Genomic DNA, 69,690 nt, shown 5'->3' with positions numbered 1-69,690 from the left:
CACATATAGCCTTAACAGACTATAGGGGCAAGTGCTGTTAGCGAGCACCTAGGAAGGCCGCAACGGTACACGAGGGGGTGGGTGGCCAGCACCACGCCCGACCGCCTTTGTCTCCCTAGTGGTGATGTTTACACACCACACCAGGTACTCATTTGAGGCTGAGTCGATCTAGGGGAGGCCCGGGACCGGTTCAGATAATCGTCACTGGTGTTGGCCGTGAGCGGGAATCGAACTCGGGTCGCCGAGTTCATAGCGCAGCGCGCTAACCGCTACACCACCGCTCCCCGTTGAACACACACGTGAACACACACGTGAACACACACGCCAACACGTGCAGTTACTCCGCATAAGCGTGCACACCCACAAGCATGAGGAGACACACAGAGATCCTCGGAGCAGCCTGGCACAAGCTGCCGTGGGAAAGTGCCGTTAGCGAGCACCCACGAAGGCCGGCACGGCTCACGAGGGGGCGGTGTGGGTCAGCGCAACGCCCGACCGCCTTTGTCTCCCCATTACTGATGTTTACACACAGCACTGGATACTCAATTAAGGCTGAGTCGACCTATTGGAGGCCGAAATTCGGTTCAATATTCATCACCGGATGTTGAATTTCTTTCGCACCGTACGTAGCCAACTGTGCTCATCGGAGGTGTGGGAAATCACCGATGCTAGCCGTGAGCGGGAATCTAAGTCAGGATACCGGATTCGTAGCGACGTAAAAAATGTTTTTACTGATTAATGAAATACTTTTAATGTTCATTGCAGCCTCAACATTATTGAGGGATTGTTGTTGTTATTGTCTTGCCGTGGCCTGGGGCTGTTTGTTGTAGTTTTGCTGCTTAGCTCAGGCTTGCACTTATTGTTGAAAAATCAGCAGGAATTGATGTACTTTTGCTATTCGTACTCATGTATTTTTTTTATTTTTAATGACTTGCTTACTTTGCATTCATATCGGTTTTTTTTCTTCTTCTATTGTCGTTGCAACTTTCTGGCCCCGTGCCCCGACTGGACATCTGCGTGATGGAGACCTGCGTAGCTCGTCGGATCCCTCCAGCCCAATCAAAAGATTGTGATTGCGATCACGGCGACAACAACGACACGTCGCGAACGAGGAGAGGAGGGACGTAGGGCTTGGTCAAAACCTTGTGTGTTCTGGAAGTAGTGTCTCCACAGCGGACGGATCTTGTCCTGGCCGCCCACGTCCCACACTGTGAAGCTGATGTTCTTGTACTCCACAGTCTCCACGTTGAACCCTACGCGCGCACACAAAAAGACAAAGATCCCCCGTATAGCCTTAGCAGACTGTTGGGGCAAGTGCTGTTAGCGAGCAGCACCTATGAATGCCGGCACGGCCCACACCACGCCCGGCCCGCCTTTGTCTCCTCAGTGGCGAGGTTTACACATCACACCGGGTACTCATTTGAGGCTGGGTCGACCTAGGGGAGGGCCCAGAACTGGTTCAGATAATCGTCACTGGTGTTGGCCGTGAGTGGGAATCCAAGTCAGGTTGCCGGGTTCATAGCGCTAACCGCTACACTACCGCTACACCACAGCTCCCCACACACATGACCCACTCGCACACACGCACGCACCACAGTTTATGGTGTATACTGGTAGGAACCACCTGGTTCCACCAGCCCACAGGGGATTATTGTGTCCGGCCGTCCGTCGTGCATCCAAAAATGGAAGGGGTCGGGCTGGGTGGAGAGGGGAGGGGTGGAGAGGGGCTGGGTGGGCTGGGTGGGGCTGGGTGGGGAGGGGCTGGTCACCCCGTGGTGCCCTTATAAAACTCAACGTTTAACCTACTCACGCCGGCTTGTGCCCGCCCTCACAGTCGGGCATATTTGCGGAATACACCACGCCGCCGTTGACCCTGCAGGCCATTGACCGAGCAACCCAACGTTCCTACCAGCTCCCTCCGCAGGAATGTTTACACGAACATTAGTCTTGGTGCGTAAGTGCCGTGCCCTAACCTTGTGGATTAGTTTTTCAACATAATTTAGCAATTTCGTGCACGATCCATCGGACGCAAGGCCTTTTGGGGGTGCATAAATTCAGCAGGATTGATGCAATACGAGCAAAACTCTGCACCGGTTTCGACACGCAGTGTCTCATGAGCGGGGTCAGGCTTGCTCGAATCAATGCTGGCAAGCTGCCGATATGATGATATAGGCAAGCAGCCTCTCTTTACGAGCTGGGTCCTCATTGGTCGCGCATTTTTAAAATCGCACAAATCAAAATAGTGACTCGCGTCGTTGTGGAGAATATAAATTGAATAAGCAGATAATTTGGCTCCTTCCTGCATCGGTCTCTCTACATTAAAAAACCAAGAGGATTTCTTACTTTTGTGGATTAGAAGTCACTTAAAAGCAATCTCAAAGGTGGCTCTGCTACATCCAATTCCTTGGGCCGTTCTCTCGCATGGAAGGGTTTTTGCGGCTGCACCGTGAGACATCCCGATGGATTCCCCGCCACATGACACCATTGCCGACATCGCCATTGGGGCACAGTCGGGGAAATTATTTTAAAAGGTACGGCGACTGAATGGGTTTCAGGACCAGAGTCTTGGTTGAGACTCGTGTCCAGGAGACCGGGTTTCAGAATTGTGTGCACACGTGCAGTGTTTCGGTCATATCAGACATCAAACGGTCTAATTTCGATTTAAAGCTTTCCTGACTGCAGGGATTCATCTTCTTGGTTCTTTCAGTAAAGTCACGTAGAAGGGAAGTAATAAAATAATAAAAATAAAATATAATAAAATAATTCTCACGACGTTTCGGCCACAACGCAAGCAGCCGTCCTCAGGTGAAAACCAGGTCTGTCGAAGCGACAGCGTCTGAATGAAACAGCACACGTGCTTGGAGCATATATATAAGCTGGGTTGGAAGGGGGGGAAAAGAGCGCCTTGACAAAAGAATATGCATATCAAGAGGCATTTAGCATATTTATGGGAAATGCAGGTATGTGATTAGTACTACTCATGCCCGTGCATTATGCAGGATTAGCAGCATCAAAGGGAGGGGATATGGAAAATGCAGGTATGTGAATAGTACTACTTATGCCCGTGCATTATGCCCAAGAAGATCAAACGGTCTCTTAAGTCACAGCCGTTTCTTAGTTATTTATCGGAATTCAACCCAATGAGAAGTCAGTTAGGAGGGGAAATTATTACATTTAAAATCCAGGTCGAAGGGAGCATAGACACTCCCACAGTTATACCCACATGGTCTTTAATAATAATAACAATAATCACTTAGTACAGTCGGTATTTGCACCGCTGTTCAGTTATTTCACAGCAATGGGTCAATGTTGCTTTGTGCAATCCAATGGAGGATTTTTCCGGTGTGATATTCCGAACTTAGAAAACTTGGACCGTGCTGCCGACACACACATGCCTGCAGCTCGTTTTCGAACGACGTCAGGGGGTACCCTCTAAGATCCGCTGCGACACAGACATGGTCAACGCGCGCACGCAGCGAGCGATAGTAACCAGGGCGGCCTGCCCCGGGGCGGGTGTTCGAGTCGCAAACTTCGGCACCCGCGGTCACCGCACGCGCCGCCCGCCCGGCCGGCCACCCCTCGGCGCTCCGTTACCAATGGTGGGGATTGTGGTGACGATCTCGCCGAGCTTGAGCTTGTAGAGGATGGTCGTCTTGCCGGCGGCGTCGAGCCCCACCATGAGAATGCGCATCTCCTTCTTCCCCACGAGGGTATCGAAGAGTCGCGTGAAGAATCCCCCCATGGCGGCACTGGTGGGAGGGAAACGCAGTGGGAGATGGAACGGGAGACACGGGTGGACGGTGGGGGCGCAGAGGTCAGAGCACAGAGCTGGCACCGCGAAGATCCAGGGCTTAAATCCCAGTGTTAGTCGCCCGTTTATGAAAGAAGTTTCTCTCTCGTGCAGCGAGTGGATGGTCTCAGCAAGCTCGCGGTCGACTGGCGCAGAGACCTGTAAACGCACAGAGAGGGGTGCCGCGGTGACGAGATGTTAACTACCTCGCCTGGTATGCAGGAGGTCGTGGGTTAGATCCCAACCCTGACGCCTGTATTATTTGGAGTTAGCGTGTCTCTCTCTCTCATCATCATCACGGTGGCTAGGAGATGTTAACTACTTCGCCTGGTATGCAGGAGGTCGTGGGTTAGATCCCGACCCTGACGCCTGTATTATTTGGAGTTAGCGTGTCTCTCTCTCTCATCATCATCACGGTGGCTAGGAGTTGTTAACTACTTCGCCTGGTATGCAGGAGGTCGTGGGTTAGATCCCGACCCTGACGCCTGTATTATTTGGAGTTAGCGTGTCTTTTCTCCCCGCGATCGAGTGGATTCGTCTCTGGGTCCTCCGGTTTTTCGCTCCACATTTAGAATTATGCGTTTACAGTATTTCACTGCTATAAATTTCCATATATGGGCTGGGTCGCTTCTGATATAGAGCTCTATAGCTCAGTCGGCCTTACCTTGTCAAATGTAAAAATAGTTGTACGTTTTAAGAATAGTTTAAGTGTGGGTATTCTTAGGATGATTTAAAAAGTTTTACTGTGAGGTTATCTCATGTGTGGAACTCGCTAAAATTTAGCTCTAACCCAGCATTTCTCAACATTCTGGATTTAAATATTTTTGATTAGAGCATTTAGGGTAAACAATTTGGGTCACGGTTTGGGTTTATGGTCTAGGTTCAGGAACAGCATTTAGGAGTTAGTGTCATGGATTTGCGACACGGATTGTGGTTATTGTTTATTGTTGAAGCCTTGGGTTCAGCTTGTGGGTCAGGGGCTGGGGTATTGGTTTACGATTAGAAGCTTTTGGTTTATAATCAGGGATTACGATTAAAGGTTTATGGGGTAAATGTTTCGGGGTTAGAGGGGTGAGGTTAGGGACAGTGGCTCTGATGAGCGATTTTTGCCACGTACTGGTCGTGGCAGTGGGTGAGTCGTCTCGGCCTCAGGTTAAACCTTTCCCCCCCTCTGGCTATCTCTGACCTCCAACCCATCCCCGCAACCCAGTCTCCATCCTCATCCTCATTTGAGTTACCTCCTACCCTCTCCTCTTCTCCCCCTCTCGCAAATCCTTTTTCTTTCCTTTCCAGGGACACCGACACCTCATTTCCCCCACTCTCCCACCTCCACACTCAACCACCGCCTCCCCCCTCTCTCGCCTCTCTCTTCCACTTTCCTACCAACCACGTCCACCCGTCCACTTTCTCAAGTTACGCAGAAGCCCCCTGTTGTCAATCCACTGCTGGATGAGGACCACGCAGCGCCCACGCCTGTTAGACACAAACCCCATAAATCGTGTGTCGTTAAACCTGCCACCACCCGACACAGCCAATTAGTAAGGTTTGTCACGTCAAGAAATTACTTCACCCAACCATAAACTTCCCCCACGCTGGTCAAAGTGTGAATCGATGTTCGGAGGCAGTCCAGAGCCATGGACGTGGGAGCGCTATGAAGTGCAGGGGTAAGAATGGATCCATGAGAGTTTTTGGGGGGTTAGAATCACGTAAATATGAATGTGTCGTTAAACCCGCCACCACCCGACACAGCCAATTATCAATGGTCGTGTCGCGTAAACAGAACGTGGCCAATTCGTTACTAGTACAGCGCCACCGGTGTGTGTTGGGAGAGTAAATCCACTACAACATTTACAATCTGAGTACTGTGACGTTTCGGAAGAATGGATGTTTATACCTACGTGACTTTACCGAAAGAACCAAAGCGTATGGATTCCTGCAGTTACGAAAGCTTGAACTCAAGAATGGATTCATATTCTTAGGTTTTTTCGGTAAAGTCACGTAGGTAAAACATTTAAATTAATAAAAGTAAAATAAAATAAAAAATCTTTTACTTGATACAGCTGTCGTGGCTGTGACGGTTCCACCTGAAGACGGAAGCTTGTGTTGCCTCCGAAACGTCGCGATTTTTTTTTTACTTTTATTAACTTTAATGTTTTTTACCGAAAAAACCTAAGAATATGAATCCTTGCAGTCACGAAAGCTTCAAATCTAGAATCAAGAATGGATGTTTTGCTACACCGCCCTCTGCTGCCCACAACAGAAGCCCGCCCACGTCGTTCAACTCAAAGCGCCATCCACGGGGGCCTCGATTCGGCTCCGTCTCCCGGGGGCACCACGAGATGGGGCGCATTCCGCGCGATTTAAACCATAGGCATGGGAAATACGATTGTGTTTGACCCTTTCTGAGGTGTTAAGATGTGCAAACACCAAGTAGTTACGAGGACAAGAATAGGTTTAACACGTAGCAGCAGGCTTTCGCGACCAATATCATCCATCAGAGGTTTTTTGTTTTTGGGGGGGGGGGGGGGGGGGGGTTAGATCGAGTAAATATATGAATGTGTCGTTAAACCCGCCACCACCCGACACAGCCAATTAGTAAGGGTTGTGTCACGTAACCAGAACGTGGCCAATTCGTCACTAGTACAGCACTAGTGGATAGTGTAAGTGTATAGTGAAGTGTAGTGTATAGTAGTGTAGTGTATAGTAGTGTAGTGTATAGTGAAGTGTATAGTGTAGTGTATAGTAGTGTAGTGTATATTGTAGTGTATAGTGTATAATAGTGGTGTATAGTGTAGTGTATAGTGTAGTGTATAGTAGTGTATAGTGAAGTGTATAGTAGTGTAGTGTATCGTGTAGTGTATAGTGTGTATAGTGTAGTGTATAGTAGTGTAGTGTATCGTGTAGTGTATAGTGTAGTGTATCGTGTAGTGTATAGTGTAGTATACTAGTACAGCACACGGGTGTGTGGCTTGGCTCTCTAACACACCGGTGTACTAGTAACGAATTGGCTACGTTCTGTTTACGTGAGACAACCCTTACTAATTGGCTGTCGGGTGGTGGCGGGTTTAACGACACATTTAATATATTTACGCGATCTAACCCCCCAAAAAAAGCCTCGTGTAATAAGAACAGGGTTTAACCATTTCTGGCGTGTTAAAATGTCCAAACACCAAATAAACACCTTTTGCAAGGAACCAAGTTCTCGCATTAAGCACACACGGTCGTTGTGGTGAACGTGCAAACAAACACGCTCCGATAACAATCAGAGCGCGTGTTTTAATGTGTGGGCATTGTCTTTGCAACTGATTGGCCTCCGACAGAGACAGTAGCAGCCTTCTTCGTGGCCTCGTCTCACCACCAGCGTCAGACCAGAGAACAACCACAAAAGGCGAACCAGTCAAGGCGGTTACGTCTTCCCCGCCCCCTCTCCTCAACCACCCGCCCCCCGCTTTTCCATCACTTTTCCCAGCAGGGCGCTCAGGCAAGTGGGTAGGATGCGGCCTCCTCCCCCCCTCCTCCTCAACCCCCTCCCCCCCCCGCTTTTCCATCACTTTTCCCAGCAGGGCACTCAGGCAAGTGGGTAGGATGCGGCCTTCCCCCCCCCCTTCCCCGCTTTTCCATCACTTTCCCAGCAGGGCGCTCAGGCAAGTGGGTAGGATGCGGCCTCCCCCCCCCCCCTCCTCAACCACCCCCCCCCGCTTTTCCATCACTTTTCTCAGCAGGGCGCTCAGGCAAGTGGGTAGGATGCGGCCTCCCCCCCCCCTCCTCAACCACCCCCCGCTTTTCCATCACTAATCCCAGCAGGGCATTCAGGCAAGTGGGTAGGATGCGGCCTTCTCACCCCCCCGCCCCCCCCCCCCTTCTCAACCCTCCCCCCCCTTCTCAACCCTCCCCCCACCCGCTTTTCCATCACTTTTCCCAGCAGGGCGCTCAGGCAAGTGGGTAGGATGCGGCCTTGCCCCCCCCCCCCCCCCCCGATATAAGTCTCAATCTCGGACACCGCGAGACGAAGGAACCCCGGGTCCCGGGCTCGAACCGAGACCACCACCATCCCTCACCACCCCCACCACCACCACTAATCATCTTAATTAGCGCTAATTAGCAGCGGAGTTCCCATGGCAACCGGCGCCTTTAGGGCCGTCGAAATCGGCAACGAACGCGGAAGCGAAGAGGCCGCGCCCCGTAGGATGAGGCCCCCCCTCGCAATGCGAGAAAAGTTCGCGTCCGGGTACCGGGCTGATGCTGATGTCGCTACTGTTGTTGAAGGTGGTGATGTTGCTGTTGTTGATGTTGTTGTTGTTGATGATGTTGTTGTTGTTGTTGCTGATGCCGATGATGATGATTGAGTTAAGAGTCCGACGCGCCGAGGCCCGGGGGTTGAGCGACGAAAGAGGGAGAGGCGGAATCGATCCGCGAGAAATCGACTGCCGCTTGCGAGCGGCGATTCGGCGTGAGTCACGAATTCGATTCGACGCGACTGACGTCGTTTCCCGTTCAAAGAAATCGATTTGCGGTGGAATCGATTCCCAAACAGGAATCGGCTCTGGTTACCGGATTATAAGACGCACCACCCCCCCACTACCCCTCCCCCCGGATTGAACCCACGACTTCCTGCATACCAGGCGAGGTAGTTAACATCTCATAGCCACCGTGGCTCGCTACCGATACGATAATTGATTATTGGAGCGAATTTACGTCTCGATTATATATTTTTTAATGAGAATAGATTTCCCCCTTTTTTTCTGGCAACAAAACAGGTATTAATTCTAGATTTGAAGCTTTCGTGACTGCAAGGATTCATATTCTTAGGGTTTTTCGGTAAAGTCACGTAGGTAAAACATTATAATTAATAAAAGTTAAATAAAAAATAAAATAAAAATCACGACGTTTCGGAAACGTCGTGATTTTTTTTTTAATATAATTAAAATTTTATATAAATATTTTATATAAATAAATTTTATTTTTATTTATTTTATTTTTTTACCTACGTGACTTTACCGAAAAAAACCTAAGAATATGAAAACAAAACGGGTGTTAAGATGTTAAAACGCCAAACTGAAACCTTTTACAAGGAATCAGGTCTGCATTAACCACGATACTTGTGGTCATTTTTCGATTTAAAGCTTTCGTGACTGCAGGGATTCATATTCTTGGTTCTTTCGGTAAAGTCACGTAGAAGGGAAGTAATAAAAGAATAAAAATAAAACATAATAAAACAATTCTCACGACGTTTCGGCCACAACGCAAGCAGCCGTCCTCAGGCGAAGAATGAAACACCACCAAGCTTGGAGCGTATATTTAAGCTGGGTTAGAGGGGGGGAGGTGGGAAGAAGAGCGCCTAGACAAATTAATTTGCATATCAAGAGAAATTCAGCATATGGAAAATGCGTAGGAGGTGGACTGGGGGGGTTCCAAATCAATACTATGCCCGTGCATTATGCAGGATTAGCAGCATCAAAGGGGGGGGGGGGGGAGGGGGGTAGCATTAACAAAGGAAAGGAATGTTAATAGTATGTAGCTGCAGTTACTAAACAACCACGTAAAAAACTACAGTATAAACTGCATAACAAACTAAAGTATAAACTACATAGCATCATCAGTATACGTACTATATTCTACAATAAGCTGAGTTACTAACAGTAAGTAATACATACAAAATTCTACGTTGTAAAAAATTATATAATATGCTTCCATCTAAACTTTATTCTCTTACATCACACGCGTCTATACCGTACTATATACTGCCATAGACAAACCCAACATTAAATTACATACTGTATTGCTATAAACCACCCTATACCTTATACATTTTAATATAACACTATGTATTATTCTACCCACCCTAATGTGTATCGAAATGGTTTATTACGTCCTTCCAGTGATTGCTAAGCCAGAATCCATCTTCTCGGTTAAAATTGTCTGGCCACATGGCCGGCCTGCTCTAGACCAATTTCTCGACCACATCAATTCCATCCACCCAGCCATCAGATTCACCATGGAAGTCGAAAATGATGGCAAGCTACCCTTTTTGGATGTCCTAATCAAAAGGAGACCTGATGGTTCAATGAGCCACTCTGTCTACAGGAAAACCACCCATACGGATGCTTATCTAAAACCGGATTCCCACCACCATCCATCCCAGAAGAATTCCCTCATCAAGACTCTATATCATAGAGCCCAATGCATCTCCGACCATGAACACATTTCCAGTGAACTCAAACACGTACGCCAAGCTCTTAAGGCTAATGGTTACTCCGACTACACAATCCGCAAAGCCATCACTCCAACCACCAAGAAGGATCCTGTTGAGGAGCCTTTCAAGACCATCACCTTACCCTACATTGCTGGGGTCACAAAAAAGATCTCCAAAATCCTGATTAAACACAAGATCCAGGTCCGATTCAACACAGTACATAAAATCCGTGATCTGGTACCGTCTGTAAAAGATGTGGTTCCAGACATACAGTACCCTGGTGTCTACAAACTAAGTTGCCTCTGTGGTAGCAGTTACATTGGGGAAACCAAACGACATGTCTCGGACCGCATCCGTGAACATAAAGCTGAGCTGAAACACGGTAGGACAAACACCTCAGCCGTGGCAGATCACTGTTACAACTCAGTGGGCTCACATGACATTGACTTCTCCAAGACAGAGGTTCTCTGCAAGCCATCTGGCTATCATGAGAGATTCGTTCATGAAGCGATCCACATATACAAACACAGAGACAATTTTAACCGAGAAGATGGATTCTGGCTTAGCAATCACTGGAAGGACGTAATAAACCATTTCGATACACATTAGGGTGGGTAGAATAATACATAGTGTTATATTAAAATGTATAAGGTATAGGGTGGTTTATAGCAATACAGTATATAATTTAATGTTGGGTTTGTCTATGGCAGTATATAGTACGGTATAGACGCGTGTGATGTAAGAGAATAAAGTTTAGATGGAAGCATATTATATAATTTTTTACAACGTAGAATTTTGTATGTATTACTTACTGTTAGTAACTCAGCTTATTGTAGAATATAGTACGTATACTGATGATGCTATGCAGTTTATACTTTAGTTTGTTATGCAGTTTATACTTTAGTTTTTTTACGTGGTTGTTTAGTAACTGCAGCTACATACTATTAACATTCCTTTCCTTTGTTAATGCTACCCCCCTCCCCCCCCCCTTTGATGCTGCTAATCCTGCATAATGCACGGGCATAGTATTGATTTGGAACCCCCCCAGCCCACCTCCTACGCATTTTCCATATGCTGAATTCCTCTTGATATGCAAATTAATTTGTCTAGGCGCTCTTCTTCCCACCTCCCCCCCTCTAACCCAGCTTAAATATACGCTCCAAGCTTGGTGGTGTTTCATTCTTCGCCTGAGGACGGCTGCTTGCGTTGTGGCCGAAACGTCGTGAGAATTGTTTTATTATGTTTTATTTTTATTATTTTATTACTTCCCTTCTACGTGACTTCACCGAAAAAACCAAGAATACTTGTGGTCATAATGCAAAAAAATAGTACTCTGATAGAAAAATGCATTGTCTTTGAAACTGATTGGTCCACACCAGATATAAAATTGTAGTCGAATCATACTCTTAGGTGTTTTCGGTAAAGTCACGTAGGTAAAATAACAATAAGAAAATGAATAATAATAAATGAATATAACTCAATTAACTCACGACGTTTCGGAGGCAACAGCTAAATTTAGCTGTGACGGTTCCACCTGATGAAGGAAGCTTGTGTCGCCTCCGAAACGTCGTGATTTCATTGAGTTATTTTCTTCTTCTTGGTTCTTTCGGTAAAGTCACGTAGAAGGGAAATAATAAAATAATAAAAATAAAATATAATAAAATAATTCTCACGACGTTTCGGCCACAACGCAAGCAGCCGTCCTCAGGTGGATACTCATTTAATTTTATTATGTTTTATGTTTATTATTTTATTATTTCTCTTCTACGTGACCTTACCGAAAGAACCAAGAAGATGAATCCCTGCAGTCACGAAAGCTTTAAATCGAAATTTTGAGTTATTTCTATTTATTAATATTATTTTATTATTATTATTTTTTTACCTACGTGACTTTACCGAATAAACCTAAGAGTATGAATCCTTGCAGTCACGAAAGCTTCAAATCTAGAATGTTGTCGAATCATCTGGGCGAGTGGGGGGGGGAGTGGCGTGGATTGTGACTCACCCAATAATAATAAACATTTAATTTTGCGTAACAATTTTTTTTAATACATATAGAAAGGTATATTCTTATACGCGCTAATCCATGGTTGAAAAATATATATTTGAAAAAAAAATCTGTGTTCGTCTAATAATTAATCGATTCGGTATTCCCATCAGGCGATATCCGAGGGCAGGCGATATCCGAGGACAGGCGATATCCGAGGACAGCCCCGGACGGGGTCCTGGTGCTGGCGGGGGGGGGTCCTTGGTGTGTATACCTCCGTGCAGCAATGGCGACGTCCATTGGCGACCACGCGGGTACGTTCTGCCAACGTCTTGCTACGTCTTGACAACGTCTTGACTCTGTCGTGACCACGCGTGTACGTTCTGCCAACGTCTTGACTCTTTCTCTCATCATCACGGTGGCTAGGAGATGTTAGCTACCTCGCCTGGTATACAGGAGGTCGTGGGTTCGATCCCTACCCTGACGCCTGCTGCTGTATATTTGGAGTTTGCGTGTCTCTCTCTATCCCATCATCACGGTGGCTAGGAGATGTTGACTACCTCGCCTGGTGTGCAGGAGGTCGTGGGTTCGATCCCGACACTGACGCCTGCTGCTGTGTATTTGGAGTTTGCGTCTCTCTCTCATCATCATCACGGTGGCTAGGAGATGTTAACTACCTCGCCTGGTGTGCAGGAGGTCGTGGGTTCGATCCCGACACTGACGCCTGCTGCTGTGTATCTGGAGTTTGCGTCTCTCTCGATCTCTCCTCGTGGCCGCGTGGATATCCCTCCGGGTTTTTCCTCCACATTTATAATCAATGTGCGTTTAAGAGTCAAGTACTTGCCTGCTGCTGCTGCTGCTGCTGCTATAAATGTCGACGCTTTGAGGATGAATAATAATAAGCCCACTCCGTTGAGCTGCGATCATTTGCGATAGAAGCAATGTTGCATCTGACAGAGTGCTATGTAGCAGCTCAGTGGGGCCTTACCCACTAAAACTAAAACAAAATTTCGATTTAAAGCTTCTTTCGTGACTGCAGGGATTCATATTCTTGGTTCTTTCGGTAAAGTCACGTAGGAGGGAAATAATAAAATGATAAAAAGAAAACGATAAAATTCTCACGACGTTTCGATTGCAACACAAGCAATCATCATCAGGTGTGAAATCCACAGCAAGAAAATTTGAAAAAAGTGGCGGTTTTTTCTCAACCGCCAGTTGCTGTCCGTGGTGCTGACTCTAGATTTGAAGTTTTGGTGACTGCAAGGATCCATACTCTTTGTTTTTTTAGGTAAAGAAAAAAAAGATGGTTATCTATGGGCTTAACTCGTGCTAATCTCCTGCCCAACCGCCCGCGACGCCACACGGCCTGACGCATGTGAGTTTATAGGTCTCTGTGTGAGTCTATAGGTCTCTGTGTGAGTCTATAGGTCTCTGTGTGAGTCTATAGGTCTCTGTGTGAGTCTATAGGTCTCTGTGAGTCTATGTATGTATGTTGAACTTCTTTCTCACCGTACGTAGCCAACCGCGCTAATCATAGGTTGCGGGGGGAAGGTGACGACACAAACTCGACACACGTGAAGTTTCGTCAATCTGGGCTATGATTTAAAAGTGCCACAGTTCCCAGTGGCTACCTAATATCCGGGAGGAAGAGAGCGTTCCAGACGGCCGCGGGAGCAGCGCATCTGAAAGCGCCTCCGCTGCCGAACAGTGCGAGAGACAAACGTCCGACAGATGGCTGGAGGGCAAATCGATGAGCAAAGTCTGTGGGAACGGCAACCACGGTCGTCGCGATATCAAAATGACAGCAAGGTGAACTACGACCGCCTATGCGAGTGCTGGATCATCAATCTACCTCCTCTGCTTTACGTTGACTTCTACATCAAGAGCTGGACCGGGTTGGGGTGTTGCAGTTCGGCTTTGAAGGGGAATCTTTGGCGTTAGGATTTCAGCCCCAAGGGACGTCCCTCAGACCCGCTATAACCCCTCATCCTTGCGCAGAATTTGCGTGGACAGGTTTGTCTCGGCCTTTCAAAAACACACGGGGCTGCCTTGTTTCTCCCAAGAGGCCCACAATGGCCGCGTCAAAGACACGGAGCCAGAATCAATATTAATTGTACGTACGTATGCGCGCGCTTGGAACGTATCCCTCGTAGCGAATAACGAGGGAGAATTTTTCATGATAAACGTTTTTGGGTCAGATCGCGTTATTTATAAATGTGTCGTAACCCTCCACCACCCCGACACTGCCAAACAGTAAAAAATGTGTCACGTTTACAAAAGACAAATAGTTCACCACTTTAGCCCACTGGTGTGTTGAAGAGTGATTTAACATCACTCCCGACCAAGCAACTTGGCGGGTTTTGGTGTGGCTTGTCAATGGTGGTTCTCCTCGGCTAAACTGGGCCCCCCACCACCACCACCGCCGCAGTCGTAATGTGGAATTTCCACAGTCCTGGTTCAGTGTCGCCTACCGAGATGATAATCGCCCGGTGCTCGTTTGAGCAGAGAGCCTGGATGTGGTAGGTAATGCTCAATATTCTATTCTTGCTCTCCAGCCTAAAGGCCCGGCAAGTATCTTTCTTTGATGACAAATTACAATCCGCTAATTGCACTGGACAAACTAATATATCCGCAATATAAATACTATTGTACAGCGCCTTTGCCAAATCCACTGCTGCACGAGCGCCTTCCCACGCCGTGCGGATCAAAGAGATTTGCTGTTGTGGCCATACTTGACCCCTCCAGTCGGTGTTGGTTGGTAGAGCTGGGTGGTTGTTGGGGTTTTACTCGGAGGCTGCGAGTTCAAATCCAAGTTGGGGGTTAACTCGGCTCCATCATCCCTCGGGGGTGGATAAAATACCACTTTATTGGCGAAGTCAACAGTGGTTCAAAAGAGAGAAGTGGCCCCCAACATGGGAAGGTGGAGTTTCCACCATGGGCACCGCCCACCAGTACCACGAGCGCCCCGCCCAAAACCACTTTGAACTTTGACTTGCGACGGATCGAACCGGGCCTTGTGGGACCTTGCCGGCTTGGTGGGCAGCACTAGGGGTCACCTTCCTGATCCTCCCGTCCTCCCTCGCCCTCCTTCCCTGTCTGATTTCCTCCCCACCCCCCCAACTGTCACCAGACGAGGATGCGACCCCATCAGTAGGGCCCCGGCTGCGTGCGCTGGCACGGGCGACGCTAGGTCGCCTGGCGGGGCCGTCCGGGTCGTCGTCGAGGACGGCGCGCGGAGTGGCGCGCGACCTGGCGGCCGTGCTCCTCGGCCTCAAGCCGTGCCTCGTGTACGACGCGTCGGCGGCGAGCGCCGCGCGCGTGCTGGCCTTCGCCCGGGGCCTAGCGGCCCTGGGCCACCTGCCGCCGGGATGCCTCGCCGTCGTCGAGCTGAGCGGGCGGCCCCTGGTGGTGGGGTCGGCGGGGGCGGCGGCCGCGTCGTTGAGGCGGCGGCTCGCGCGCGGCCTCCCCGGCGTCGTTGACGTGACGGCGGGGAGGCCGCCGGCGCCGCTGGACTCGCGGCAGCTGGAGACCCTGAGCGGCGACGTGCGGGCGCTGTGCGACGCGCTGGAGGCTCGCGAGCGGAACCGACGCCGCCGGGGAGCGGGACGAGGCGGAGAAACGGAGGAGCGGGACGGAGGGGACGGGGCAGGAGGCGGGGAGCGGGAAGACGACGGTGACGGGAGGGAGAACGGCGACTCGGGAAGCGACGTCGGGAAATTGACGGGGGAAGCGTCGAGCGACGGCGGGGCGGGGAAACGTTACGACGCGGCACGGGGCGAAGACGAGGAGACGCGGGGCGAAGACGCGGGTGGGGAGGGCGACGTCTACGACCTCCTGGTGATCCCGGACGAGCTCTCTGCCGGCTGGAACCTGTGCACCGTGTACGGGCTGCTGCTGGGCTACCCGGTGTGCTACTGGTTCCGCTGCGACGACCCCGCCGACGGCACGGGCAGCGCGCTGGACGGCGAGCCGTTGGCGGTCCACCGCGCCGTCGCCGAGCTGCGGGTGCCCGACCGAGGAGGCGGTGGGGCAGACGGCGGCGCGGGTCTCCGGCACACCCTCTGCTCGTTCAGCGTCCCCGTGCGGCTGGCGGAGGCGCTGGCGCCGCTGGTGGAAGAGTGGCGCGCCGACATGAGACGGGCGTTTGCCCGGCAGCGCCGATTTTGCCGCTTGGAGCTGGAGGAGAGCCGCGTGTGCCTGTCCCGCGTCGCGCTCTGAACGCCGTGCCCCTTTTTCCACGGGCACATCAGAACCCCCCCCCCCCTCCTCCGCCCCCCCCCAAGCTTAGCCCCGCAAACGGAATATAAGCGGGAGGAGCAGCGTTACGTTCGAGGTCGGTGATTGAAGATTCAAGACGGAGCTACACGTTGCTGCTGCTGCCCCGTCAGTCATCTCCATCGACCACTTGGCGGCTCGTCCAGCCAGCCACCGCCCGCTCCCGGCACGCCGCCAGCCAGCGGCGAAGCGGAGAGTGGGTGAACGCAGCTCGCGGAGAACAACACGCCATCCGCGAGAGGGAGGGAGAAGTCGGTTGTAACCAGAAGCTTTAATAAAGAAAGAATGAGTAAAGTTTCACCGCCGTCGGAGACTATTATTACACGAACACCAAACTGAATCCGCTTTCAAGGAATCCTGTCTGCATTAACCACACGGTACTTGTGGTGAACATGCCAACAAAAAAACACGCTCCGATAATATACAGCGAGGGAAAAAAGTATTTGATCCCCTGCTGATTTTGTACGTTTGCCCACTGACAAAGAAATGATGAGTCTATAATTTTAATGGTAGGTTTATTTGAACAGTGAGAGACAAAATCCCTCCAGAGATGTGTGCAAACCTGGTGACCAACTACAAAAAACGTCTGACCTCTGTGATTGCCAACAAGGGTTTTACTACCAAGTACTAAGTCATGTTTTGCAGAGGGGTCAAATACTTAATTCCCTCATTAAAATGCAAATCAATATATAACATTTTTTACATGCGTTTTTCTGGATTTTTCTGTTGTTATTCTGTCTCTCACTGTTCAAATAAACCTACCATTAAAATTATAGACTGATCATTTCTTTGTCAGTGGGCAAACGTATAAAATCAGCAGGGGATCAAATACTTTTTTCCCTCACTGTATATGCATCCGTTGTCTTTGCAACTGATTGTTCCACACCAGAAACTGCTTTCTTATACGCTCCAATAAAACACGTGGCGCTCGCTCGCTCGCCCTCTCGTTCCCGATTTGCGACTTCGCAGACGCCACCGCCGGCGCGGATGCAGCCGATGCAGCCGCGCCGCTGGCGACAGCCTCCCTCCACGAGGCGCTGTTCGGAAAGGCGCCGCCGGGAAACCTCCGTCACCACCACCGCCTCCGTTTGCGCCGCCCGGCCGTGTTTTCCGGCCTCGCCCGCTCTTGGCCGGCTATGGGCTGGAGCCCCGCGGCACTGGCGGACGTGATGGGCAAGCGCCGGCTCATGTTCCGCGTCGGGCCCAAGCGGCGCCCTGCCGAGTCGGCGGCGGAGATGGAGCCCGAGTTGGAGACGGAGTGCGGTCACGTCCTCGCCACGGTGGCGGAGTTTGTCGCGTGGGTCGACGCCGAAGGGGACGATGAAGGGGTGAAGGCGGGGGACGACGATGGGGACGACGGTGGGGACGACGGTGGGGATGACGATGGGGTGAACGAACGGGTGGGCGACGATGGGGGGAAAGAAGGGGTGGGCGACGATGGGATGAACGAAGGGGTGAACGAAGGGAAGGGCGACGATGGGATGAGCGATGGGGTTAACGATGGGGTGAACGAACGGGTGGGCGACGATGGGGGGAATGAAGGGGTGGGCGACAAGGGGGGGAACAAAGTGGCCAGCGATGATGGGATGAACGAAGGGGCGAACAATGGGATGAACGATGGGATGAACGATGGGGTGAACGAAGGGAAGGGCGACGATGGGATGAAAGAAGGGGCGAGCCAAGGGGGGGTGGGCGACGATGGGGTGGCTGCCACAGGGGCGAGACGAACGGCGGACGTTGGCGCGCTGCGTGGAGTGTCGCGCCGCGACTCGTGGCTCTACGCCGACTACATGCACATGGCGCTGCTCTTCCGGGACCACCCCGACTTGCTCAAGGTAACGAGCGAGCCGGAGCCAGGGGGGAGGGACCCGATAACCTAAGAGGGATGTTAGATTCTAGATTTGAAGCTTTCGTGACTGCAAGGATTCATATTCTTAGGTTTTTTCGGTAAAGTCACGTAGGTAAAAAATTGTAATTAATAAAAGTTAAATAAAAATCACGACGTTTCGGAGGCAACACAAGCCTCCGTCTTGATACAGCTATCGTGCTGTGACGGTTCCACCTAAAGACGGAGGCTTGTGTTGCCTCCGAAACGTCGTGATTTTTATTTTACTTTTATTAATTTACATTTTTTTACCTACGTGACTTTACCGAAAAAACCTAAAAATAGGGACGTTAGAATTTTGGTAACGAATGCCGCGGACAAGGAGGGGCGCTCCGGTAGAGCCCCGACCGATGCCGATGCTGACACCGATTTTTAAAGAGGTTCTAATCCACCGATTGCCGATGATATATTGACCGACGCTTTGTCAAAAAAATGTGACATTTTGAAATCTTTTTGAAAAAGTTATTTGAAAATTTGAACCTTACTATTGTAGTGTTGTACTCACACAGTCTTAACTTTCCACCTATGTCACTTTATTTACCTTGCTTCCAGTGTGGATGTTCCTCACTCTACACTAAACACACACACACCCTTCGTTCCGAACTCCCCGACTTCCCTTCACTGACCTCCGCACGCCCCGTGTGCGGTAACCACTCCATCTCCCCCACTTAGACTCTGCTATCCTCTCACTATCCTGACTCCGGACTTAAAGCTTTCGTGACTGCAGGAATTCATTTTCTTGGGTCTTTCGGTAAAGCCTTTGAACATATCTACGTGACTTTACCGAAAGACCCAAGAATAAGAATATCTTTGGTTCTTTCGGTAAAGTCACGTCGGTAGAAAAATAATAGATCACGACGTTTCGATCGCAACACAAGCAATCGTCATCGTACAGCATCGCGGCGGTCGTGTTGCTACGGTTTTCTGCGGCGAGTGACGACGTCTTTAAACACAGCGGCGCTACTACGCCTCTCTAAATAAAATTATTCGGCGGTGAACGGGACACCCACCCGCCCACACCCTACAACTTGCAGACGTCTCGGAACGGCGAAGGGTCAGTGGCCTTAACGGATCGTCCCAGCATCATCTCTGATCGTTGTGGGGGGTGGCGGTGGCGGTTACTTTCAGGGGCTGCGCTGGGAGGAGCTGGGCTTCCTGGGGCGGTGCGGAGCCGACAGCACGCTGTGGCTGGGCAGCGAGGGAGCCAACACGCCCTGTCACTTTGACACCTACGGCTTCAACCTCGTGCTGCAGATCTACGGGCGGTGAGCGGAGTGGCGCCGCTCCGTTCTCATACAGTGCCGACCTCATTACAGACCAATTCAGAACGTATTGGTCGCCCCGTGCCCCCTTATACATCTCAACGTTCATCCTACAAAGTGCCATCACCAGGGAGAAACACAAACAAATGGACACAAACACATTTTTGTTGTCCGTATTGAAACGGCTGTTATGCCGTATGGACCGGAAAACTGTACAAGAGTACGGATAAACCATATGGATTGACATTACAATACACTACACTATTATACGCTACATTACCACAATTACACACCTGTCAACCCCTTATCAGTGCCGACCTTATTACAGACCAATGCAGACCTTATTGGTCACCCCGTGCCCCTTAAACATCTCAACGCTCATCCCACAAAGTCCCATCACAAGGGAGAAACACAAATATACAAAAAACTACTTGCCATATTGAAGCGGCTGTACGGGCGTGGCGCTGGCCACATCACCCCCCCCCCTCGTGTGCCGTGCCGGCCTTCTTTACGCGCTCACTAACACCACTTGCCCCAGCGGTCTGTCAAGGCTGCACTGGTGGATCTTTCACCATTGGAACCTCATTTGCCAGTAAAAAATATGATAATTGGTTTTTTACCCTTTTATCTGCCAACAAAACTGACACCTTTTTTTACAAGGAGTCATATTTGCATAGACCACAATACCTGCAGTCATAATGCAAACAAAAAACACAACTTTGATAATGTGTGCACTGTCCTTGAAGTTGATTGGTCCACACCCGAGACAGCTTTCCTTAGAGCCTAGTCTCACATGGGTTGGACCAGATGACGCCAAAAGGCGCAACTTCAAGGACAGTGCATACATGATCAGAGTTATGTTTTTTGTTTGCATTACGGCTGCAGGTATTGTGGTCTATGCAAACATGACTCCTTGTAAAAAAGGTGTCAGTTTTGTTGGCAGATAAAAGGGTAAAAAAACAATTATCACGGTGGATCTTTGTTTGTTGTTGTTGTTGTGCCACGCAGGAAGCGCTGGCACCTGTTTCCCCCGGGCGACTCGCCGCTCCTGCAGCCGACGCGAGTCCCCTACGAGGAGTCGAGCGTCTTCAGCCGCGTGCACCCGCTAAGCGTGCACCCGCTAAGCCCCGGCCAGCGGTGCTCACGCCGGCTGAGCCGGGCACACCGCCACCGCATCACGCTGCTGCCTGGCCAGGTACCGGGGTGGGTGGGGGGTGGGGGGGGTGGGAGGGGTGGGGGGTGGGCGGGGTGGGGGGGGTGGGGGGTGGGAGGGGGGGTGGGGGGGTGGGGGGTGGGAGGGGTGGGAGGGGGGGTGGGTGGGTGGGCGGGAGGGGGGCGGGAGGGGGTGTGGAAGGGAGGGGGGGTGGGTGGGGTGGGAGGGGGGGTGGGTGGGGTGGGAGGAGTGGTGGGAGGAGTGGTGGGATGAGTGGTTGCGTGAGACTGACGAGGTGAGCGTCTTTGTGGGAGGAGTGGTGGGATGAGTGGTTTTGTGGGAGGAGTGGTGGGATGAGTGGTTGCGTGAGACTGATGAGGTGAGCGTCTTTGTGGGAGGAGTGGTGGGATGAGTGGTTTGCGTGCTCTCCGGCTACCTGTTGGCACAGATCCTGTTTGTGCCGCCCCTCTGGTGGCACTACGTGGAGAGCCTGGACCAGGCCACGGTGAGCGCCAACACGTGGGTGGAGCTGGTGAGTTCCTCTCTTCCTGTCGCTCACGCGGTCACCACACAGCCGGTTCTGTTCAATCTCCCGGCGCGGCAGGTGACGGTGCGGGTTTCTTAAACCGCCCCCTCCCCGCCCGCCTCGCCATCGCCTCTGTCCACTCGGCAGCAACGGGTACACCGCAGTTTGGTCGATCGGCAGGTCCGCGCGTGCGGCGGGGTCAAGTGTGGGCACGTGGCCACCGCTGCCGATGCGTCTGGCGACAATGGAACTTTATGGCGGGACCTGTTGTGTATTGTTCTTATTGTGTATTGTCATTGTTCTATACTGTTATTGTTGTTTGTTGCCATTGTTGTTTACTGTTGTTGTGTATTGTCATTGTTCTTTACTGTTATTGTTGTGTGTTGCCATTGTTGTTTACTGTTGTTGTGTATTGTCATTGTTCTTTACTGTTATTGTTGTTTGTTGCCATTGTTGTTTACTGTTGTTGTGTATTGTCATTGTTCTTTACTGTTATTGTTGTTTATTGCCATTGTTGTTTACTGTTGTTGTGTATTGTCATTGTTCTATACTGTTATTGTTGTTTATTGCCATTGTTGTTTACTGTTGTTGTGTATTGTCATTGTTCTTTACTGTTATTGTTGTTTATTGTCATTGTTGTTTACTGTTGTTGTGTATTGTCATTGTTCTTTACTGTTATTGTTGTTTATTGTCATTGTTGTTTACTGTTGTTGTGTATTGTCATTGTTCTTTACTGTTATTGTTGTTTATTGCCATTGTTGTTTACTGTTGTTGTGTATTGTCATTGTTCTATACTGTTATTGTTGTTTGTTGCCATTGTTGTTTACTGTTGTTGTGTATTGTCATTGTTCTATACTGTTATTGTTGTTTGTTGCCATTGTTGTTTACTGTTGTTGTGTATTGTCATTGTTCTATACTGTTATTGTTGTTTGTTGCCATTGTTGTTTACTGTTGTTGTGTATTGTCATTGTTCTTTACTGTTATTGTTGTTTGTTGCCATTGTTGTTTACTGTTGTTGTGTATTGTCATTGTTCTATACTGTTATTGTTGTTTGTTGCCATTGTTGTTTACTGTTGTTGTGCATTGTCATTGTTCTTTATTGTGATTTTGTAGTCATTGTTATTTAGGGGCCGTCCATAAATGACGTCACGCACCTGGGGGGGGTGGGGGTTGAGAAATGTGACGTCACATCAAAATGCGCAACTGTAAATGTAGACAACACGTTCTACTTAATGAAATAGACTTTTTGATAAATGTTTTCTCCTACAACATCAGAGTGCAGCGCCACATTAAATACGCACTACAATGACAATAGTTTAAAGCCATTTGAAGCATGTTTTATTTTTTGGGGGGGGAGGGGGGGTCAAAAATCGTCCAAAATCGCGTGACGTCATTTATGGAAGGCACCTATTGTCATTGTGTATTGTTAATGTTCTTTATTATTGTTGTGAATTGTCATTGTCTTAGCACGGTGGCTACACACGGCGCAAAAGAAGTCCAACGTACATAAATAGTGCATTGTTCTTTATTTGTATTGTTGTGTAGTTATTGTTCTTTCTGTTGTTTTCATTGTCGTCAGAGGTCGCAACCGGGTACCCGATACCCGTACCCTACCGGCCGGGTACGGGTACAGGTACCTGTTTGCGACCCTGGTGCGGCCGGGTACGGGTAGGCCGTGAGTCACTGGTGAGTCACCGTTTGTCACTCATTTCCCAACGTCTTGTCTCTTCTCACAATTCAAGTTCCTAGAATCAACCCACCCGCGCCTGCAACATGGCTTCATCCCAGAGGTCGCAATCGGGTACCCGTACCCTACCCGATACCCGGCAGGGTACGGGTAGGGTACGGGTACAAGTACCCGTTTGCGACCCTGGTGCGGCCGGGTACGGGTAAGGAATCAAAACCCGTTTGCGACCTCTGATTGCCGTACATTGTCATTGTTGTTGACTGTTTGTCGCTGATGGCTGTTGTGACCGTAGGAGTCGGACCACGAGGCTCGCCTGCAGGAGGCCCTGGCGCGGATCGTCGTCTGCGCCGTCAAGACCCAGCCTCACCCCGACAACCGGGCCCGCTGGCTCAACCCCTCCGAGGTCACGACCCTGACCCCTGACCTGAGCCATGACCTTAACCTCATTAACTATAACCCTAAAGTAGATAACCCCGCTCGCTGGCTCAATCCCTCCGAGGTCATTCCCCTGACCTGAACCATGACCTTTAACCCCTTTACCCATAACCCTGAGAATTAGAAGAAGTAAACGGTTTTAAGTGTCGTACTGCTGCTGCGTGGATCAAGAGGTCGCTTCAAGAAGGGATGTAGGACGCGGCTCTCCGGCGCCCGCTTCAGCGGGACGTTCTCCCGTGACGCCAGCGTCCTGAGAAATGTTGCAGCGCAGCGCGGACTCCACGCCTCGTGACGCCGATCGTAGAGTCGGAATAAATCGGGGGGGGGGGGGGGGCGGGAGGGCGCAGGGGGGGAAATACAAAATAATTTATAGGTCTCATTGCGTGGGAGTCACGTGACACGGGGCCGAGTAAGTTAAAGTTGAGATACTAACCCGCAAAACTCTCTCTCCCCCTCTCCGCCCGTCCTTCTAGGATGACGACGTCAGCTACGAGACGAACCTCCGCTACCTCAACGCGGCTCTCCGAGCTCTGCCCGGCTCCTCGCGGTCAGAAGCCGTCCCCCAGCGCCAGGGCGGCTCCCGCCCAGCGAAGAAGCGCAAGGCCGACGCGTCGGCGCTCGGCAGCTGCTGCAGCTGCAGCTGCCACGGCGATTGCCACAGCCAGACTACGGGGGGCGAATCTCCGTCGGAAGGTCACGAGGGGGGCGGCGCTCCCAGCATGCCGTGCGGCGCTTTCCTCGTCCCGTCGGATCCCGGTTCCGACTCCCCGACCTCCGACGAGGAGGAACCCGCAGCGCGCGAGAGCCAGGGGGTTGTTGCCGGGGGTGCCGGCGGGGACGTTGCCGTGGATACGGACACGCTGCTGGAGTGCGTCGCTCACCCGGACGTGGTGAGGGAGATCGCGAGGCTGCTGAGGCAGCGGCTCAACGTGTAGGCGGCTCGCTTTTGCGGTGGCTTCGGTCGACGCCGCGACGGCAGCGCGCGGACGCCCTTCTCGCGAGTTTAAATTGCGAGGAAAAGAGAATGGAGCACGAGGCGCGCGGGGAGCAACACACACACGGCGGGGGTTGTCAATTTAATCCGGGTGTCGCATCTGAGCGGCCGTCCGTGCGACCGGATCTCACGCGACTCGATCGATCGCCCGCACGCGACTGCTTTGTCCGCGTCTCGGCGGGCAATTGCGTGGCTAAAGTGCGACTCGCACCCTCTCTACGGCAGCTGAGCCAGCCCCACCCCCCCCGCTCTCGTTCTGCGTTGTACTGCACGGCGAGGGGGGGAGGCGAGGGAGGGCGAAGGGAAGCGTGGTGGCATTGCCGCCGCCCGCCACTGAGAGGCCGGGGGAAACGACGGCGCGCCATGGAACTACGGGCCACGTGCGGGGTGAGCGTTCCCGAGGTCGATGTCCAGGCTCCTTGCCAAGGCCTCGGCCTGTAGAAGCCGTCAAAAAAGAAATGTGCCGGTTCAAGCGGTGAAACGTCCAGTGGCCTTGGAATAGTTCCATGACAGCTGCTTGTCCGTACGGTGGCTCGCGTCCCCGAGGTCGATGGCAGGCTCCTTGCTAAGGCCTCGGCCTGTAAAAGCCGTCAAAAAAGAAATGTGCCGGTTCAAGCGGTGAAACGTCTTGGAATAGTTCCACGACAGCTGCTTGTCCGTACGGTGGCTTTAATAAAACACTTTACGAGGTCGCACTCATTACAAAGTGCTGGCCACAAATGAACCACGGTGCCTCGCTGATGTCGTCAAGGAGGATAAACCATGAACCTCTCAGCAGCAGCAGCAGCGGCTTTTGGCTGCTGGCCATCGAACAAAGACGGTGGTCACCGCATGGTCGCGTGGCGCTTTCAGATGCGCTTCTGCGACCGTCTGGAACGCTCTTCCTTCCGATATCAGGAAACCACTGGAGCTATGCATTTTGAAATAATCTAGATTGAAAACTCTTTAGAACTGCTTTGTGTGTTTAGTTTTGTGTCCGTCCCCCCGCACCTCTGATTAAAACGGTTGGCTATGTACAGTGCGAAATAAGTTTAACATACATACATGATGGTGGTGATGTTGATGGTGGCGATGATGATGTTGATTGTGATGTTGATGATGTTGATGGCGGTGACGGTGGCGATGGTGGCGATGATGTTGATGGTGGCGATGATGATGTTGATGGTGGCGATGATAGTGGTGTTGATGATGGTGTTGATGATGTTGATGGTGGCGATGATGGTGTTGACGGTGGCGGTGATGATGGTATTGATGATGATGGTGTTGATGGTGTTGATGGTGGCGATGATAGTGGCGATGGTGGCGATGATGGTGTTGATGGTGGCGATGTTGTTGATGGTGATGATGATGTTGTTGATGGTGGCAATGATGTTGTTGGTGGCGATGATGATGTTGTTGGTGACGATGATGATGATGGTGTTGATGGTGGCGATGATGTACCTTTCCTTGAGTGGCCCCCTGACGCTTGGGACAGGGTTGTGTGTGTGTATTGAACTTCTTTTGCACCGCACGTAGCCAACCATACTCATCGGCTTCAGGAGAAGTCCAGTCCAAGTGGGGGCAGTCTTCACATCTTCTGATGGAGTCAGGGTCTCTCCGACACTTTTAGCCTGGACCGTTCCCGTTTCAAAAGTGTCGGGCCATCTCTCGACCCGTCGTTTCAGCCACCAAGACCAACTTTATCTCCGAATTAGCACGGTGCGAAAGAAGTTCAACACCGAGGTGGGTTGATGAGCCCCAGGTGATTGCGTCAGGGGGTGCATCGCTGCAATTCCGCCTTTCGGAAGTGAATCGGTCTTGTCGTTCCAATGGGTTCCGTTATTTCCAGCCGTGTGTCGGGTATCCGCATGGGTCACGGTACAGACACAAACACCACAATGTTGATGTAAGGAAACATTTTTTTTGAACGAGTACAAATTAAATTATTTCTTTAAGCATGTTTCCTGATTTTTTAATTTTATTCACACACTAAACACGGTTTGGGTTACGACCACGCGATCAAACACCCGTTACTATGTACAGCGCCTCGCAGGGTGCGTTTTGACGGGGTGACCAATAAAGTCTAAATTGGTCCGTAATAAGGTAGGGAGGGGCTGATAAGGGGTTGACAGGTATGAGAAAGTGTTTTTGTGGAATGAGTGGTGGGATGAGTGGTTGCGCGAGAGTGAAGAGGTGAGCGTCTTTGTGGGAGGAGTGGTGGGATGAGTGGTTGCGTGAGAGTGATGAGGTGAGCGTCTTTGTGGGAGGAGTGGTGGGATGAGTGGTTGCGTGAGACTGATGAGGTGAGCGTCTTTGTGGAATGAGGAGTGGTGGGATGAGTGGTTGCGTGAGAGTGATGAGGTGAGCGTCTTTGTGGGAGGAGTGGTGGGATGAGTGGTTGCGTGAGACTGATGAGGTGAGCGTCTTTGTGGGAGGAGTGGTGGGATGAGTGGTTGCGTGAGACTGATGAGGTGAGCGTCTTTGTGGGAGGAGTGGTGGGATGAGTGGTTGCGTGAGACTGATGAGGTGAGCGTCTTTGTGGAATGAGGAGTGGTGGGATGAGTGGTTGCATGAGAGTGATGAGGTGAGCGTCTTTGTGGAATGAGGAGTGGTGGGATGAGTGGTTGCGTGAGACTGATGAGGTGAGCGTCTTTGTGGGAGGAGTGGTGGGATGAGTGGTTGCGTGAGTGATGAGGTGAGCGTCTTTGTGGGAGGAGTGGTGGGATGAGTGGTTGCGTGAGACTGATGAGGTGAGCGTCTTTGTGGAATGAGGAGTGGTGGGATGAGTGGTTGCGTGAGACTGATGAGGTGAGCGTCTTTGTGGGAGGAGTGGTGGGATGAGTGGTTGCGTGAGACTGATGAGGTGAGCGTCTTTGTGGGAGGAGTGGTGGGATGAATGGTTGCGTGAGAGTGATGAGGTCGGGGGGGGGGGTGAGGTGAGACAATCATCCCCTTTGGGGGTCGATAAAACGAGTACCGCTTTGCGGGAAGTCGACAGCTGTTTGCGCTCTACGGATACCGAGGTTGACGCACGCCACAGGAATGTGGAATTTCCACCGCTGGCTTAAAGAGCCACCCCATTGCTCTTTTGGTGCTGGGAGGAATGTGGAGTGCAATCACACACACACGTCCAGCTGTTATCACTTTATACAAATAGAGACCTTTTACACTAACACACTACCCGCACATCCGATTAGAACTGTTGGCTACGTACGGAGCGAAACAAGTTCAACATAAACAAGAGACCTTCATTTAAATAATAATAAGAAGAAATGTATGCTACTTCATTTAAACCATCCAATCACAGGCGGCGCAGTGGACTCAACACCAGAGGTCGCAAACGGGTTTTGATTCCTTACCCGTACCCGGCCGCACCAGGGTCGCAAACGGGTACCCGTACCCGGCCGTACCCTACCCGTACCCGGCCGGGTATCGGGCAGGGTACGGGCAGGGTACGGGTAGGGTACCTGATTGCGACATCTGGGATGAAGCCATGTTGCAGGCGCGGGTGGGTTGATTCTAGGAACTTGAATTGTGAGAAGAGACAAGACGTTGGGAAATGAGTGACAAACGGTGACTCACCAGTGACTCACGGCCTACCCGTACCCGGCCGCACCAGGGTCGCAAACGGTTACCCGTACCCGTACCCGGCCGGGTACGGGTAGCCGGGTATCGGGTAGGGTACGGGTATCGGGTACCCGGTTGCGTCCTCTGCTCAACACCCGTCAAGTTGTGGGCTTGGTCGGGAGTGGCCGGGATTCTCTCGCGTTATTCGCCACGAGGGATACGCTGGTGAACGGAAACATTTCACGGGACAGCGACATTGGCCCTACGGACATAGCACGTGCAGACGTGTGCTCAACATGCTTCCAAAGGTTCGAGAAGCTCTCTCCATCTTGCTTTCTCGTCACTTTCTCTCTCATCACTTTCTCTCTCATCACTCCATCTCTCATCACTTTCTCTCTCATCACTTTCTCTCTCATCACTCCATCTCTCATCACTTTCTCTCTCATCACTTTCTCTCATCACTTTCTCTCTCATCACTTTCTCTCTCATCACTTTCTCTCTCGATGCAGTCGTCGCGTAGATTTCCAGATACGATTCGCAGAGAGCCAACATCGCGGACAGCCAAGTGCATGACTAACAAGGGAACGCCGTACGGGCAAGTCCCTGTCATGCAGCCAACCAACATCTACCCACAATTAGTCATGTTTGCATAGACCACAATACCTGCAGTCATAATGCAAACAAAAAACACAACTCTGATAATGTATGCACTGTCCTTGAAGTTGATTGGTCCACACCCGAGACAGCTTTCCTTAGAGCCTAGTCTCACATGGGTTGGGGACCAGATGACGCCAAAAGGCGCACAACTCAAAGACAATGCACCATCAGAGTATGAGAGCTCGGGGTAAGCATTTACACCATTGGTACCTCATTTGCCAGTAAAACATTATGATAATTGGGTTTTTACCCTTTTATCTGGCAACAAAACTGACACCTTTTTTACAACAAGGTGTCAGATAAATGGGTAAAAAAACAATTATATTTTTTACTGGCAAATGAGGTACCAATGATCTACCCACAAATCGTGGCCTCTACAAGGCGCCTTCAATTGCACCCGCACTCGGCTCCGCGGTTGGACGTGGGACAACGCCGTTGGCGTTGCCGTTTGCGCGCCCATCGGCAGGCAGCTGACGTCGCGCGGTGGCGTCGTGGCCACCGTGATTTTGCGCGCCCCTTCGGAACGCATCCATCACCGCATGAAAGCGAGCGGGGGGAAGAGAGAGAGAAGAGAGAGGAGAAAAAAAAAAAAAAAAGACCCTGCATCCACCGTGGTGGGAAGTCAGCAGTGGTTCGGTTTGCGTGGGTCGCCTCGTCCTGCCACAGGAACGTGGAATTTCCCACCGCTGGCTCGGGGGCTGTAAACAGGAGTCGAGTGCTGCGGTCCAAGCGCTCGGCAGAGCAGGGCGGAGACGCCAACGCCGAAGACGCGGGACGTGAGCGCGGCCTCGTGACGTCACGGAGCTAACCGCCACGCGTCAGTCGCAATGCGCCCGCTTCTCATCGGATCCCGCAAGCCGAGCGGGTGGGGGTTGCAAGCGGTTGCGAGCGGGGGGGGGGGGGGGGCGGCGTTCATCTCCGGTAGAGGCGGCGGGTCGAGTCAGGGGCATTCCGTCGGACGGGGCGAGCGGACCAGGGACGAGCGGTGGCCCTGGTGGGTGGCGGTGGTGGTGGCGGTGGCGGCGGTGGTGGCGACGGTGGTGGTAGCGGTGGTGGCGGCGGTGGTGGTGATGGTGGTAACGGTGGTGGTGGCGACGGTGGTGGCGGCGGTGGCGGTGTTGGTGGCGACGGTGGCGGTGGGTGGCGGTGGTGATGACGGTGGTGGCGGTGGGCCACTTCCTCTACGACTTGGGCGCCCGCATGAACGGGGTGAGGCAGAGCGGCGGCGTGGGCGGCGCGGGCGGCTGCGGTGACGAGGTCGCCGCGTGCGCCGCGTTCGGCGCGTTGATGTCCGGCAGCCGGTGGTTGTCGTACTTGTTGCCGTTGCCGGCGTTGTTGCCGTTGTGACGCGCGGCCCCGCCGCCGCCGCCGCCGCCGCCGTGCGTCTTCTTGCCGCCATGCGCCACTAGCGGCAGGCGGCCGTGCCGCTCGAAGCGCCGCCGCTCGCCGTCCCGCTCCGCCAGGTAGGGGTGGCCCAGGAGGCCGTCGCAGGCCGCCCGGTCGGCGGGGTCCATCTCCAGGCAGCCGCGCATGAAGGAGAGCGCCGCGGGCGACGCGCACGGAAAGCGCGACTCCAGCGGCTCCTGGCGGCGCGAGTCGCGCCCGAGGGGCAGGATGGAGAAAGCGTGAGAGGTGGAACGCGACTGCTGCTGTCGTGCTTGCGTTAGGTGTTGACTACCACGCCTGGTGTGCAGGAGGTCGGGGTTTGATCCTGACCCTGACGCCTGCTGCTGTATATTTGGAGTTTGCGTGTCTCTCTCCCCATGGCCAAAATAATCGAAATAGTCTCAACGCACGTTTCTAAATGTGGAGGGAAAAACTGGAGGACCCGGAGAAGAATCCAAGCGACCACGGGGAGAGAGAGAGAAACACTCCAAATATATAGCAGGGTTCATACTCTTAGGTTTTTTCGGTAAAGTCACGTAGGTAAAAAATAAATAATGAAAACAAATAATAAAATCATTTACGAAATAATAGAAATAAAATAAATCACGACGTTTCGGAGGCAACACAAGCTTCCGTCTTCAGGTGGAACCGTCACAGCACGATTGCTGTATCACCACCGCCACCACAGCAATTGTTTGATTTTTATAGATTATTATTATTTATTTTTTACCTACGTGACTTTACCGAAAAAACCTAAGAGTATGAATCGTTGCAGTCACGAAAGCTTCAAATCTAGAATATATAGCAGGGTCGGGATCGAAGCCGCGGCCTCCTGTACACCAGGCGAGATAGTTAACATCTCCTAGCCACTGTGATGAGAGAGAGACCGCAACCTCCAAATATCCAGCAGAGGTCGGGATCGAACCCACGACCTCCTGTACACCAGGCGAGATAGTTAACATCTCCAGGTGTCTCTGGGTCCACCCACCCGTGTCTCAGGCTCAGGGATGCTCAGCCCGCTGAAGAACTGGTTCGAGCTGAAGATCTGCTGGTGTCGTGGAATGAGGTCTCCTGAAGGACAACATTTGATCACTCGGTCATTCACTCAGTCCGTCATTCACAACCGACGACTGCACTAAAGCTCCCGGGGGGGGGGGGGCGGGGGGGGGGGACAATGACCCGCAGTCCCGATTAAAACGAGCGATCGGTAAAAAATAAATATGTAATATAAAATAATAATGAAAATAATCAGAATCGAGCAAATGGAGAATTTGTGAGCATCTCAAGAATCCAACGACGGCCGTGCAGTATCCCTAGCAACGATGAAAAATATACGCGAGTGTGCGAGCGTGCTAGCGAGCGTGGCAGTGTGCGAGCGCGTGTGCTAGCGTGCTAGCGAGCGTGCTAGCGAGTGTGCTAGCGAGCGCGTGTGCTAGCGTGCTAGCGTGCGTGCTAGCGTGCGAGCTAGCGAGCGTGCTAGCGAGCGCGTGTGCTAGCGTGCTAGCATGCGTGCTAGCGAGCGTGCTAGCGAGCGTGGCAGTGTGCGAGCGCGTGTGCTCGCGTGCTAGCGTGCGTGCTAGCGAGCGTGCTAGCGAGTGTGCTAGCGAGCGCGTGTGCTAGCGTGCTAGCGTGCGTACTAGCGAGCGTGCTAGCGAGCGTGGCAGTGTGCGAGCGCGTGTGCTCGTGTGCTAGCGTGCGTGCTAGCGAGCGTGCTAGCGAGCGTGCTAGCGAGCGTGCTAGCGAGCGTGGCAGTGTGCGAGCGCGTGTGCTAGCGTGCTAGCGTGCTCGCGTGCTAGCGAGCGCGTGTGCTAGCGTGCTAGCGTGTGAGCGAGCGTGCGTGTCCGACCCTGCGTCGTGCGGATGAGGTGCAGCTGATCGACGTCTGATCGGCCCGGCCACAGAGGCTCCCCGGCCAGGAGCTCGGCGAAGACGCAGCCCAGCGCCCACACGTCGACGGCCGGCCCGTACTGCGTGTCGCCCACCAGCAGCTCGGGGGCACGGTACCAGCGCGTCGCCACGTAGTCCGTGTACTCGTCACCCGGTCCCGCTACAACAAGCACAAATGGACCCCCCGCCATATAGCATTAGCTTGTGGGGCGAGTGCTATTAGCACGTATGTACCGTACGTATGTTGAACTTCATTCGCGTCGTACGTGCTAATCAGAAGTGCAGGGAAAGGACAGCAGACGAAATACATGAAGCGGTTCTTCTACGGAAATGAGTTTCCGATCTAGATGATGATTTAAAATTGCCATATAGCTTCCAATGGCTTCCTAATATCGGAAGGAAGAGGCGTTCCAGACGGCCGCAGAAGCGCATCTGAAAGCGCCGCGCGATGATGCAGTGACCACTGTCTTTGTTTGATGAATGTTGGCACGGCAGACGATGGAGTTGGGTTGCCAGAACCATGCCTGGGCTGCCTTGTTATCCTCAGCGGCGATGTTTTACACACTGCACCAGGTACTCATCATTTGAGGTTGAGTCGACCTAGCGGAGGCCCAGGACCGGTTCAAATAATCGTCACTGGTGTTGGCCGTGAGCGCGAATCGAACTCGGGTCGCCGGGTTTGTCGTGCAGCGCGCTAACCGCTGCACCACCGCTCCCCACAGGGTGAGTGTGTGTGCGTGCGTGCAGGAAACTCACTTAGCATGCGGGCAAAGCCAAAGTCACAGAGTTTGATGATTCCCTGCTTGGTCACCAGGATGTTCTCTGGCTTCACGTCACGGTGGATGCACTGCCGCGGCAAATACGCACCGAACGTCAACACGGCGGTGCAACATGGCAACACGGCAACTCGTCGCGTCAACACGGCAACACGGCGCGACAGCTACCCACGCCAGAGGTCGCAAACGGGTTTTGATTCCTTACCCGTACCCGGCCACACCAGGGTCGCAATCGGGTACCCGTACCCTACCCGATACCCGGCTACCCGTACCCGGCCGGGTATCGGGTAGGGTACAGGTACCCGATTGCGACCTCTGGGATGAAGCCATGTTGCAGGCGCGGGTGGGTTGATTCTAGGAACTTGAATTGTGAGAAGAGATAAGACGTTGGGAAATGAGTGACAATCACAGGTGACTCACCAGTGACTCACGGCCTACCCGTACCCGGCCGCACCAGGGTCGCAAACGGGTACCCGTCTACCCGTACCCGGCCGGGTACGGGTAGCCGGGTATCGGGTAGGGTACGGGTATCGGGTACCCGGTTGCGACCTCTGACCCACGCCTGCCGCTCCACCACGCCCACCCCGTCACCGTCACCGCCGTCGCTGCCTTCACTGGCTAGCGGCGGCCGCGCGCTCCTGGAAAGTTCTCGCAGCAGGCGGCGACGTCGCTGCGACGTGCAGTCCCAGTCGCTTTACACGTTTCATCGGCCGTTTTATTGGCCGCGAGAGTAAGCCGGAGGACAGGGGTGAAAACGAACTAATTACACGCGGAAGGGCGCCCCCCCCCCCCCAGTTAGGAATCGAACCCGAGGCCGTCGTGCTGCGAGCAGAGGTCGCAACCGGGTACCCGATACCCGTACCATACCCGATACCCGGCTACCCGTACCCGGCCAGGTACGGGTAGCCGTTTGCGACCATGGTACGGTCGGGTACAGGTACGGGTAGGCCGTGAGTCACCGGTGAGTGACCGTGTGTCACTCATTTCCCAACGTCTTGTCTCTTCTCACAATTCAAGTTCCTAGAATCAACCCACCCGCGCCTGCAACATGGCTTCATCCCAGAGGTCGCAATCGGGTACCCGATACCCGTACCCTACCCGTACCCGGCCGGGTACGGGTAGGGTATGGGTACGGCCGGGTACGGGTACGGGTAGGGTACGGGTACGGCCGGGTACGGGTACGGGTAGGGTACGGGTACGGCCAGGTACGGGTACGGGTACGGGTACCCGTTTGCGACCCTGGTGCGGCCGGGTACGGGTACGGGTAAGGAATCAAAACCCGTTTGCGACCTCTGGCTGCGAGGCACGAGCGTGACCACTGCGCCACCCTGCCGCCGTGATTGTCAAGAGCTGGAATTTAGCCAAATTATGCGAAACCGAAATTGTATCTCGTAGTTTGTTTTTTTTGCAGTCATTGCTGACCTGGATAAGAGATCAACTACCTACACTTCAGAGGCTGGTTCATGATGATCATGTGATGCTAATGCTGCTGATACTGCTGATGATGCTGCTGCTGATGATGCTGCTGCTGATGATGATCACAATAACGGTGAAGCCATTGTTGATTGGGGCGTCACGGTGGCTAGGAGATGTTAACGACCTCGCATGGTGTGCAGGAGGTTGTGGGTTCGATCCCGACCCTGACGCCTGCTGTGTATTGGAGTCCTCCGGTTTCTCCCTCCACATTTAGACTCAACATGCGTTTAGAGCATTCGGCTGCTGTAAGTTTCCACGTGATTGCCAGGTCGCTTCTGAAATAGAGCTGTATAGCTCAGTGAGCCTTACTAGATAAACTCAAAGTAAAAAAAAAATAGTTTTACTGCTGATAAGGATGCTGATAATGCGGCTGCAGATGAAGAAGACAAAGATGTTGCTGCGACTGCTGATGATGCTGCAGCTGCTGTTAAGAATCATTTTGTCTCTACCGCTGATGCTACTACTACTGCTGCTGCAGATACAGCTTCTTCTGCCCGATTATGCAAATGCTGCTGATGATGAAGATGCAACTGCTGCCGATGCTGCTGAAGAGATGATTCGATTGCTGCTGATGAAACATGCTGCCGATGCCGCTACAATAGCCGACGTCCCCTGCTACTGCTGCTGCTGCTGATGATGATGATGAAAGATCTCACTGTGTGCCGGAGAGACGTACGTTGTGCTGGTGACAGAAGCCGACCGCCTGCAGAGTCTGGAACAAGATGTTCTTCACTTGGGGCTCGGGGACCCTGCAGGCAGACAAGGACACGGGTATCAATGAAATAGAAACACAAATCTAGTATACTTAGAAATGTTATGTAATACAACAGAGAGTCGGATAACATAACAGTCAACACCCTACCTACCAGGTAGGTAGGTAGGGTGTTGGTAGGTATACCTGATAGGTAGGGTGTTGACTGTTATGTTATCCGACTCTCTGTTGTATTATATTACATTTCTAAGTATACTAGATTTGTGTTTCTATTTCATTTATACCTGATGATGATTGCTTGTGTTGCAATCGAAACGTCGTATGCTAGTATTTAATTTATTATTTTATCTTTATACGTGACTTTACCGAAAGAACCAAAGAGTAATTCCTGCAGTCACGAAAGCTCCAAATTAAGTAAGGACATGGGGGTCTGTTAGAGCAGCACTGGCCACAAGAGTGTGGTCATCCTCGCAGCAGTAGCAGCAGCGGCAGCAGCAGCAGCAGCAGCGGCAGCAGCAGCAGCAGCAGCAGCGGCGGCTTTTGGGTGGCCATCGAACAAAGACGGTCACTGCTGCATCGCGCGGCGCTTTCAGATGTGGCCGTCTGGAAGGCTTTGCCGTCCGATAATAGGAAGTCACTGGAGCTATATGGCACTTTTAAATCATCATCTCGGTTGACGAACTCATTCCTTCAGAACTGCTCTTTGTGTTTGGTTTGTTATCCTTCTTGCGCACCTTCCGTTCACACAGTTGGCTACGTACCGTGCAAAAGAAGTTCAACATACACACACACACCTTCATAGGTGCTCTCTAACAGCACTTGCCCCAAATGTCTATTAAGACTATACGGGGGATCTTTGTCTTCGTGCGTGTGTGCGTATGCGTGTCGGGGAGCGGTGGCACGGCGCTTAGCGCGCCGCGCTACGAACCCGGCAACCCGAGTTTGATTCCCGTCCGATTATCTGAACCGATCCTGGACCTCCCCTAGGTTGACTCAACCTCAAATGAGCACCTGGTGCAATGTGTAAACATCGTCACTGGGGAGACAAAGGCGGCCCGGGGCGTGGTGTTGGCCACCCACCCCCTCGTGTGCCGTGCCAGCCTTCATAGGTGCTACTCGCTAACAGCACTTGCCCCAACAGACTGTTGAGGCTACACGGGGGATCTTTGTCTTTGGTGTGTTTACCCGTGGGGGTGTTTGTCCAGCTCGTTGAGGACCGTGTGGTCGCAGTACTCGAACACGAGGTGGAGCCTTCTCTTCTTGCGGAAGACCTCAAGGAGATTCACCAGGTTCGGGTGCTTGAGTTGCTGGAGGCAAGAGGGTGCAAAGCAACGTTCAAACACACGGCATCGTTGTCTGGAGACCCCATCAGAGACCGCTCTGTCTGTGTCTCTCTGTTTGTGTCTGTCTGTCTGTCAGTGTCTGTCTGTCAGTGTCTGTCTGTCAGTGTCTGTCTGTCAGTGTCTGTCTGTCAGTGTCTGTCAGTGTCTGTCTGTCTGTCAGTGTCTGGTGACCCCCTTGTGCGTGTATTTGTGGAGCTCAATGCAGGCAACGCCTGTCACAGCACACGAACACATTCACACATGGGCTGGCTAATCCGATTCCATCAACAGCCGTTGCCAGGTGCCCCCCCTCCGCTCACCGCGCTGCGTTGTCTGCTGTGCGCGGTCTTAAATAACAAGAACAAAAAACCCCAACACAACACAACCCCACGCTCAACCTGTTTGCGCTCGGGGCACGGAGCCCACGCACGGGATGAGACGGCGTCGTCCCGTGTCTCCAGTTGCAGATGAGAGGCTCCAAACAAATGAAGGGGGGGGGGGGCGATGGGAGGGGGAGGAGGTTCCTTGCCGCGTTGTGTGAACGACCCGCCCCCCCCGTTCCGCGGCGTTCACGCAAACCTCGCGGTCAACGTGACAAATTCATCGTAATCAGGCTTCCATACTCTCGGCCAGAGGTCGCAACCGGGTACCCGATACCAGTACCCTACCCGATACCCGGCTACCCGTACCCGGCCGGGTACGGGTACACGTTTGCGACCCTGGTGCGGCCGGGTACGGGTAGGCCGTGAGTCACTGGTGAGTCACCGTTTGTCACTCATTTCCCAACGTCTTGTCTCTTCTCACAATTCAAGTTCCTAGAATCAACCCACCCGCGCCTGCAACATGGCTTCATCCCAGAGGTCGCAATCAGGTACCCGATACCCATACCCGGCCGGGTACGGGTATCCGTTTGCAACCCTGGTGCGGCCGGGTACGGGTAAGGAATCAAAACCCATTTGCGACCTCTGCCACCCGCCCTGCAACTTGCAGACGTCTCGGAGCGGCAAAGGGTGAATGAGCGTTTGCGCGTGGGGAGAAACCGGAGCACCCGGGGAAAACCAGCGCGTGCAAGGGGGAAACACTCTATCCCATACAGACGGGACAGGCGGAGTCCACAATTTTGCTGTACCGCATTCTCCTGGGCAGCCGGGTTAAGGGTAGAGAGTTTTTTTGCAACATACGTGTGCGACAGAGGTCGCAAACGGGTTTTGATTCCTTACCCGTACCCGGCCGGGTACGGGTACCCGTTCCCTACCCGTACCCTACCCGAAATGAGTGACAAACGGTTACTCACCAGTGACTCACGGCCTACCCGTACCCGGCCGCACCAGGGTCGCAAACGGTTACCCGTACCCGTACCCGGCCGGGTACGGGTACGGGTACCCGTTCCCTACCCGAAATGAGTGACAAACGGTTACTCACCAGTGACTCACGGCCTACCCGTACCCGGCCGCACCAGGGTCGCAAACGGCTACCCGTACCCGTACCCGGCCGGGTACGGGTAGCCGGGTATCGGGTAGGGTACGGGTATCGGGTACCCGGTTGCGACCTCTGGTGTGCAATCCGCCAACCCAATGCCTCCACAGTGCACTGGATTACCGGCGTGCAAAGCCGTCACCATCACCACCGCCAGGCTCCGTGGCTGCGTGACTCAGAGACCCTGCGGGTTCAAGCCCCTGGGGTTGGGTGTCTTAGAGTGTCTCCAACTACAGCAGTCAGCAGCCAATGAGATTGGCTCTCTAATCCCCCCCCCCCCACCCCCCTCGGCACACGCCTCTCCGTTGTATGATGTTGAAGCAGGGCCCGTATCACACCATACTAATTGTAAATCGGATAAGCAGCCATACAGCCAATGAGCCTGTGGTCAAAGGTCGACTGTTGTGTCAATATGACCGAGATATCACGAGGCTCAAAATGACACCTCATTCAGTGAAATTGATGGAGTGGTCTCGCAAGAGCTACCCGAACACACAGACAGCACCAAAATTTAATTTGATGACAAATAAGCTTCACAAAAGATGATTCGCGTCCATGATCATTCTCTCGTTGAAAAGCAACCCGGGTGTTTGTCATTGCCCGGGTGGGGTGGGGGGGTCAATGGACAGGCAGCCCTGTTTGAGAGTGTTTGTCAAGTCCCGCACCAGGCCCTCTCTGTGTCTCTTCAAACACGGGCCTGCCACCTCTCCTCCACTGCCCAAAAAGAAAATCAATGCTCACATCGAGGGTTGCCGAGAGAACACGAGGCTGCAGATGGTCCGCACTTTCAGACGAGTGTCCGTGCTGCGTGCAAGGGAAGGTCAGAGCTGCGGGGATGCGTGGCGAGGTTGGCATCGCTCGCCATCGAGCGCAGATGCGGCAGCTCAATTCCCACCACAGGTTCACGTGGGAAAACGCTAAACTGAGACAATGCCAACTTTGTAAAACACAACGATGAAGGTGCAGCGCTCTGACCGTTCGCTTGCATCATGGAGCCGAGTCTCAATCCTGAGACCCGGTCTCCTGGAGCCGAGTCTCAAACAAAACTCCGACCCTGAGACCCGGTCTCCTGGAGCCGAGTCTCAACTGAGACTCCGATCCTGAGACCCGGTCTCCTGGAGCCGAGTCCCAACTGAGACTCCGATCCTGAGACCCGGTCTCCTGGAGCCGAGTCTCAACCAAGACTCCGACCCTGAGACCCGGTCTCCTGGAGCCGAGTCTCAACGAAGACTCCGACCCTGAGACCCGGTCTCCTGGAGCCGAGTCTCATCCAAGACTCCGACCCTGAGACCCGGTCTCCTGGAGTCTCAACCGAGACTCCGACCCTGAGACCCGGTCTCCTGGAGCCGAGTCTCAACCGAGACTCAGACCCTGAGACCTGGTCTCCTGGAGTCTCAACCGAGACTCCGACCCTGAGACCTGGTCTCCTGGAGCCGAGTCTCAACCGAGACTCAGACCCTGAGACCCGGTCTCCTGGAGCCGAGTCTCAACCAAGACTCCGACCCTGAGACCCTGTCTCCTGGAGCCGAGTCTCAACCAAGACTCCGACCCTGAGACCCGGTCTCCTGGAGCCGAGTCTCAACCAAGACTCCGACCCTGAGACCCGGTCTCCTGGAGTCTCAACCGAGACTCCGACCCTGAGACCCGGTCTCCTGGAGCCGAGTCTCAACCGAGACTCAGACCCTGAGACCTGGTCTCCTGGAGTCTCAACCGAGACTCCGACCCTGAGACCCGGTCTCCTGGAGCCGAGTCTCAACCGAGACTCAGACCCTGAGACCCGGTCTCCTGGAGCCGAGTCTCAAACAAAACTCCGACCCTGAGACCCGGTCTCCTGGAGCCGAGTCTCAACCAAGACTCCGACCCTGAGACCCGGTCTCCTGGAGCCGAGTCTCAACCAAGACTCCGACCCTGAGACCCGGTCTCCTGGAGTCTCAACCGAGACTCCGACCCTGATACCCGGTCTCCTGGAGCCGAGTCTCAACCGAGACTCCGACCCTGAGACCCGGTCTCCTGGAGCCGAGTCTCAACCGAGACTCCGACCCTGAGACCCGGTCTCCTGGAGCCGAGTCTCAACCGAGACTCCGACCCTGAGACCCGGTCTCCTGGAGCCGAGTCTCAACCGAGACTCCGACCCTGAGACCCGGTCTCCTGGAGCCGAGTCTCAACCGAGACTCCGACCCTGAGACCCGGTCTCCTGGAGCCGAGTCTCAACCGAGACTCCGACCCTGAGACCCGGTCTCCTGGAGCCGAGTCTCAACCGAGACTCCGACCCTGAGACCCGATCTCCTGGAGACGGTCGCCAGGACCGAGCGAGTGAGTGTCTCCTCCCGTCTCCTCGACCTGCGCCGCCCACCTTGAGCATGCGAATCTCGCGCAGCGCGATCTTCTTGATGAGCGGGTCCTCCTCGGACTCGACGAACTTCTTGATGGCGACGACGTGGCCAGTGTCGCGCGCGCGGCACTTGAACACGACCCCGTAGGAGCCCTCGCCGATCTTCGCCAGCTTCTCGTACTTGTCCATGGTGCTCGGTGGCTTGATGCAGCGCGCTGGGGGGCTGTCCCGGTGCATGACTCCCACACTCTGGGGGGGAGGGAGGGAAGCGGGGGGGTTCAGTGTGAAAACCACCATGGCTAGGAGATGTTAACTACCTCGCCTGGTACACAGGAGGTCGTGGGTACGATCCCGACCCTGACGCCTGCTGCTGTATATTTGGAGTTTGCGTGTCTCCCTCTCTCATCATCATCACGGTGGCTAGGAGATGTTAACTACCTCGCCTGGTACACAGGAGGTCGTGGGTACGATCCCGACCCTGACGCCTGCTGCTGTATATTTGGAGTTTGCGTGTCTCCCTCTCTCATCATCATCACGGTGGCTAGGAGATGTTAACTACCTCGCCTGGTACACAGGAGGTCGTGGGTACGATCCCGACCCTGACGCCTGCTGCTGTATATTTGGAGTTTGCGTGTCTCCCTCTCTCATCATCATCACGGTGGCTAGGAGATGTTAACTACAGGAGGTCATGGGTTCGATCCCGACCCTGACGCCTGCTGCTGTATATTTGATGTTAACTACATCGCCTGGTGTACAGGAGGTCGTGGAAACGATCCCAACCCTGACGCCTGCTGTCTGTATATTTGGAGTTTGCGTGTCTCTCTCTCTCTTCCCGTGGTCGCGTGTGTATATATGTGTGTGTATGTGTGTGTGTATGTGTGTGTGTATATATGTGTGTGTATGTGTGTGTGTATGTGTGTGTGTATATATGTGTGTGTATGTGTGTGTGTATGTGTGTGTGTATATATGTGTGTGTATGTGTGTGTGTATATATGTGTGTGTATGTGTGTGTGTATGTGTGTGTGTATATATGTGTGTGTATGTGTGTGTGTATGTGTGTGTGTATGTGTGTGTGTATGTGTGTGTGTATGTGTGTGTGTATGTGTGTGTGTATGTGTGTGTGTATGTGTGTGTGTATGTGTGTGTGTATGTGTGTGTGTATGTGTGTGTGTATGTGTGTGTGTATGTGTGTGTGTATGTGTGTGTGTATGTGTGTGTGTATGTGTGTGTATGTGTGTGTATGTGTGTGTGTATGTGTGTGTGTATGTGTGTGTGTATGTGTGTGTATGTGTGTGTATGTGTGTGTGTATGTGTGTGTATGTGTGTGTGTGTATGTGTGTGTGTATGTGTGTGTGTATGTGTGTGTGTATGTGTGTGTGTATATATGTGTGTGTATGTGTGTGTGTATGTGTGTGTGTATGTGTGTGTGTATGTGTGTGTGTATGTGTGTGTGTATGTGTGTGTGTATGTGTGTGTGTATGTGTGTGTGTATGTGTGTGTGTATGTGTGTGTGTATGTGTGTGTGTATGTGTGTGTGTATGTGTGTGTGTATGTGTGTGTGTATGTGTGTGTGTATGTGTGTGTGTATGTGTGTGTGTATGTGTGTGTGTATGTGTGTGTGTATGTGTGTGGAGCACAGTGGGGAGCGGTGGTGTAGTGGTTAGCGCTACGCTGCGCTATGAACCCGGCGACCCGGGTACGAATCCCCGCTCACGGCCAACACCGGTGACGATTATCTGAACCGGTCCTGGGCCTCCCCTAGGTTGACTCAGCCTCAAATGAGTACCCGGTGCGGTGTGTAAAGCTTACCACTAGGGAGACAAAGGCGGTCGGGCGTGGTGCTGACCACCCACCCCCTCGTGTACCGTTCCGGCTTTCATAGGTGCTCGCTAACAGCACTTGCCCCTACAATCCGTTAAGGCTACACGGGGGATCTTTGGCCTTCCAACCCAGCAGTGGATGGAGCTTGTGGCTGACGACGATGCCAGCGATGATGATGATGGTGGTGACAGCGACGCAAAGTACAAATCAGTGTGGATGCTCTCCGCTTACCGGCCCCCCCCCCTTCTTCAGTGTCGCTCCGACATCACGGGACGCCGTGGCCGTGGCCGCGGATGGCCGTAGCTCGCGTGGTGCCGGAGTTGTTGTTGGTGGTGGTGGTAGGGAGGGAGGGGCTTGACGGGTGACGTCATCACGCACGTCATGTAAGGCGCGTGGCCCCTTCTTCGTACGTCATCACGCGCGCCATGTAAGGCGAGTGGTCCTTCTTCTACGTCATCACGCACGCCATGTAAGGCGCGTGGCCCCTTCTTCGTACGTCATCACGCACGTTATGTAAGGCGAGTGGCCCTTCTTCGTACGTCATCACGCGCGCCATGTAAGAAGCGTGGGTACTCGGATGACGTCATCACGCACGCCATGTAAGGCGAGTGGTCCTTCTTCTACGTCATCACGCACGCCATGTAAGGAGCGTGGGTACTCTGATGACGTCATCACGCACGCCATGTAAGGCGAGTGGCCCATCTTCGTACGTCATCACGCACGCCATGTAAGGAGCGTGGGTACTTTGATGACGTCATCACACACGCCATGTAATGAGCGTGGGTACTCTGATGACGTCATCACGCACGCCATGTAAGGAGCGTGGCCCTTTTTTGTACGTCATCACGCACGCCATATAAAGAGCGCGGTTCTTTTGATGACGTCATCACGGATGCCATATAAAAGTTATTGTTTTTGTGAAGACGTCATCACGACAATCACGCTATTTATAAGGCGTGCGTGAAGACGTCATCGTGCACGCTTTCGTGTCCAGGTGACGCCAACACGTCGCATGCCAACCCGGCTGTTGTCTAACTGACGTCATCGCGCAACACTCCAACTTGATGCTGTATATAGGTGACGTCTTCACGTCCCATGCCAAACCGGCTGTTGTGTCTAAATGACGTCATCGCGCAACACTCCAACTTGCTGTTGTATCTAGATGACGTCATCACGTCACACCTCAATTAACAAATTGTCAATCATACTGTGCGGTGTCTTCAAAGGGATACGTCTATAATAGACGACGTTTCGGACGACGACTCTTCTTTTACACAACATCCTCACATCGATGACGTAGGCTCACACGAAGTGGGCGTGGCTCTTGTTTCGATTGACCAATGGGCGCGCGGCTTACATCGGGGGAAGCGGCGCGCGCTGAGGAGCCAATCAGACGCGAGCTTTCTTCGTGACCGCTGGAGGGAGGTAAGCGTGTGTTACGCGTCAACTTCAGGCGGCTTTAACTTCCATTTCTTTATAATTGTTTACGAAATGTACGTTTAACTATCATTGTCCAGCGTAGCACCCTTTACTCTATCGCCACGCATCATTATATATAACTTATTTGGCGCCAATAAAAAAAGTTGTCGGTCTCGTAGCTTTTGCCCCTGTCGGACATGGAGAGTTAACCGTGGGCCTACGCTAGGCTCCCGGCTTTGCTGTTTAGGCAAGGGCGGGAGGAGGCTGTCCCGTACTATTGCAGATCGTTCATGCCTCGCGCTCTCACGGTGACAGTAGCGACTCGCATGACTTCTGCTTGCGTGGGATTGTTATATATTTAAAGAGGTACCCATACCTGTCAACCCATACGGTTTACCCCGTATTCGTGAACAGGGAAATGTGAGTGTTCATGTCCTTACGCCGTAATAGCCGTTTCAATACGGGCAACAAATGTTAATTCTAGATTTGAAGCTTTCGTGACTGGCAAGGATTCATACGTAGGTAAAACAATTGTTTTCAAATTGTTTTACCTACGTGACTTTAACGAAAAAACCAAAAAACATAAATGTTTTTGTCTATTTGTTTGTGTTTCTCTCCTTGTGATGGGACTTTGTAGGATGAGATTTATAAGGGCACGGGGTGACCAACAAGGTCTGAATTATTCTTAGGTTTTTTCGGTAAAGTCACGTAGGTAAAAAATTGTAATTAATAAAAGTAAAATAAAATAAAAATCAGGTATAAATGAAATAGCAATTTAATAAATAAAATAGAAATTTCATAAATGAAATAGAAATTTCATTTATACCTGATGATGATTGCTTGTGTTGCAATCGAAACGTCGTGATTTTTATTTTATTTTACTTTTATTAATTTTATTTTTTTACCTACGTGACTTTACCGAAAAACCCTAAGAATACGAATCCTTGCAGTCACGAAAGCTTCAAATCTAGAAAAGGTCTAAATTGCTCTGTAGTAAGCTAGGCACTGCTAATGGGTTGACAGGGTTGTATTACGATCCTGTACATTTAGTTTTGGTCTGTAATGAGATGGGCACTGATAAGTGGTTGACAGATATGGGTACCAGAGCAGTTGCCCTCACCACTCGCTCGCCCGCCAGTTTTCAGTTTTTATTTATTTGGAATAACCCTGTGAACCATTCGGCTCTTGATTCGGGTGCAACCGCAACAAACAATACAATTAAAAGATACATTTTAAAAAAATTACTGTACGCAAATTGAAACATCCCCTACAAAAACAATAAAATCTTCCAGAAAAAGCACCATTTGTTTATGCTGCGTACAAACATGTGCAAAAAAAATCCCATTGTTATGTTAGATCACAATAACTAATCATAAATATAGATAAAATGTTGAAGTATAAATCTATACTACATCAAAAAATCGGGCTAAACTAAACCTTTCTAGAAATTACTCAAATAATGCTGTAAAAACAATGCAACAGTGATCATAAGAAATGTGATTGAAAGTTTCCAATAGCGACATACATAACATAGATTACTAAAGCTAGCATCCTTAGCTAGCTGCATGAGTTTAATCCGAACGCCAAAGTTTCGCCACAACGCCACGTGCTGTCACTCATCGGTCTCACGCCACGAGCTCTCCACTCCACTAACTCATAGTCGGTCAACCCCTTATCAGTGCCCGACCTTATCACAGGCCAATTCAGATCTTATTGGTCACCCCGTGCCGCTTATACATCTCAACGTTCTTCCTACAAAGTCCCACCACAAGGGAGAAACACAAACAGACATTTTTTTTGTTCATAATATAGGTTTTTGGGTCAGATCGCGTTATTTATAAATGTGTCGTAACCCTCCACCACCCGACACGGCCAAACAGTAAAAAATGTGTCACGTTTTCAAAGGACAAATTAATTGACTTCGTTAGCCCACCGGTGTGCTGAACAGAGAATCAACAGCATTTTAAAATTTGAGTAGTACGACGTTTCGCTGATAATTACAATCAGCTTCATCGGGCAAGAATGGTGAAGCTCTCCTGTTGCTTCCGGTCTTAAATAGAGCAGCATCAGGGTGCCGTCATCATTTAATTCAATTCAATCTGGTGCAGTGATTCGAGGCAAGGAGGGGGAGGGTATTGTAATTATATAGATGTTTTGTTGTTGCCCGCATTGAAACGGCTGTACGTCGTATGGATCTGCAAAGTCAATTCCTCTGTACAAGAATACGGGGTAAACCGAATCGGTTGGCAGGGAGTGCAAACGAAACATCGACACGCTCAGCTCGAGGCATTGATCCGCCTGTGTGATTCGGCACATAAGGCAAGGGTTGGTGAATGACGCAACGATTTCTGATACGCTCAAATCCACTGTTGTTCGAGGTTAAACTTTGTTTTATTGTAACAGGTATGAAGGCCCCATTGAGCTGCTATGTATCGCTTTTTTCAGAATCACAAATGGTATCTCAACGACGTGGCTTATCACTTGGATAATGTAAAGCAATAACGCTGTTATTGTTATTGCATTTCAGTGCACGGTTTCCCTTGCCGACCACAAGACGTTTCCTTAAAGTCACAGTGAGTAGGCATTTTTTTGTTGTTGTTTAACACTGACGTTATTTGACGCCGTGGTGCAAGTAAATGTCATAACATTTTAAACATTGCCCGTCATCACTGGTGTTAATTGTCTTAAGTGTTCAAAGTTCGCACGTGTGTGTTTGTGTTTCACCGGGGCCCGTGTGTTTTTATTTTGTCACGCACTCTGGATTTGCGGGGTTTTTAATTGGCACCGTCGCCGTCTGGTGGAGTGGTTGGGTATTGCAGATTTATACTCTGGTTCTTTCGGTAAAGTCACGTAGGTAGAAAAATAAAATAAAACAAAAAATAATTTCTCACGACGTTTCGATCGCTGGATTATATTCAGCAGTTCCACTGCTGGATTATATTTTTTCCGTCTGAGGACGACCGCTTGTGTTGCGATCGAAATGTCGTGATAAATTATTTTTTTTATTTAAAGCTTTCGTGACTGCAGGGATTCATATTCTTGGTTCTTTCGGTAAAGTCACGTAGAAGGGAAACAATAAAATAAAAATAAATTTTTTTTTAATCTTTTTATTATTTTATTGTTTCTCTTCTACGTGACTTTACCGAAAGAACCAAGAATATATTTTTATGTATTTAATTTTTTTACCTACGTGACTTTACCGAAAGAACCAAGAATATAGTATTATTTATTTATTTATTTTACCTACGTGACTTTACCGAAATAACCAAGAATATATTATTTTTAGTTTTATTCGATTTTCTACCTACGTGACTTTACCGAAAGAACCAAAGAGTATGGATTCCTGCAGTCACGAAAGCTTCAAATAAAGATATTGCAGTTGTGTAACAAGCCGCAATCGTCAGAATAACCGTTTCATAACAAAAAGTAGTTCCCGCACATTTTTTTTATCCGGGATTTAGTGTTAAGATTAAGGGTTAGGGATTGAGGATAAGAGTTTGGGGTTTCGGAATATACTTATGGGTTCAGGGATAAAGTTACGGGTAAAGTTTAGGATTATGTTTAGAGTTTACGATTCGCGTTCGGGGTGGAGGTTAAGTGGTTAGTAAGATTCATATTGCATGGGAGTTGATCGGCAGTTTTTACATGTTCGCATCGAGTTTCTATGTACGTACGTATGTTGGATTTTTTTCGCACCGTATCTAGCCAACTGTGCTAATCTTAGGTGCGGGGCAAGGACAACCAACTAAACACAAAGAGCAGTTATCTAAAGAAATGAGTTTTCAAACTAGATTATTTAAAAGTGTATTGCTTCAGTGGCTTCCTAGTATCAGAAGGAACAACGAACCAGACGGCCACAGAGTTTGGTGAGAGAGCAAGTGGACTGCTACAGGGACAGCTTGGCGAACATCTGAAATGCTGTCAGTGGCGAATGATTCACACGTGGCGATGCATTTGTTTTTGTTGCGCAGAGATCATGACGGGCGGTGGCAAGAAGTTGGTGGACGTGGGTTACCGCATCTTCTCGGGTTCCATGATGTTGCTCACGGTGTACGGCGGGTACCTGTGCAGCGTGCGCGTCTACCGTTACCTGCAGCGCCGCTCACACCTGCGCGCCGAGGTTGAGCGGCTGGCGCTGGAGGATCTGAAGGAGTGAAGATGGTGGCGGGCGCCCTGACAGGGGTGGGGGGGGGGTGGGCAGAGTTCGTGACCTTTCCTGGGCGCCGAGAACGAGGCCGCCCCCTAATGTGACTCTCGCCCTTCCCTGCTGAATGTCTCCACTCGGCTCCCTTCGCCTGCGACCGGGTTTCCCCAAAGCCATTCTGGGAAGAATGTCTTAACCAAGATTCAAGTTCTCCCAGATGGACACATCATCGTTGTCATTGTCAACATCATCATACACCTCTCAGATGTGTTTTCAGATTGTGCCGCACTAAAACGTCGGGCATCACGCAAAACAACATGCGCTACAACCCAAACATGTCGGAGAGCTGTACAACACAATCACGAAAACCTACACGGTTGTATTATTGTCTTCGATATAATAATAATAATATATTGACAATTACTTAACCAGAAAATTCTCCCCGAGTCCTGCTTGCTTGGGATATTTGGCGAATGGCTTCTTTTGAGTAGTCTTGCTTTGTTTGTGAGTGTACCAGAGTGGGATGCTGCCATGGTGTAAGAGCACGTGGCACTTACAATCTACAGGTCGCCGGTTCGATTCAATCGCACGGCGCGGCAGTTGAAACAATGGCGCCGGTTTCTTTAATTAGCCACCTCTTCTTCTTGGTTCTTTGGGTAAAGTCACGTAGAAGGGAAATAATAAAATAATAAAAATAAAACAATAAAATACAATTCTCACGACGTTTCGGCCACAACGCAAGCAGCCGTCCTCAGGTGAAAAACAGGTCTGTCGGAAAGACAGCGTCTGAATGAACACCACCAAGCTTGGCAGCGTATATTTAAGCTGGGTTACGTGACTTTACCGAAAGAACCAAGAAGATGAATCCCTGCAGTCACGAAAGCTTTAAATCGAAATTTACCCACCTCTGTCCATCAAGCGGCAGAAATGGGTAAACCACAGTTGATCGGCAGGTTGCATGCGGTGAAAAAAACTGTGGGTAGCCCCTACCCAGGGCCGCCACGGTGGCGAGATGTTAACTACCTCGCCAGGTATACAGGAAGTCGTGGGTTCGATCTTGACCCTGACGCCTGCTGTGTATTTGGAGTGTGCACGTTCTATCTCCCAGTGGTCGTTTGGATTTTTCTCCAGGTCCTCCGGTTTTCCCCTCCACGTTTAGAATCAACGTGCTTTTAGAGTAATTGGCTGCTATAAATTTCCACGTGATACGCCACTTCGTTGAGCTATCATTTGTGATGACCAGGTCGCTTCTAAAAAAGAAGGTGTATGGCCTTACCTGGTAAAATAAAAGTTTACGCTTCCAAGACATCTGATCAGTGTGGAAGAATAGGACAAATATCCTCAAGAGTTGTGCAAAGTCACGCTGAAATTCTGCTTCACAGAAGGCCTGTCAGAAACCTGCTGGCCATGCTGCCATTGTAGCTTCACAGCTTATCAAGTACATGTCGTGCCCTTCATCAATCCACCGCTGGATGTGGCCTCTGCATGCCATACGGATTGTGAGGTCATTTACCCATACTTTACCACGCTGCTCTTGTGAAAAGGTGGGGAGCAAAAAATGTACAAAATAACCGTGAATTTTACTGCACTGCCTGCCACATGGTCCTGCAGCCGACTGTGGCAACTTGGTGTGCATATTAGTTACTCATCTGAGCACTATCCATGCCCGGTTGTGCTTAGCTTCTAAGATTTTTCTTGGAAGAGCGAATGCCGATAGGATCTCTCGTGGCCACGCTAGGGATCTGTGGTTCAAAATATTTGCGGAAAGCCAGCGTTTCGTATTAATGTATCAAGTGTGATTGATACACAATCACCGCACGACCATCCAGAACGGAACTCTGGACGAAAATTATTCCTTTCTCATCTCCTGAACTGTGTACTGTAAGTATACGTCATTGGTTTTGCTAATAAACATAACTTAATGGGAGATATTATTTCTGATTTGATTTCTTTACGATGTTATTCTCAATATTGGTTGCATTTATGCGTGCCTCATGATGGTCCGTTGACTTGTACCATATGGCTACTAATGAATACTTTTACTGGTAGGAACCACCTGGTTCCACCAGCCCACAGGGGATTATTGTGTCCGTCCGTCGTGCATCTAAAAATAGGAGGGGTGGGGCTGGGTGGGGAGGGGAGGGTGGGGGGGTGGGAGGAGTGGGGCTGGGTGGGGAGGGGCTGGTCACCCCGTGGCGCCCTTATAAAACTCAACGTTTAACCTACTCACGCCGGCTTGTGCACGCCCTCACAGTCGGCCATATTTGCGGAATACACCACGCCGCCGTTGACCCTGGTCATTGACCAAGCAATCCAACGCTCCTACTAGCTCCCTCCGCAGGAATGTGTTTGTGCCACCTGCCTTACCAAATTGCTTACACTACTGGTAAACTTTAAGATAGGTTTGGGAATGCATGGTCTATGAATTCATATGGCCCATAGCCACGTGTGCAGCCTACCACTCTCAAACGACCCACTATCTCAACATGTTATTTTACCAGGTAAGGCCCACTGAGCTATATAGGTCTTTTCAGAAGCACCCTGACCACAAATGATAGCGCAACAAAGTGGCTTATCACGTCGAAATGTATAGCAGCCAAATACGTTAAACGCATGTTTCTAAATGCGTTGGGAAAACCCGGAGGACCTGGAGAAAAATCCACGGGGGAAGAAAGAGAGAGAGAGAGCGTTGGGATCAGGATCAAACCCACGACCTCCAGGCGAGGTAGTTAACATCGTCACCGGATCGTCCCAATCTATCCACTCCTGCGAGCATGCTGGCAGCAACGCTAATTTTAGCGCCCTTGTCGCCTCGTCTTTTTAAATACTTTATATTAAGTTCACTTGGTTGCTTGCTTAGGACCGTGCAAATCTTTCGGTCGTTTTTTAACCCACTTCCCGTGATCCAATCGAGCTGACATTTTGCACACAGACTCGTTGTGCGTGATAATTAATGTTCGTGAAAATTTTTTTCCAAAATTTTACACTTTTTAGGACAAAAATATTATATTTAATTACCAATTGCTTAATGGTGCATTGCAATCATCTGACCCATAGGTGGGAGCCATCTCAAGCCAGAGGACGAGAGGACTCTAGCCGCCACGCATATAAAGGATTTATAGTGAAAAACGTTGTTTTTACGGGTTATACTTGCTAGTAGTTGTGAATGCACGGTAGAAGCATGCAGTCAAAGCGCAGTCAGAATTAGTTGTCAACGAATGTGTGAAATTTCGATTTAAAGCTTTCGTGACTGCAGGGATTCATCTTTTTGGTTCTTTCGGTAAAGTCACGTAGAAGGAAAATAATAAAATAATAAAAATAAAACATCATAAAATAATTCTCACGACGTTTCGGCCACAACGCAAGCAGCCGTCTTCAGGTGGAGAACAGGTCTGTCAAGCAGACTCTGTCTAGACTCTGTCTACTTGACAGACCTGTTCTCCACCTGAAGACGGCTGCTTGCGTTGTGGCCGAAACGTCGTGAGAATTATTTTATTATGGTGTATTATTTTACTATTTTCCTTCTACGTGACTTTACCGAAAGAACCAAGAAAACGAATGTGTGGCCTCACCAAAAGTATTTGAAAGTCCTGCGTGTACAGAGGACATCGCTAGAGACGCTGCATCTCAATGCACTCCAATCGGGTTAAATATGCAGGTCATTGCTCTCAAGGCCAATTCATTTGTCTCTCGCTCGCCTGAGTTAAATACAAGATGTAAAAGCGAACCCCAAAGTGCTCTCGCTTGTTTAAAATTGAGGGACGTCAAAATAAAGGGGCGACATTGACACGTGTGAATAATTAGTCTTAAACAGAGCTCGCACTGATGAAATAAAGGACATCAACATGAGAGGGCGAATATTACCCAATGTAGATGTGTGTGTATATATCGAGAGTGCCTTCATCCAAGGCGTTTCGCACCAATTTTGGGATGGTAGCGGTTGCGATAAAGAGCGGGGTTATTGGTAAAAGTTGTGGTGTAGTTATGGTGACAGGAGTACAGGCGGGAGAGTTTAAGGAGGGGTTGTGGGTAGGGTGAGGGTTAGTGATAGGGGTAGTGAGAGGGGTAGGAGAGGGGTAGGGGTGGTGATAAGGGTTGTGAAAGGGGTAGGGGTATTGGTAAGGGTGGTGATAGGGGTAGTGAGAGGGGTAGGAGAGGGGTAGGGGTGGTGATAAGGGTTGTGAAAGGGGTAGGGGTATTGGTAAGGGTGGTGATAGGGGTAGTGAGAGGGGTAGGAAAGGGGTAGGGGTGGTGATAAGGGTTGTGAAAGGGTGTAGGGGTATTGGTAAGGGTGGTGATAGGGGTAGTGAGAGGGGTAGGAAAGGGGTAGGGGTGGTGATAAGGGTTGTGAAAGGGTGTAGGGGTATTGGTAAGGGTGGTGATAGGGGTAGTGAGAGGGGTAGGAAAGGGGTAGGGGTGGTGATAAGGGTTGTGAAAGGGGTAGGGGTATTGGTAAGGGTGGTGATAGGGGTAGTGAGAGGGGTAGGAAAGGGGTAGGGGTGGTGATAAGGGTTGTGAAAGGGGTAGGGGTATTGGTAAGGGTGGTGATAGGGGTAGTGAGAGGGGTAGGAGAGGGGTAGGGGTGGTGATAAGGGTTGTGAAAGGGGTAGGGGTATTGGTAAGGGTGGTGATAGGGGTAGTGAGAGGGGTAGGAAAGGGGGGTAGGGGTGGTGATAAGGGTAGTGATAGGGGTAGTGAGAGGGGTAGAGAAGGGGTAGGGGTGGTGATAAGGGTAGGGGTATTGGTAGGGGTATTGGTAAGGGTGGTGATAGGGGTAGTGGGAGGGGTAGGAAAGGGGGGTAGGGGTGGTGATAAGGGTAGTGATAGGGGTAGAGAAGGGGTAGGGGTGGTGATAAGGGTAGGGGTATTGGTAGGGGTAGTGATAGGGGTAGTGATAGGGGTAGAGAAGGGGTAGGGGTGGTGATAAGGGTAGGGGTATTGGTAGGGGTAGTGATAGGGGTAGTGATAGGGGTAGAGAAGGGGTAGGGGTGGTGATAAGGGTAGGGGTATTGGTAGGGGTAGTGATAGGGGTAGTGATAGGGGTAGAGAAGGGGTAGGGGTGGTGATAAGGGTAGTGAAAGGGGTATTGGTAGTGATAGGGGTAGATATAAAGTGGACCATGACTCCACTATAGTCAGCACACCGGTGTAATGAACTACTTATTCATAATTCGTTACTGAACTAGTCACGAATTATGGATAATATTGTTCGCGAAAGCCTACGTGTTAAACTGACGCATTTATATTTACCCCCAAAAAAAACTTAATTGTGGATAACATCATCAGGCGATTTTCCAGAAGTGGGTTTTACTGCTGAAGTAAGTAACTGATTTGCACGTTTTGTTTACGTGACAAACCTTGACCAATTTGGCTGTGTCGGTTGGTGGCGGGTTAACGACACACTTATATTTACACGATCTAACCCAAAAAAAAACTAGTAACGAATTATGGACAGCATTGATCGCGAAAGCCTACGTGTTAAACTGACAACATTTATACGTATTCCTCCCAAAAAACCCTTTGCAATATTACGGAAGTAAACAAGAGGACTTCTCCACAAATCTGGCTGTGGCCTGATGAAGCTAGTTGTGATTACCGGCGAAACGTCACGGCACTCAGATTGTAAACGTTGTGGCTTGGCTCTCCAACACACCGGTGTGCTGTACTAATAACGAATTGGCCACGTTCTGTTTATGTGATAAACCTTACTAATTAGCTGTGTCGGGTGGTTCAAGTTCAAGTTCATTGATTAGGTATAGCCCTGTGAGCCATTCGGCTCTTGAATCGGGTGCAACCGCAACAAACAAAAAACTAAAACATGAACAAAAAACATCTTAAAGTGAATATGTGCAAACAGAAAATCCAAGAAAAGACAGCAAAATATTGCAGAAAAAGCACCGTACACCAACGCTGTGTGCAAAAATCCCAGTGGGATGCAAGTCAAACAACAACAACCACAAGACAACTTAGATTAAGGCCATCAGTCTAACTCTGTACTACAACAAACAAACATGGCTAAACCAATACACTTTTCGAAATCACCAAAAAAAAGCCATGAAAGCAATGAAACAGTGATCATAGGAACTGTGACGGAATTTTCACAATAAATGACATAAACATGTACTACCAAAACCCTGCAGCCATAGCTGGCTGCATGAGTCACTCCACAACAGCAGCAGGAGCATCAATCGGAGTATTATAATTTTGGCGGGTTTAACGACACATTCATATATTTACACGATCTAAACCCAAAAAAACAACCTGTAGTGTGGGATGCTATTGGTCGCGAAAGGTCACATGTTGAACTGTTGTCCCACCTGATGACGATTGCTTGCGTTGCGATCGAAACTTCGTGATCTATTATTTTTCTACCCACGTGACTTTATCGAAAGAACCAAAGAGTATGGATTCCTGCAGTCACGAAAGCTTAAAATCAATATTGTATGATCACTGTTTCATTGCTTTCATGGCTTTATTTTGGTGATTTCGAAAAGTGTATTGGTTTAGCCATGTTTGTTTGTTGTAGTACAGAGTTAGACTGATGGCCTTAATCTAAGTTGTCTTGTGGTTGTTGTTTGTTGTTTGACTTGCATCCCACTGGGATTTCTGCACACAGCGTTGGTGTACGGTGATTTTTTCTGCAATATTTTACTGTCTTTTCTTGAATTTTCTGTTTGCACTTAGTCACTTTAAGATGTTTTTTGTTCATGTTTTTGTTTTTAGCTTGTTGCTGTTGCACCCGATTCAAAAGCCGAATGGCTCACAGGGCTATACCTAATAAATGAACTTGAACTTGAATTTGCGGCTAATATCTTCAGGAGATTTGTCCGAATTACCAGGAGGCCCCTCCCATCCGGGACACGTGCCCGCGTCGCCAACCAATCAGGAGGACGCAACCTGACACACCCCCCCCCCCTCCATCACCCCACCCCTCCATCACCCCACCCCACCGACTAGACCACACTAATTCTAGATTTGAAGCTTTCGTGACTGCAAGGATTCATATTCTTAGGTTTTTTCGGTAAAGTCACGTAGGTAAAACATTTAAATTAATAAAAGTAAAATAAAAATAAAATAAAAATCACGACGTTTCGGAAGCAACACAAGCTTCCGTCTTCAGGTGGAACCGTCAACGTCGTGATTTTTATTTTTTATTTTACTTTTATAAATTTTAATGTTTTACCTACGTGACTTTACCGAAAAAAACCTAAGAATATAGACCACACTAATCGAGCCCAGAGAGACGCGATCGACCGCTGATCGATCGGCGATCGATTTGCAAGGCGGCTTCGAGCCGGCGCCATTTCGTTTTTTGCCAGTTCGCTCGGCGGTTGCAGGCGGCGGCGATTTTGCGAAGGAGTCGTTTTGTAAAAACTTTACACACTTTTTGCTATTTAACACTCACCGTTTACATTTTTGTCACGAACAGAACATCCTCGTTGCCGCCCTCCTCCTCCTCCTCCTCACGTCAAACGACGACATGGAGATCTTAAGGCGCTCGTCCGCCTGAGGTGAGGAGATTCGGTTTTTTAAATTCATTATTTAATGTAGGATAGCGGTAGGCCGCTACGGCCTAGGCCTGTGTAATGTTTCATTTAAGCGGCCTATTACCCAACCATTGCAAGGGTTTATTTTATTTTAAATCGTCATTGCTGTAGCCGTTAACCGCGCGCGTTGTGAGGTTTGCCGCTAAACGATTAAATTGCCGCGGCGTTTGAATTGTAATGCGGCACGTGCGGTGCGGATGCTTCGGCTTTGAAGGCCGCGCCGAGGCTTCGAACGCAAATCGCGCCTCGAAATTGCCGACGTTCTAGACGATTGCCTTGCCGAGGCGACACTTGTTAGACCGAGACGCTTTCCGTGCGAGTGTACAGCGCGCTTCGTCGTCGTAGCTGTCAAAAGAAAATAGCCGCCGCCGCCGCCTCTCAGGGGACCTTCAAACGCCTGCCGGCTTAACAATTTGCACACAATTGTAACGCAAATTGTCCCCGGATTGCGTTCTTTCTCTCTCTCTATCACCCCCCCCCCTCCGATTTCATCAACACGGAATGACCAGGGTGGTGAAGTATGGTCGGTTAACTTTAAACAGTCAGGAGTTGTATTGCCCAAGAGGCCTGTTGACGTACAGTGCCGTTTTACAGTGAGATAACATTGGCTGTCTTCTTGGTTCTTTCGGTAAAGTCACGTAGAAGGGAAGTAATAAAGTAATAAAATAAAACATAATAAAATAATTCTCACGACGTTTCGGCCACAACGCAAGCAGCCGTCCTCAGGTGGAGAACAGGTCTGTCGAGAGGACAGAGTCTGAAATTTAACATTGCAACAGCGAATGTTGAACAAGTTCTACGCAGCATAACCAACACAGCCAATGTTTCGATTTAAAGCTTTCGTGACTGCAGGGATTCATCTTCTTGGTTCTTTCGGTAAATGTCAGACTCTCTCTTCTCGACAGACCTGTTCTCCACCTGAGGACGGCTGCTTGCGTTGTGGCCGAAACGTCGTGAGAATTATTTTATTATGTTTTATTTTATTATTTCCCTTCTACGTGACTTTACCGAAAGAACCAAGAAGATGAATCCCTGCAGTCACGAAAGCTTTAAATCGAAACATTGGCTGTGTTGGTTATGCAGCGTAGAACTTGTTCAACATTCGCTGTTGCAATGTTAAACTGTTGTTATAAAAGAGATAACATCTGTTATTGTGTGTATATTTCACTTTTATAAGACGTTCACTAAGTCACTAGTATAGAGTACAGTAGCGATTATACTGCATCAATATTTGAAGGATTTTATTTTGTGTGTATTATAGATAGGGTATCATGAAGCAGTGTGTGTGTGTCAGCCATTCATACATTTCAACCAGGTAGGAACCCGTTGAGACTGCTACTACTATTTATTTTACCAGGTAAGGCCCACTGAGCTGTATAGTTTATCCCTTTTTCAGAAGCGACATGGCCACAAATGACACGAAGTGGCTTATCATGTGGAAATGTATAGCAGCCAAATACTCCAAACGGGCGATGTTTATTGTACATGTGGAGGGAAAAACTGGAGGACCCGGATCAAAATCCACGGGGAGAAAATGCAAACTCCAATTAGACTGAATACTCGCTTCTTTAAAACAGAATTTTGTGTTTAGTTTGTGGTCCTTCCCCCCCCCCGTACCTACGATTTTCACGGTTAGCTACGTACTGTGCGGAAGAAGTTCAACATACGTACACACAAACAACGCGCATACTGCTACTTACAATATAACTAATTCAATAATTATATTCGTTACAAGCGATATGTTACGTGCGCCATCTATGCGCAAGTGCTCAGTTGAACTGCGCTTCTTAATTTATTTCGCGGTGCGATAACAAGTACTAAGTGATGACGACGGTGGTGATGTGAAGACACAGAAAGACAGGTTCACCCTCCCACGATGGCGGGCGAGCGGGATGGAAAGCAAGACCTTGAGCGAGTCGGCGAGCCGGATGGTGAGCGAGACGGTGAGGAAGACAGCGCTTTGCTCGACTCGCTGCAACTCCCCCAAGAGAGCGTCAAGGAATGGCAGGCGCGACGGCGATTCCTCGCACAGAACCTCGAGCGATTCCGCGGGGACGATCTGGATCGACTCGTCTCCCTCTCCATGGTTTGGGTCAACCACATCTTCCTGGGGTGCAGGTGCGGTCAGGGTTCTTGTATCATGTCTTGCATTTCGATTTAAAGATTTCGTGACTGCAGGGATTCATCTTCTTGGTTCTTTCGGTAAAGTCACGTAGAGTGGAAATAATAAAATAATGAAAATAAAACATAATAAAATATCATTAAATTTCTATTTAAAGCTTTCGTGACTGCAGGGATTCATCTTCTTGGTTCTTTCGGTAAAGTCACGTAGAGTGGAAATAATAAAATAATAAAAATAAAACATAAAATAATTCTCACGACGTTTCGGCCACAACGCAAGTAGCCGTCCTCAGGTGGAGAACAAGTCTGTCGTGGAGACAGCGTCTGAATGACAAGCCCCAGGCTTGGAGCGACTTGCAGTTGAAATCTGGCTTATTGGAAGATCGGTTCTGGGTTGTAACTCCTTTCTGAGTATCAGAATCTTTAATCAGAATCTTAATTTCGACTGAGCTGTGAAGCTTTTTGTCGCAGATGTCCAGTAAGGGCGGCAGCAGGAAACGTCGGTAGAACTCTTTCGCGTGCTTTGAATCGGCAGCCAATTGGGGTGCAGCCGAGTGAGTGGAAGGAGACATACCAAGTGGCTTTAACGTTAAGTTCCACTGTGGTGTTGCGGACACATTTTGCGCTAACGTCAGTGTGAACCCACCCTTCGACTTACGTGAGCTTTTGTCAGGTGTGGGCTACCTCTTCTCCATGGGCCATTTATGGCATTCAACTTAATTTCATACGGCCTGTAGCCACGTGAGGCCTCCCACTTTGAATGGATGGTACTTTGTTCAAATGTCTTAAGCCATTGGCTCCCAAACTGTGATTCGCACACTACGAGTAGGTTGCGTGAGCAGTCGGCACGTTTCTTGAGATGTTAGAGCCGTGCTGTTTAAATTAATACTGATGCTGCCGCTGATGATGATAACACATTCCTGCGGAGGGAGCTGGTAGGAACGTTGGGTTGCTCGGTCAATGGCCAGGGTCAACGGCGGCGTGGTGTATTCCGCAAATATGCTCGACTGTGAGGGTGGGCACAAGCCGGCGTGAGTAGGTTAAACGTTGATAAGGGCACCACGGGGTGACCAGCCCCTCCCCACCCAGCCCCACCCCTCCCACCCCCCACCCAGCCCCACCCTCCCCACCCAGCCCCTCCTCACCCTCCCCTCTCCACCCAGCCCCACCCCTCCCATTTTTGGATGCACGACGGACGGACACAATAATCCCCTGTGGGCTGGTGGAACCAGGTGGTTCCTACCAGTAACAAAGGCAATGTTTCTGCTGATGATGATGATGTCAGATACAACTCGGAGCTGATGAAGAAGGTGACTGAGATGGCGAAGGGAATTGAAGTTGACCAAGGCCCTAAGTTCAATGTTCTTGGTCAGCCTATCTCCGCGCTTAAACGACCCGGTGAGTCCTATCTCTACTCTCTTTATCCCAGCACCTTAAACAATTTTCTGAAAGCGTTCACATCGTGGCAAACGGTGCAGTGACACGATTCAAATGGAATACTCGCGCATTGCCGCCGTTGCGCTCTCTGTCCCCGCTACAGCCGAAGAACCGGCATCTGGCGGCGGCGGCGGCAACTCGGAGCCAAGCGACTCGGCCACGTCGGAAAAAAGAGCGAGGTTGGCATCGGTCGAGTCGGCCACCGGCGGTGCCGGCACCGACGGCGAGAAATCCACCGTGGCGCCGCAAGCGACGTATCGGCCGCGCTTCGAGCCCATTCAGTTTGTCCGTTCGCAGAAGCCCGCCGGTGCCGGGCCTTCCAACCACGTCGGTGACGACGGTGGATGTAAACCCGGGGTAGGCAATGTTGGCGACGGTTTTGGAGGAAATTCTGGAGGCGCTGGAGGAGGAGGAGGCGGTGTTGGAGGAAGTGTCGGAGGTGTGAGAGCTCAGCAGTCGTCGGTTAATTCAACGAGCGATCTCCGATCTCAGCTGGAGAACCAGCTGCAGGAGCATCTGCAGGCGATGGTGCAGGCACAGCTGCAGGTGCATCAGAGTGGCACGGGAAACAAGGCTGCGGCAGAAAATCAGGTTGGTGCCACCTGCGTACGTTCATCGTAATAATATTATTTAACCATGAAAGCCTCGGTCTCAAAAGACTGATTTTTAAGCAGTCTTCTGCGTTGTGCTGTTTCGCCATTTCTGATGAGCATTTCCGATGTTTCGGCGTCGGAGAAACCTGATTATAACAGCGTGCTTAAGCCGCACCGAACCTCACAAAAATAATATTCAGGGCCTACCTTGGCTCCTCTCACCCTCAACCAGTATATATACAAGGACTGTTTTCTTGGAATTTCTCTCACTCGATACAGCTATCGTGCTGTGACGGTTAATAAAAGGAGGCTTGTGTTGCCTCCTTTTATTAATTTGAATTTTTTTTTACCTACGTGACTTTACCGAAAAAACCTAAGAATATAAATCTGATTATAACACTCCATACGTATGAGTTTAAACACCCACTGACCGTGCTGCCATCTAGTTTTTTTATGTCACGACCTAGAAATAAACTAAAGTAAAATGTAAATCCAAAGGTCGTGTCTCAGAGCGTGAAAATAAAACGGCAATATTTGGGTCCTCAGACTTTGGCGGGGGCTTTTGTACCATTGTGGTTCCATGAGCAGTGTAATCAAGCAAACGGTGGACTGGTCATTTCATCAGCACAGTGCAACCTGCACCACCCTGAGTACTTACACATCCGCCTTATTACGTGGGATGCTGCTATGGGGTGATAGCGCACTGGACTTGCAATCCGGAGGTCACAGGTTGATTCGATCTACCGGCGTCACTGTCGAAGCATTGGGAGAGTTTCTGGAATCCCCCAGCCCCCTCTGTCCACCTAAGCGCAGCGGTCAGCAAACCAAAATAACAAGAAGAGCCATATATTTGTTTAAAATTCGATCAACAAGAAAACTCTAATTCAAGAGCCGCAATGTGAATACGAGACAGGGCGCGTCCCTGAATAAATAACGTCGCCAAGCGGCCCTTAAAGAGCCACATAGCGGGCACCGGAGTCGCAGGTTGCCCATCCCCTGACCGAGCGGTGTAGATGGGTACAACCACAATTAATCGGAAGGTCATGAGCGTGGGGTCAAGTGTGGGTACTACCACCTCTGCCAAGAGGAGTATGACAGAATACAGGTAGTCCCCGAGTTACGATGGTCAGACTTACGATATTTCGATCTTACGATGGCGATACGACGAAATTGAAAAATATTTTACATTTCGCGCGGCAGGCAAACGCAGCGGCGAACGATACGTTCAATGCATGTGTGATACGTAGCTTTAGCGATTTCATTTTTGGGTTATCACGATACGATGCGGTCAATGCATGTTAAAAGTTTTTATAGCAGATAGGATTGTTTCCTGAAAAAACTTTCTATTAAATTGCAGTTCATATAGGTAGGCTAAGAATTTGCCTTGGTTTTTTTTACTTTACATTTTACTGTGCAATACAGTACAGTAAAACCTTGGATTGTGAGTAACTTGGTCTGCGAGTGTTTTGCAAGACGAGCAAATATTTTACGTAAATATGAATTTGATAAACGAGCGATGTCTTGCAATACGAGCACTGTAGTACGTACAGTATACCACTGTAGTACGTACAGTATACTACTGCAGTACGTACAGTATACGCTTTGTCTGTCGTGCGTTGCGAGATCACAACTGAGCCGATGGTTCTTCTCTCTTAATAACCCTCCTCTCCCTCACATCAGCCACGATTAAATTAAACTAATACATTTTATTACTTTGTATTAAATTTAAATAATAAAAATATAAAAGGTATTTTGTATTCATCATTTTTACATGAATATTTTTGGGTTGTGGAACGAATCATCTTTGAGTTTCCATGATTTCTTACGGGGAAATTCGCTTTGATATACGAGTGCTTTGGATTACGAACACGTTTCCGGAACGAATTGTGCTCGCAATCCAAGGTTTTACTGTATTGTAATTAATAAATACATACAGTATCTAGTTAATACAGTACGGTAGTGTAAATTGCTCTGTTTTCCTCAATTGTCACCATTCTTTAAGACTCCTGGGTAGGCTAGGCCATCTTCGACTTACGATATTTTCGACTTACGATGGGGTCGTCGTAACGCATCCCCATCGTAAGTAGAGGACGACCCGGTACCTTCTTGACGTGCTGTCGAGCTCCCTCTCGTGGTGGCCGTTCCACCAGCAGTGGGAATGCAGCTGGTACCCGTTTTGATATTGTCCCACGACTAAGATGTAACAAGAGTTGCATTTTGACCATCGCAGGCGCAAGCTGAGGAGCGTCTCCGCGCGCAATTCGAGAAGATGGTGGAGACTCAGTTGCGCACCGACCCGTCGGGAGTGGGGCTCCTCGTGTCCATCTTGCAAGGTGCCGTCACCCAAGGCCAGACGCAGCCGCAGCAACAGCCGCCGCAGCTGCAGCAACAGAAGCAGCATGGAACGACGTCTGCTGCTTCGCCTCCGAAACCATCGGCTGCAGCAGGGAGCGAGCAGGGCACAGTCCAAAAGTCGTCGGCGCTGTCGGACTACGCAGCCCAGCTGCAAGCCGACTATCGCCAGCGCTTCAAGCCAGCCGGCACCACCGGGGCATCGCCCAGAATGCAGCAACCGAGGCCAGGCGGCAGTAGAGGGCCCACTCTGCCGCTATCACTCAGTTTGTTGCAGCAGCAGCAGCAGCAGGCTCTGAAGCAGCAGCAGCAACAGCAACACCAGGCTCTGAAGCAGCAGCAAGCACTGCATCTGCAAGCTTTGAAGCAGCAGCAGCAGCAGCTGCAGCAAGCTTTGAAGCAGCAGCCGCAGCAACAAGCTGTGAAACAGGAGCCGCAGCAGCAACCTCTGGACCAGGAGCAGCAGCAGCTGCAGCAAGCTTTGAAGCAGCAGCAGCAGCAACAAGCTGTGAAGCAGGAGCCGCAGCAGCTGCAGCAAGCTTTGAAGCAGCAGCAGCAACAAGCTGTGAAGCAGCAGCAGCAGCAAGCTGTGAAGCAGGAGCCGCAGCAGCTGCAGCAAGCTTTGAAGCAGCAGCAGCAGCAACAAGCTGTGAAACAGGAGCCGCAGCAGCAAGCTGTGAATCTGCGGCAGTCGCCGTTCAGTAGCAGCATAATCGCGGGGAAGCAGGCGATCTTCACACGGCTACACAAGGTAACTACCCTTCAAATGCGGAATGGATGGGAGTTGTCAATTGCTTTACATGTTTAACCTTGGTTTCAATTCTAAACGACTTGGTAGTTCAATGTATTTATACAGAACTCCATTCTGTGCCTCCATTTATAAATCAAATGTGTTTTTTTTTGTTCTATTGGCCTTCTGGTTTTCCAAAATATTTTTTTTTATTTCGCAGCATCTGTTTAATTTGGAAAATATGGAAAATATTGGATTGGAAAGCTAATTAGAGGCCGATAGGCAAATCATTTATTTTGTGGCAGCACAGAATGGGGTTATGATGTTCCACAAGAATACAAAATTGGTGTATACAGTTAAAGGTGGTGATAATGGGTTAGTTAGAGTTTGAGAGTCCTCAGTCTTGGCTCCAAGATGCCAGGTTCATTGTGTTGATTGAGGCATCTCTTCTGTAACTCCCGATAAGTAGTGAATAGCAGAGGTCGCAATCGGGTACCCGATACCTGTACCCTACCCGATACCCGGCTACCCGTACCCGGCTGGGTACGGGTACGGGTACCCGTTTGCGACCCTGGTGCGGCCGGGTACGGGTAGGCCGTGAGTCACTGGTGAGTAACTGTTTGTCACTCATTTCCCAACGTCTTGTCTCTTCTCACAATTCAAGTTCCTAGAATCAACCCACCCGCACCTGCAACATGGCTTCATCCCAGAGGTCGCAATCGGATACCCGATACCCGTACCTTACCCGGCCTGGTACGGGTACGGCCGGGTACGGGTACCCGTTTGCGACCCTGGTGCGGCCGGGTACGGGTAAGGAATCAAAACCCGTTTGCGACCTCTGGTGGATCGAACCCACGACCTCCTGCACACCAGGCGAGGTAGTCAATATCTCCTAGCCACCGTGATGATGAGAGAGAGAGAGACACCGCAAACTCCAAATACACAGCAGCAGGCATCGTCAGGGTCGGGATCGAACCCACGACCTCCTGCACACCAGGCGAGGTAGTTAACATCTCCTAGCCACCGTGATGATGATGAGAGAGGGACACGCAAACTCCAAATACACAGCAGCAGGTGTCAGGATCGGGATTGCACCCATGAGTTCCTATGAAGCAGGCGAGGTAGTTAACATCTCGCCACCGTGGCGCTAGCACTTGTGTGTCCTTGTTGAGTGCCTTTTGGGAGTTGTGGGAGAAAGTTGCTTGCAGCCCACGTTGATCCGAAGAAGGCGATCGATTCGGCGCATCAGGACACCACGCCCTGGGAGTGCCAGCGACCTTGTCGAATTCCGGCAAAGGTTGTTTATCTGATGGCTTATTCGTGAACTGCGGGTGCTCTGAATTGTGGTAGAAGTACCTCTGGTTTCTTCCCAGTGAATTCTGGAGTAATCCCTTCCGGCAATCCGGACTGCTGGGAATGTTTTTGTCTGTGGTGGTGGTGGCAGTGGCACCAGCAAGAAGGATGCGGGAGAAGGACGAAGCCGTGTACTCTTTGGTTTTTTCGGTAAAGTCACGTCGGTGAAAACAAAATAAAAAAGAAAAACAACTAAATTAAGTTGTTTTTCTTCTTTTTTCACCTATGTGACTTTACCGAAAAAACCTAAGAGTATGGATCTTTGCAGTCACGAAAACTTCAAATCTAGAACGAAGCTGTGTGTTTTATTGCGTTTCTGCTTTGCTCTATCGAGCCGAGATGCGGACGTTCAGGAAATCACTGGGTGCCCAGCTGAACTCCATTGTTTACCAGGTTTCTCTCTCAACTTGGGTACCACCTGGATGATTTTGTGTCTCGCCCATAGTCAGATGAGGTATGTCACCTGCATGATGTGGGAATGCCAGCTATGGCACTTTGGCCGTGTGACTATTTTTCTTGGCTAGGTTATCTACGCTTAGAAATTCTAGATTTGAAGCTTTCGTGACTGCAAGGATTCATATTCTTAGGTTTTTTTGGTAAAGTCACGTAGGTAAAAAAATAAATTAATAAAAGTAAAATTTAAATAAAATAAAAATCACGACGTTTCGGAGGCAACACAAGCTTCCGTCTTCAGGTGGAACCGTCACAGCACGAAATACTTATTTATTTTACTTTTATGAATTTTTTATCTACGTGACTTTACCGAAAAAACCTAAGAATACGCTTAGAAAACCTTGTGGGCTGGATGAGGAGGCCAGGAGGGTCAGCCACAGGCCTCATGGATGCGCCAGATTTTGGAGGATAGGAATGGGGCTCTGTTGCTTTCCAGGAGGGATGAACCCTACGAAGGGGACTTTGCTTGGGGCTTTTTCCAGGAGAGGGACCCCAGCGAAAGGGGGGTTTCGATTGGGGGGCTTTGCCAGTAAGGAGGTTGGTGACGGAGGGTAGATTCTGCTCTGGCACCACTTCTAGGGTGTGAACTCATCTTCCCTTTCAGAGGAGCTGCCACTGTGAATTCCTGCACTCGCAACGCACGCATCGTCAATTGAGCGTGTCGGAAAACAATATTTCGATTTAAAGCTTTCGTGACTGCAGGGATTCATCTTCTTGGTTCTTTCGGTAAAGTCACGTAGAAGGGAAGTAATAAAATAATAAAAATAAAGGCGACAGAGTCAGTCTCTGTCGCCTCGACGGACCTGGTTTTCACCTGAGGACGTCTGCTTGCGTTGTGGCCGAAACGTCGTGAGAATTATTTTATTGTGTTTTATTTTTATTATTTTATTATTTCCCTTCTACGTGACTTTACCGAAAGAACCAAGAAGAGGAAAACAATATATTTACATCTTCTTGGTTCTTTCGGTAAAGTCACTTAGAATGGAAATAATAAAATAATAAAAATAAAACATAAAATAATTCTCACGACTTTACCGAAAGAACCAAGAATATGAATCCCTGCAGTCACGAAAGCTTTAAACCGAAATATATTTACTGTTGAAATCCTTACGGGAAACGTGTAAAATGTAAACGGTAACCCTTGCCCCCAATCCCCTTCGGACGCAAAGGTGGTGACGCTGATGCTGAAAAAGGAGGGCGGCTTCAGGAATGATCTCAACTTCAGCAAGCTCCTGACGGCTGCCACGCAGGCTTCGCGCTGCAACCCCGAGTACACGTACGTGGAGATGTCAAGGCTGGCGCCGGCCGATCTGCCCGCGGGGCAACATCTATCCACCCAGGGCTACGCCTGCGAGCTGCGCTGCAGCCACGTCTACCTGGCAACCGGCTTTTGGGTCGGCAAGAACGGCGCTCGCGACCGCGCCACGCAGCGGGCGCTGAGCCTCTTCCTGCGCGACTCGGTGTACGTGCAGCAGTTCGTGCGGCGCCGCAGCAGCGTCTTGCTTCAGCGCGGCAAAAACGGCGCAAACTCGGGGCTCGGCTCCGCCGAAGACGACTCGGTCATGCACGACCTCGTCCTCAACGACCGCGCGGAGCCGCCCAGAACGGACGTGCTGCCGGCACTCACCGACTCCTTGGGGGACCCCACTCAGGACAGCTGGAACGCGGTGGCGGTGACGTCGCCGGCACCACCGGCGGCACCGGTGAAGGCGGCACCGGTGAAGGCGGCACCGGTGGTGAAACAGCCGCTCCTGTCGCAACCTCCGAAGCAACAGCAGGCGCAGTCGCAGTCGCCGTTCGACAAGATCAAGATTCAACCGAGGCAGATTATCTTCACACGATTGCACAAGGTAATTAATGTTCCTGCGCCGCGAAAATCCTACGGGGGAGGTATGAACCGATTTATGTAAAAAAAAAATTTGTTTAACTTGTCGTTGTTTAGCAAAGATGAGAAAAATGGGTATTTCGGGATATGGACGTCTTGCTTAAGATAACTCCCAATTCAGAAAAAACTGCCACTACTGAGGGGCCCTTTCATTTTGGTTATCACAAAACAAGAGGCAACATTTTTTGGCCAAGAACTACAGAGACCCCTTATTTGTGGAACTTAAATTTGCAGAAATTGTATGAAACAGTACTGGCAAACATAACCCGAATGAATGGATGAAAGAAGGCAAGTGGGACAGAGTGCCAGTATCCCACACATGTGATTTGAAAAGTCAAGTTTTGCTCTCTTCATGACACACGTCCATTTTATTCCTTGCAGATTTGTATGTGGCGAGATTTTAGAGAGGCATCTCTTTCAGTCATGGTGGAGAGATAATTTTCCCAAAAGTACAGAAATGAGGTATTAAAGGTTGACGTGCCCACTAGAATAATATCAGTATCGACGCAGACACATTGGATGCATCATTTGTCGCAAAGCAAATAAACTGGTAGTGGTAGAAAATTGTTCATGGTCATACTATAAAATTTCACGTTAGGGGGAAATTGCACAATGATACAATAGACATCAATGACCCTCCGAGCTATGTCGCTTGGAGTCTTGTACTCCTGGTAGGGCCTCCCTACCCTGTTTGTTTATTAAAACACATTCCTGCGGAGGGAGCTGGTAGGAACGTTGGGTTGCTCGGTTAATGGCCAGGGTCAACGGCGGCGTGGTGTATTCCGCAAATATGGCCGACTGTGAGGGCGGGCACAAGCTGGTGTGAGTAGGTTAGACGTTGAGTTTTATAAGGGCACCACGGGGCGACCAGCCCCTCCCCACCCAGCCCCACCCCACCCAGCCCCTCCACACCCTCCCCACCCAGCCCCTCCTTACCCAGCCTCTCCCCACCCTCCCCACCCAGCCCCTCCCTGCACGACGGACACAATAATCCCCTGTGGGCTGGTGTAACCAGGAGTTTCCTACCAGTATAACGTTTATCACCTGTATTCTTAGCTCCATTACCGATACCCCAATGAAGGCCGCATACATTGCTCATACGAAATAAATAATGCTCTTGGAAACACATCCCCGAATATTATACAATGCTATAATGACCCCTTTTAGTCCTGTTTCAATTAGCGATCACTTCACCTCGGATTAGCACGTTTGGCTATGTACAGTGCGACAAGTTCTATAGACACAAAAAGACTAAAGATCCCCCGTATAGCCTGATCAGACTTGGGGCAAGTGCTGTTAGCGAGTAGCACCTACGAAGGCCGGCACGGCACACGAGGGGGTGGGTGGCCAGCACGACGCCTGGCTGCCTTTGTCTCCCGAGTGGCGATGTTTAAACACCGCCCAAGGTACTCATTTGAGGCTGAGTCGACCTCGGGGAGCCAGGACCGGTCCAGATAATTGACACTGTGTTTGCCGTGCGTGGGAATCGAACTTGGGTCGCTGGGTTCGTAGCGCAGCGCGCTAACCGCTGCACAACCGCTCCCCACAACATACACACGCGTACACGTAAATACGAATGCATCTTCAGCACTAAGCGAGGTCTGCCTGCACATGATGAAGTAAAATGATAGCACGCGTTGAATGTTTCACGTCAAATTTATGACGAACGCCTCGCATTGTACGCAAGGGCGACCTGTGAACGGACTAACGGGGACGGAACGTAAAAGACGGACGCTGCAAACGAAGGCGGTACCATCAATGTTTTAAAGACAATCGCACCCTTTTTGTGTGGAACCATGATGCCGAACCGTATTCGCGGCAGAGGTCGCAAACGGGTTTTGATTCCTTACCCGTACCCGGCCGCACCAGGGTCGCAAACGGGTACCCGTACCCGTACCCGGCCGGGTACGGGTACAGGTACGCTACCCGTACCCTACCCGAAATGAGTGACAAACGGTTACTCACCGGTGACTCACGGCCTACCCGTACCCGTACCCCGCCGCATCAGGGTCGCAAACAGGTACCCGTACCCGGCCGGGTAGCCGGGTATCGGGTAGGGTACGGGTATCGGGTACCCGGTTGCGACCTCTGATTGGCGGCCTCTTGGCTGCATCGCAGGCGGCAGGGTTAACGCTCGCTCATCCCTCGCCCTTGTTCCCGTGACCAAAGGTGGTGAAGCGGATTCTGCACGAGGAGGGCGGCTTCAGGAGCGAGCTCAACTTCAGCAAGCTCTTCACGGCCGCCGCGCAGGAGTCGGGCTGCAACCCCGAGTACACGTACGTGGAGCTGTCGAGGCTGGCGCCCGCCGACCTGCCCAAGGACCGTCAGCTGCCCACCCAGGGCTACGCCTGCGAGCTGCGCTGCCGCCTCATCTACCTCGCCACCGGCTACTCGGGCAGCAAGAACGGCGCCCGCGACCGCGCCACCCAGCGGGCGCTGAGCCTCTTCCTGCGCGACTCGGTGCACGTGCAGCAGGTCACGCGGCACCGCAGCAGCATCTTGCTTCGGCGCGGCGGCAACAACGGCGCCGCGCCCAGCGCCAACCCGGGCTTCGGCTCGGTCGAGCACGACGCGGCCATGCACGACCTCGTCCTCAACGACCGCTCAGAACCGGCCAGGCCGGACCTGCCGCCGGCGCTCTCGGACCCCTTCTGCGACCCCGCTCCCAAGACCCGGAACGTGCCGGCGGCGGCGGCGGCGCCGCCGAAGCAATTGACAATGCATCAGCAGCGCTGCGGCGGGCAGTGGCACGGACGCGGCTCGACGCTGCGCGAGTTCGTGGTGTTGGACAACGCCGACAACCCCGTGTGCGTGCTCAACAACTCGGCGCAGTTCAACCGCACCGATGTGGAGTTCCGCTTCGAGCCGCTGCAGATGGATTCGAGCGGCGTGTTCCACTGGTGCTGCTCGCTCTACATCGGCGGCGATTTTGTCACCAGCGCCGTGGGGCCCAAGAAGGCGGTGAAGCAAACCGTGGCCGAGCAGGGCCTAGAATTCCTGCGCCAGACCCGCCCCACCATCACGCCGACGGCCAACGGCAACGCCGGCAACGTCGCCCAGGGGCCGACGGTGTCGCGCCGCGACATCATGCGACGCGGCGGCGGCGAGCGTCTGTCGGAGGACAACGTGGGTAGCCAGCTGATGCGCAAGATGGGCTGGACGGGAGGCGGCATCGGCGCGGCCGGGCGCGAGGGGATCTCGGAACCCATCACCGTTCACCAGCGCATGGCGCGCGAGGGGCTCGGCACGAGCCAGGGCAGCGCGGTGACGGCGCGCAGCGTGGAGGAGGTGATCCGGGAGTACGCCGTGTCGTCCCGGCAGGACGAGCTCACCTTCTCGTCGGAGCTGACGCTTGACGAGCGCAAGTGCGTGCACCTTGTGGCCGCCCGCTACAACCTGCGCAGCAAGAGCTACTGGCGGGATGGCAGGCGCCACCTGGTTCTGCGTCGGCGCATGCATCGCGACGACATAATGCGCGAGTTGGAGCGCGACGGGCAGGTCGGCCGATACATTCTGCACCAGCCGGGGCCGACGATGAAGCACAGCTGAGGCTCGGGGGACTCGGAGATCCGCTCGCCGTGTTGGGACTGATGAATTTTAACGAGCGTTCCGTTGGGAGGAAAACCCGGAGTGCGTGCCGGAGGAAAACTTTTTGACTCTTGTGGGCGTAACAACACTCGGCGGTTGTTGGAGACGGGTTCGCGAACCCGCTTGCTGTACTGATATCTCATTACCTAGAGGAATGTTAAAATTGCTATAACTGATATGGTAAAACAAAGGAGGTCTGTCGCTTCCTGTCGAAAGTAAAATAAAGTAACGTGTCCAGCGGCCTGATGCACTTTCACGACGAGTGTTTTCCAGCCGGGTCTGTCGCGATGGCTGTGGACAGGAGGGCGGTGCATGCGGCGTGCACCGCCCAGTGTTTGTTCTCTCCTCGTTGTCACGCAGCAGGTAAGATGTACTGCAGTCCCCACGTCGCAATCGGAAGGACGTCTTCACGCACGACGCGGGCGGTTAGTCCAAGTGGGGGGGGGGGTTAGTACAAGTTGAAGTGGGGGGGGGGGTTAGTCCAAGTTGAA

At 50.9% G+C, this 69,690-nt stretch overlaps 6 protein-coding genes across 6 annotated transcripts in view; 4 read left to right on the top strand and 2 right to left on the bottom strand.

Annotated features, from left to right (window-relative positions):
• Window positions 1-8,192, bottom strand: part of LOC144951591 (ADP-ribosylation factor 2-like) — a 14,418-nt gene extending 6,226 nt beyond the window's left edge. The window contains exons 1-3 of the mRNA XM_078881871.1: window positions 8,023-8,192; window positions 3,595-3,749; window positions 1,143-1,253 (exon numbers count right to left, since the gene is read on the bottom strand). Coding sequence (XP_078737997.1) covers window positions 1,143-1,253; window positions 3,595-3,742 — 259 coding nt within the window. The 5' untranslated portion in view covers window positions 3,743-3,749; window positions 8,023-8,192. The remainder of the gene's footprint in view (window positions 1-1,142; window positions 1,254-3,594; window positions 3,750-8,022) is intronic.
• Window positions 8,193-12,191: 3,999 nt separating this feature from the next.
• On the top strand, window positions 12,192-24,873 carry HSPBAP1 (HSPB1 associated protein 1). Its single transcript, XM_078881941.1, has 7 exons — window positions 12,192-12,284; window positions 17,215-18,080; window positions 19,259-19,395; window positions 20,401-20,587; window positions 20,994-21,077; window positions 23,051-23,161; window positions 23,667-24,873. The coding sequence occupies exons 1-7, from the start codon at window positions 12,257-12,259 to the stop codon at window positions 24,126-24,128; spliced, it is 1,875 nt and encodes a 624-aa protein (XP_078738067.1). The 5' UTR covers window positions 12,192-12,256; the 3' UTR covers window positions 24,129-24,873.
• On the top strand, window positions 14,905-16,713 carry C63H1orf74 (chromosome 63 C1orf74 homolog). The gene is made up of 2 exons (XM_078881926.1): window positions 14,905-14,908; window positions 15,101-16,713. The coding sequence occupies exons 1-2, from the start codon at window positions 14,905-14,907 to the stop codon at window positions 16,186-16,188; spliced, it is 1,092 nt and encodes a 363-aa protein (XP_078738052.1). The 3' UTR covers window positions 16,189-16,713.
• Window positions 24,874-27,106: 2,233 nt separating the features above from the next.
• Window positions 27,107-41,928, bottom strand: LOC144951584 (cyclin-dependent kinase-like 1). The gene is made up of 8 exons (XM_078881858.1): window positions 41,810-41,928; window positions 39,779-40,006; window positions 35,813-35,934; window positions 34,592-34,664; window positions 32,420-32,510; window positions 31,623-31,823; window positions 30,765-30,847; window positions 27,107-29,973 (listed from the first exon to the last, which is right to left on the bottom strand). The coding sequence occupies exons 2-8, from the start codon at window positions 39,992-39,994 to the stop codon at window positions 29,572-29,574; spliced, it is 1,188 nt and encodes a 395-aa protein (XP_078737984.1). The 5' UTR covers window positions 39,995-40,006; window positions 41,810-41,928; the 3' UTR covers window positions 27,107-29,571.
• A 1,026-nt stretch (window positions 41,929-42,954) lies between these two features.
• COX14 (cytochrome c oxidase assembly factor COX14) lies at window positions 42,955-47,827 on the top strand. Its single transcript, XM_078881873.1, has 3 exons — window positions 42,955-43,003; window positions 45,525-45,570; window positions 46,969-47,827. The coding sequence occupies exon 3, from the start codon at window positions 46,974-46,976 to the stop codon at window positions 47,151-47,153; it is 180 nt and encodes a 59-aa protein (XP_078737999.1). The 5' UTR covers window positions 42,955-43,003; window positions 45,525-45,570; window positions 46,969-46,973; the 3' UTR covers window positions 47,154-47,827.
• Window positions 47,828-54,460: 6,633 nt separating this feature from the next.
• Window positions 54,461-69,439, top strand: NKRF (NFKB repressing factor). The gene is made up of 7 exons (XM_078881849.1): window positions 54,461-54,651; window positions 56,535-56,805; window positions 58,094-58,206; window positions 58,349-58,836; window positions 61,069-61,941; window positions 64,896-65,576; window positions 67,781-69,439. Exons 2-7 carry the CDS (start codon window positions 56,564-56,566, stop codon window positions 69,158-69,160), a joined length of 3,777 nt encoding a protein of 1,258 aa, XP_078737975.1. The 5' UTR covers window positions 54,461-54,651; window positions 56,535-56,563; the 3' UTR covers window positions 69,161-69,439.
• The last annotated feature ends 251 nt before the right edge of the window (window positions 69,440-69,690 follow it).

This window comes from Lampetra fluviatilis, chromosome 63, assembly GCF_964198595.1.
Source record: "Lampetra fluviatilis chromosome 63, kcLamFluv1.1, whole genome shotgun sequence".
Lineage (NCBI taxonomy): Eukaryota > Metazoa > Chordata > Hyperoartia > Petromyzontiformes > Petromyzontidae > Lampetra > Lampetra fluviatilis.
The sequence above is the reverse complement of the archived record's forward strand: the minus strand, read 5'-3'. Positions and strand labels throughout refer to the sequence as shown.

Excerpts from the sequence above, each read along its gene's own strand:
- LOC144951584 (XM_078881858.1), bottom strand. The coding sequence starts at position 39,994 with ATGCACCGGGACAGCCCCCCAGCGCGCTGCATCAAGCCACCGAGCACC. Across the intron at positions 35,935-39,778 it reads GCGAGATTCGCATGCTCAAG|CAACTCAAGCACCCGAACCT; the intron begins GTGGGCGGCGCA and ends TCTTGCCTCCAG. Across the intron at positions 31,824-32,419 it reads TGGCTTTGCCCGCATGCTAA|CGGGACCGGGTGACGAGTAC; the intron begins GTGAGTTTCCTG and ends TGCTTGTTGTAG.
- HSPBAP1 (XM_078881941.1), top strand. The coding sequence starts at position 12,257 with ATGGCGACGTCCATTGGCGACCACGCGG. Across the intron at positions 18,081-19,258 it reads ACCACCCCGACTTGCTCAAG|GGGCTGCGCTGGGAGGAGCT; the intron begins GTAACGAGCGAG and ends GGTTACTTTCAG. Across the intron at positions 19,396-20,400 it reads GTGCTGCAGATCTACGGGCG|GAAGCGCTGGCACCTGTTTC; the intron begins GTGAGCGGAGTG and ends TGTGCCACGCAG.
- COX14 (XM_078881873.1), top strand. The coding sequence starts at position 46,974 with ATGACGGGCGGTGGCAAGAAGTTGGTGGACGTGGGTTACCGCATCTTC.
- NKRF (XM_078881849.1), top strand. The coding sequence starts at position 56,564 with ATGGCGGGCGAGCGGGATGGAAAGCAAGACCTTGAGCGAGTCGGCGAG. Across the intron at positions 56,806-58,093 it reads CACATCTTCCTGGGGTGCAG|ATACAACTCGGAGCTGATGA; the intron begins GTGCGGTCAGGG and ends TGATGATGTCAG. Across the intron at positions 58,837-61,068 it reads AGGCTGCGGCAGAAAATCAG|GCGCAAGCTGAGGAGCGTCT; the intron begins GTTGGTGCCACC and ends TGACCATCGCAG.